General features: G+C 29.2%; 4 protein-coding genes and 1 pseudogene across 9 annotated transcripts; 3 read left to right on the top strand and 2 right to left on the bottom strand.

The window, feature by feature from the left end:
• Window positions 1-23,172: 23,172 nt before the first annotated feature.
• LOC149518415 (18S ribosomal RNA) lies at window positions 23,173-24,334 on the bottom strand (annotated as a pseudogene).
• Window positions 24,335-31,817: 7,483 nt separating this feature from the next.
• Window positions 31,818-33,812, top strand: LOC111284767 (uncharacterized). Its single transcript, XM_022873693.2, has 3 exons — window positions 31,818-31,925; window positions 32,030-32,058; window positions 33,027-33,812. The coding sequence occupies exon 3, from the start codon at window positions 33,043-33,045 to the stop codon at window positions 33,598-33,600; it is 558 nt and encodes a 185-aa protein (XP_022729428.2). The 5' UTR covers window positions 31,818-31,925; window positions 32,030-32,058; window positions 33,027-33,042; the 3' UTR covers window positions 33,601-33,812.
• Window positions 33,813-34,028: 216 nt separating this feature from the next.
• LOC111284768 (zinc finger A20 and AN1 domain-containing stress-associated protein 8-like) lies at window positions 34,029-36,656 on the bottom strand. Of its 2 annotated transcripts, XM_022873694.2 has the most exons (3): window positions 36,530-36,656; window positions 36,318-36,391; window positions 34,029-34,965 (listed from the first exon to the last, which is right to left on the bottom strand). In XM_022873694.2, exon 3 carries the CDS (start codon window positions 34,950-34,952, stop codon window positions 34,437-34,439), a length of 516 nt encoding a protein of 171 aa, XP_022729429.2. In that variant the 5' UTR covers window positions 34,953-34,965; window positions 36,318-36,391; window positions 36,530-36,656; the 3' UTR covers window positions 34,029-34,436. The 2 variants fall into 2 exon arrangements, with proteins under 2 accessions (XP_022729429.2, XP_022729430.2); XM_022873695.2 differs by lacking the exon at window positions 36,318-36,391.
• Window positions 36,657-45,560: 8,904 nt separating this feature from the next.
• On the top strand, window positions 45,561-50,258 carry NEK5 (Serine/Threonine kinase catalytic domain protein). Of its 4 annotated transcripts, none has more exons than XM_022876387.2 (14): window positions 45,561-45,699; window positions 45,912-46,149; window positions 46,403-46,469; window positions 47,090-47,155; window positions 47,303-47,349; window positions 47,636-47,681; window positions 47,783-47,863; window positions 47,951-47,993; window positions 48,085-48,134; window positions 48,393-48,474; window positions 48,557-48,606; window positions 48,700-48,773; window positions 48,880-48,931; window positions 49,009-50,258. In XM_022876387.2, exons 2-14 carry the CDS (start codon window positions 46,052-46,054, stop codon window positions 49,981-49,983), a joined length of 1,731 nt encoding a protein of 576 aa, XP_022732122.2. In that variant the 5' UTR covers window positions 45,561-45,699; window positions 45,912-46,051; the 3' UTR covers window positions 49,984-50,258. The 4 variants fall into 4 exon arrangements, with proteins under 4 accessions (XP_022732122.2, XP_089618231.1, XP_089618233.1 ...); XM_089762105.1 differs by having other exon boundaries at window positions 45,851-46,149; XM_089762107.1 differs by lacking the exons at window positions 48,880-48,931; window positions 49,009-50,258 and having other exon boundaries at window positions 45,851-46,149; window positions 48,700-48,777.
• A 6,293-nt stretch (window positions 50,259-56,551) lies between these two features.
• On the top strand, window positions 56,552-65,198 carry LOC111285877 (zinc transporter ZTP29-like). 2 transcript variants are annotated; one of them, XM_022875522.2, is made up of 13 exons: window positions 56,552-56,689; window positions 56,796-56,949; window positions 58,113-58,171; window positions 58,900-58,992; window positions 59,099-59,188; window positions 59,310-59,391; window positions 60,062-60,117; window positions 61,074-61,130; window positions 62,023-62,063; window positions 63,506-63,573; window positions 64,016-64,072; window positions 64,206-64,323; window positions 64,739-65,198. In XM_022875522.2, exons 2-13 carry the CDS (start codon window positions 56,886-56,888, stop codon window positions 64,782-64,784), a joined length of 831 nt encoding a protein of 276 aa, XP_022731257.1. In that variant the 5' UTR covers window positions 56,552-56,689; window positions 56,796-56,885; the 3' UTR covers window positions 64,785-65,198. The 2 variants fall into 2 exon arrangements, with proteins under 2 accessions (XP_022731257.1, XP_089618229.1); XM_089762103.1 differs by having other exon boundaries at window positions 56,560-56,949.
• Window positions 65,199-72,089: the final 6,891 nt, after the last annotated feature.

Genomic DNA, 72,089 nt, shown 5'->3' with positions numbered 1-72,089 from the left:
ACAGGTGACGCGATCACCAGGATTTAGAATTTTATAAAGAAGGCTATTAGGTTTTCTTGTAAGAATGAATGATTTTTTTAAGACCCAAAGGGAAAATGAAAAATTAAAAAAAAAAAGATTTTGTAACAAAGAAATAACACAAAAAAATCAAACGGGTCAAACCAACGTGGTTTGACTAGTGATCCAACTCGACCCGTTTCTTTCTACCTGTAGCCCACCAAGCCTATCCGAGTTGATTCCACTTAGGTCAGGCTTAAAGTGTTTGGAGCTCCTCAACCCAACATATGATTTGGATCAAGCTCAAGTGGCAGCGCAATTACCTTTGGACCTTCCATTGAATTGGGTTTTGACCTAAATTATGGTAAGTTTATTTTAATTTAGTTAATTACTTGTTATTTTTACATGCATTTTTTTATAATATATATTTAATTATTTTAAATTGTTGATAATATTTTTTACATATTAAATGGTTAAGATTTTAATTTTAATTTAACTTAGTGTAATTTTTTATTTCACCATGCAAATTTTAAGAAAATTAAAATATGATGAAATTTTTTATGATAGAACTTCCGGAAGTCCAAGTAATGATTTTCGAAAATTCTCTCGGTGAAAAAAGTCTTTTGAAAATTATCAAAATATTGGAATATCTAGAAGTTTCTTTTCAATATGAAAAATTTTCATAATTATTTTCTTTAATTTAAGTATGTTTTTGATAATATAAAAAATACATTTCTTTTGGTAATAAATTTATTTTTAAATAATTATATTATGACTTTTAAGTATTGATAATTATTATAAAAACAAACAAAAAATTTTTGGGGATGAGATTCAAAAGTAGTTTAAGTAGTGATTCTTTTGAAATTTTTAGGTGAGAAAATTTATCTAAAATACCATAAATGTATTAGAGCATTTAGATTAATTTTCAACAAATGTTTCTCGCTTGTTTATAAATGACATAGAAATGAAATTTTAGAAAATATTATTTGATTTTAAATTATAGATATTATATTTTACAATTTTTTTTCATATACATATTAGAAATAAATATGAACCACTGAGGATATGATTTTTTAAAATTTTGAATAGCAATTCTTAAAAAGTTTTTAGGTGAGATGGTTCCTTTTAATATTATCAAAGTATTGGAATATTTTTAAGAATTTTTCAATATATAAGGTTCTTATTTATTTTTCAAGTGTACTGAGAATAAAAATATGTTTTTAAGGAAAATCAAGAAAATTAAATTTTAAATACCAAAATTAAAACCCTTTTTAATCAAAATCAAAAGATAACATATAATTAATTGATACCATTTTAAACAGGCGTTGTAGAGGTACTAGTCTTTCCCCACGCGTAACTAACTCTCAAACCCAAACTATTTTCGTAAATCTAAAAATTATCTTTTTAATAAATTTTAATTAGTTTTAAAATTTTATTAAAAATGTAAGTTTTAATAGATGACCAATTACACCTAACTAAAAAAGATTGGTGGCAACTCCATCCTTTGATTTCAAATTTATCTAACGATCTCTAAAATTATTACGACAGTTTGGCAACTCCATTTGGGACATTATTTTTTAGAGAGTCGGGCTAAAAATTAATTAGGTATTAACCTTAATTTTGATGGTCTTAATTGGCATTTAACATTAATTTTCTTGATTTTGATTTTGTTTTTAAATAACAATAGTAATAAAAATTTACATGCATTTCATTTTAATTATATCATTTGTTCATTATTTATTTTATGTATATGTTATTCTTAATAAATTGTAGGGCATGAAAGATAGAGATTGTGATGTTGTTTTCTCTCATACACACAATGACACATTTCATATAATGCATGAGCTCTATACCTGGGCTCGTCCCTTATAAGAGGAAGTAAAATATCTATGCCTTCGTGAGGTGATAACCTCTATAATGGCAAACAAAATAATTTTACCCAAATTAAATCATTTTCATTCATAGCTTGTAATAGGGGAAGATTGGGGTGCCTTACTAGTCTTATGTGGACGCCACTAGTGAACAATTTGGGAACCTTTAGACTAACAAATCCTCACTCAAGATATAGTGAACTTTAGGGACCAGCCTTCGATAGAGCATTGCTTTTTTGTTAAAAAAACCCGAATATGCGATAAAATTTTGAAAAAGAAGATATGGATAATAAAAGAAAAACATTTTCTTGAAATTTTTTTTCTTTTTTTCAACATGTAGTTAATTTATTTAATAGTTGTCCAAAATTTGCATTTTCGTAAAATATTTTAGAATAAAATGAAAACTTTTAACATTATCCAACAAGCATAAAAAAATAAATTTTTTAAAAAAAATTAAAGGATTTTCTTAAATTCTTTGTTTATTGGCCAAATAAAAATTAATTTTCGAGTCCTAGTAATAAAAAAAAAGTATTTTTCCTTCTCAAAAAAATTTTTTTCTTTCTTTTTTGAATGTTGTTTCATCTTTCGCATTTTCATACATCATAATAATAAGATAATATATGTACCTCATCCTATTCGCATCCATATCGATAGATAATACATGTATTTCATTTCATGCACATGCATCCCTTGCACGTCTTAATAGGTAGTGCATGCACTCTATTTCATTGTATATCTTAAGGTAGTATGAACCACATTAGGCTAATACAACATATGCATTGCATTGTATATAGACATATCTCTGCGCATGGTAGGTTCGTGCATTTTATACAGGTATGTTGCAGGTATACACCTCATCACCTATGCAAGTATGTTATTGTATTTCATGTATATAGAATCATGAATGGTAGGGTTTTATAAAACATACATTGCATCTCACATCCCACCATCCCTACAACAAAGCACTAAATTCTTTACATACACATTCATGGATGAAATTTTTATCATTTGGGTCCTTGTATAAATAAAAATTCATTGTCTTAGGCATATATGCATTTCATGACATTCTTTAGTCATCATATCATGTATTCATAAACATGCTCTATATGTTATTGTTATTGTGGCATTCATCCAATTAGGGTAATAATATAGAATTTTTAGTCTAAGTCCCAGAATAAAATGTCTATCTTGGTGAGAATCTGAATGGCAAAAATAAGAGATCAATTAGTAGCAAGAATTAATGCGTTGAAGTTGAATTAAGAGGAATTTTTGCTTAAGCTTCTTGAGATGAAATAACAGATGACTCAATTGATAAAAATAGTTAAATGTAGTGATAAGGTTAAGTTTATTGTTCCTTAAGGATCATTATCACTTCCAATTCCATTAAATCAAGATCAATTGGCTCTTGTTAATTCTAGCATTTTTCTCGAGCATTTAAGGCATTGGGTGATTCAAACAATGACCAAAGTTTGGGCGAGCTTAAGAGAGGAAAGGGTGAATTGGCCACACAAATGATTGAGCTCAAAAGTCTGATTTTCAAGCTAGAGTCACTTAGCTTTAAGCAATCATCACCAACTATCTCGAGTCCAAACCTACACTTAGGTCCTTCTCATGACTACTTTCAACCTCTTTTCTAAGCATCTAGGATTAGGGTCTCAAATTTCACGTAACCTTCGAGAATTGCACACCCGAATCCATGTCCACCACCTCACATTTCACAATCACTTGTTTAGTATGCTATCCCATCATTACCTTTTCAATCTAACCTTTGATCTAGAGTTTTTCAATTCACTCAAAAACCAACTAGACCACCATTTTTTTAGTAAAATAAACCAATCATAGAATAAAAAAACTCTTGCAACACCAAGGAAAAAACCCCTATTGACCCAATACCCATGTTTTACGTAGATTTACACCTATTGCTTATGAAAAAAAACCTCATTGGCCTTGTCCTTATTGAACCCTTCAAACCACCTTATCCCAAATGGTATGACTCCAATGCTCGATATGACTACCATTTTAGTGTTGTAGGCCATTCTTTGAAAGATTGCACGTCCTTGAAATACAGGATACATGGACTGATGAAAGTTGAATATTTGGGTTTTAACGTTGAAATAAAGCTAGTTGTTTACAAGAACGCTTCATTGATCCATGTCGAGATAGTAGGTAGTGCTATAGGCAATAGTAAGGTTGGCCAGGATGATGAATAAAAAGTAAAAGTTTTAAAGTAAAAGGTTGTCCTCAGTAGCAATCATAGTCAACCACTTTTAGATTTCTTAGGCAAGACAAAGAAGAATAAGAACAGGTCTAGCATTTTTTGGCCTTAGCCCTTGGATGGTTTATGATGTGTAAACTTGAAACCTTTGGAAATGAATGGAAACTTCTTTTGATCTAAATTTTCTATAAGTTGATGCTTCTATTTACTTTTAATAATTATATGCCTAAATGAGCCCATGAAAAAGAGTGAAGATTGTAAACATGTCTTCACCAAATTTTTTAAATGGAAAGAATGTCTTTAGATAACCCAGCCTAAATATAGGATGGAACTCAAGCTTTTCTTCAACAACAATAATAAAATTGGACTTGCATAACATGCATCATCTATTTGAATTCATTATTTTTCACGCTAACTAGGGACAAGGAATGGTGATTGTGAATATACTTTTGTCAAACCTTCAAAGCAAAAAAATATTTTCGATAATAGAATTCATGTCATGCATTTCTGACTTTTGGTAATTAATAAAAGGTTTAAAAATAGTGCACTTACAAAATAAGATTAATTAAGTCTGCACACTTATAATACTCAAGCTTGTACCATAATCATGAAAAATGAAAATGCAAGTTAGATGAACAGAGGAAAGAGGCTTAAAAAGGGATCAAGGAAACAATTATGGGAATGCAATAAAATATGGACAAATAGTTAGAAGAATTAAAATAAATGTTGGGAGGGTTAACAAAAGGAAAAAAATTGTTAAAACACATAAGGCAAATGAGGAAATAATAGTTGAAGCACCATTATGTCCACCTGGGTTCACACATCCATATGTTCAAGACCTTCATATGTCATAAGCACCTCCAGCAATTCATTAGCCTTATATTGATACTTCTGTAAATTTACCTCTAGTTCAGATAAATATCAATCCCAAGCCTACTCCTTACGACTCTATTGATGTGCCTAATTTAGATAATCCAAAATAATAAGAGCAAATAAAAAAGGTGTTAGATCCATCAGGAGATACGGTGATGAAGGACAAATATGATCTGTTAAAAAGAGATTAAAAGTAATTGAAAGCCATGATATCTATGGGATTGTTAATGCTAATGAGCTTAGTCTAATGCCTAATCTTGTCATTCTGTCAAAATTTAAAGTCTTAGATTTTGATAAGTATGATGGAATGAGGTGCCTTTCAACACATATTACCATTTATCGTCGAAAGATGACAGGCCACCTCATGATGATAAGTTGTTGATCCATTGCTTTTAAGATAGTTTCACTAGGTTTGCAATAAAGTGGTATACCAAACTAGATCGAAGTAAAATTTGCTTCTGAAATGATTTGGCTAGGGCTTTCCTAGCGCGATACAAGCATGTATTAAACATGGTTCCTGATAGGCTGTCACTACAAAATATGAAAAAAAAGAGCCAATGAAACTATTAAGAAATATTCACATAGATGGAGAGATGTGGTAGCCTAAGTACAACCACCTCTGTCAGAGAAAAAACTCACTATTCTATTTGTCAATTCCTTGAATACTCTCTATTACAAAAGAATGATTGGAAATGTCTCTAAAGACTTTGTGACATGATAATTATCAAGAAAATAAAAAATATATATAGTCAAGAATGGTAGGATTAAGTTGAATGGGCAACTAATGTGGAAAAAAAAAATACATCAGAAAAGAAAAAAGAGGAAGTGCAAGCAATCACACTTAAAGGGCATCTACCCAAGAACTTCATCCTATGCAATTCTTATCCTTTTCATCAACCTTATTTTTCGATCATAAGTAGTATTTATCAAAGCCCATATCTTTGCCAACCAAGCCAATATCTAAGTTTTCCAACAAATCCCCACCTCAAATGATTATTTACAATCTTGTCCCTACATTTGAGCCTACCACCTAACCAATAAAAAATCTATAAAAAAAAATGAACAAAAAAATTTTTTAATCCCTATTTTTCACTTTTTTCCTTTGCTAATAGAAGGCCAATACCTTACTCTGTGCCCTTGAAAATAACACCTAATCCATCGATAAAGAGTTATGATTTTAATGGCAAGAGTGATTATCATACGAGGGCAATTAGCTATTCAACTGAAAAATACAGATAGCTAAAAGAAAGGGTTAAGAATCTCATCAAGAGTGGTATTCTGGCTCCAAAATTGATGAAACAATGGAAGTTGACTTTGTCCAGATGCAAAAGGTGAAGAATTAAAATGTAAAAGAAGGTTTTAAGTGCTAAAAGATCAAGATAGGATGATTTTCTTTTGAACCTTTAACCTTTTATATGACATGTGCATGGTGTCCCTATGAGTTATTTAAATTAATCTTGTTAAACTTCATTTTGGAATAAATGAATGCTTTTAATTTTTCTATGAAATTTCACCTCTATGCATTTGTCTGAATAATAGTCCCATACAATTCATTTTCAAAATCATAAAATGAAAAGCACTTTCCAAAACAAAACAAAAAAAAATTATTTGCAATAAAGTTCCATATAAGTAGTTTTCAAGATCAAATAGGCTTTTTCAAAAGAAAATTTATGATTTTTTTCTGGCAAGAATCTTGAAGTAATTGGTGATTACTATATATATATATATATATAAACCTCATCCAATACCATTACACTTTTTCCTTGACCACTCCTATGTTTCAATCCTTTTGAATAATTTTACTCACCAATCATAATCCTTTAAAGGATATGAATTTCCATGGTGAACCTTGTTATCATTTGTTATACTAAAATTATAATCTTTTCTTAGGCAATGAACGAAAAAGGCCAATTTTGAAAATTTATTTTGAATTTCGAAAACCAAAGCAAAATACTTTCAAATTTTTAATTAGTAATTCATTATGTATCAAATCTTGTTAATATGATTGAACCATCCAAATTATTTCAATGACATAGGCACGAAAATACCTGAACTTTCTTTCTCAAATAACCATTATTTCATGCCTTAAGGCACATTGACTAAAAGAAGCAAACTTCTTTCTCACTTAAGACAATTTTTTTCATGCCTCAATACCTTTTTCTCTTATTTTACCAAAATGCCAGACAATTTGAAACCAAAATGAGCTTTTTTCTTTAACTCTGAATCAAATTTTGGACATCTCATATGACCTAATTTTCATCGTCATAAGAACCTTAAGTAGGAAAACAAGATAAGGCATCAGTCACACAAAAATAATTTATGGCTATTAAAAAAACTATAAAAAAATGAAAACAAAAACAAAGAGAAGTTTTTTATTGCTCTTATAACTAAGTGATCATGTTTGAAATAATGAATGGTCATCTGTCTTTATCATTCACTTATAAAAAAATTATCCACTTGCTACCCATTTGAGCCTATTAAATTTACTATTTTCAAAATGAACCTTGGCCAATGATTGTTTTTTTACATTGGGGGCAAAATAATGATATCTTCATAAGATCAACTTTAAAGAAAATGTCTGATATTGAGAACATCTAATATGCACATCGGAGATGAGAGCTCAAGGCAGAAAGTGAAAAAAGTTTCAATTAAAATCTTAAGAATTCAAGAAAGAATAGTGCTAAAGTTGATATCAGATGTTTCCATAAAAAATTACAGAAAAAAAAAAGAGCGAAGAAGAGCAAGACAAGTATTTCAGAGATGAGAATTTAAAGCAAAAAAAAAAGTAAAGAGAAGAAAAACATGTACCTCAAAGATGAAAATTTAAGGCAAAAAATGAAAAAAAGTTTCAATTAGAATCCTAAGTAAAACTTCAAGAAAGAAGAATGTTGTAATTGAAGTTAGATGTTTCCAAAAAAAAAAAAAAAAGCAAAGAAAGAAAAACATGCTCTTAAGATATGAAAGCTTAGGGCAAAAAGTAAATAAAGCCATAATTAGAATCTCAAGTAAAAGGAAGACAGAATTCAAGAAAGAAAAATGCTAAAGTTAAAATTGGATCTTTCCAAAAAAAAAGAGGGGGGCAAAGGAAGAGAGACACATGACCTTTTCATCCAGAGAATGCTCCATTGAATCGTTGGCCTATTTACCCTGAATAACATATTTTAAGCCTATTTATCCACTTTTTTAAAACCTCGAACCTTTGCTTACATATATACCTTGAAAAGTCTATTTTGATCGAATGTGGACAGTTGAATTGAAGAGTTATGCCCTTGAAAATTTGTATATACTTGTTGATATTTGGCAAGATTTCACCAAGTTCTTCATTGTTAGAAAATATAGCTTTAAGGTGAAAATCCAAAAATTGTAGTTTAAAGTTAAAGCCACCCTTGAGACCCCAAAAGAATTTTAAAGTTTCAAGGTTATATCCAGAATAAAAAAAAAATCTAGATACAAAACCTTTTAAAAGGTCAGTACACAATAAAAACTTTACATTTCATCAAACAGTGAAAAAAATCAGCCTTTTTCTCTTCTCAAATCTTATTCAAAAAATAATGGCTAGTTTTGACACAAATTGAAGTATCACATTTTCAATAAAAAAAATTTTTTAGAAAATTATCTCTTTCATGAGTCCAAGAGAAATCCTTGCAACCCTAATCAAGCCTTTCATGAGATATAGGCAACCGATGAAAAATTAAATTGTCAATTACCCCCATCCACAAGTATTTCAAATAATAATCATCAATTTTTAAGAGATTTAAAAATCATGAGTTTTAAATTTTCTCATTGATTGCAATGATACTTTATGAGGGCAATTTTGTGATCATTTTTGAAAAGTCCAAAAATTATTTGAGCATTTTGTTCATAATATTAAGATCATTTTTTTGGTGAAAATTAAACATTCAAAATTAGAGTAGAGATCTTTAAAAAATAAAAAATAAAAATAAAAAGAGTCTTCGCATTTGCATTACATGCATTATGAGAAAAACATTTGATTAGATGTTGAAAAAAAATCACATTAGCTTCGCTTGCACAAGCATCATAAGAGAGACATTTGTATCTGTATCTACATCATGAAAAAGACATTCACATTAGCTTTACTTGCATTATCTGCATCATAACCAAGGTATTCGCATTTGTATCACAAGAAAGACATTTGCATTTACATCATAGCATTTGCATCATAGAAAAAGTATTTGTAAGGGAATTTACATAAAAGGAATATTGGCACTTGCTTTGTGAAAAGTCACATATATCTACATCAAGCATTCACATAGATATTCGTATCCACATCATTTGATAAAAATAGAAATTTGTATCATGATTGTTTTTAATCAACTTTGTAAATATTAGAAAAAAGAAAAAAAAATAAAAAAAGAGAAAAAGAAAAGGAAATAGCAAAAAAGAAAAACAAGGGCAAAAAGAGAAAAAGAAGTCTATCATGAAAAGATGAAAAAAAAAATAGATTGAAAAAGACCAAAATTTCAAGAAAAGTTTGAAAAGTTGAAAGAAAAATTATTTGCAAAAAGCAAAGGTTTGTTGAGAAAAATGAAAAAAAAGAGATATAACACAAGATAAGAATTAAATTCAGTTAAACTAGTACCCAGCCATAATCTTTAAGACCTTTGGACACAATCTTTAAGACCTTCAAGTAAAATATTTTAAATTTTCAAAGTTTTAATGCCTTTAATACGATGAGCACTCAAAGATTTAGACCTTTGGATAAAACATTTTAAACTTTTAAAGTTTTAATGCCTTTAATATAAGGAGAACTCAAAGATTTTGAGATTTGTAAAATCTTCGGGCATAATCTTTAAGACCTCGGAGCATAATCTTTAAGATCTCCAAGTAAAATATTTTAAATATTTAAAGTTTTAATGCCTCTAATGCGAGGAGCACTCAAAGATTTTGAGATTTGTAAGATCTCTAAGCATAACTTTTAAGACCTCTAGGCATAATCTTTAAGACCTCTAAGTAAAACATTTTAAAATTTCAAAGTTTCAATGCCTTTGATACAAAGAACACTCAAAGATTTTTAGATTTGTAAAACCTCTTGATATAATCTTTGTGACCTCTGGGCATAGCATTTTAAAATTTCAAAGTTTCAACACCTCTAAAGCAAGGAACATTCAAATATGTTGAGATTTAAAAGACCTCTAGGCATAATCTTTAAGACCTCCAGGCACAATCCTTGAGACTTCCATGTAAAGCATTTTAAATTTTTAAAGTTTCAAAGCCTTTGATACGATGAACACTCTAAAATTTTGAGATTTGTAAGACTTCCAGGTATAATTTTTAAAACCTCTGGGTATAACCTGTAAGACCTTCGAGTAAAACATTTTAAGATTTCAAAGTTTCAAAGCCTCTGTTTAAGGGGAGCAATTTTCAAACAAGATTTTTTAAAAGTTTCAAAGCTTTTATTTGGGATGAGCCATTTTTGAACAAGATTTAAAAAAAAAAAAAAGTTTCAAAGCCTCTGTTTAAGGGGAGCAGTTTTCAAACAAGATTTTTTTAAAAAGTTTCAAAGCCTCAGTTTAGGGGGAGTCATTTTTAAAGTTTCAAAACCTCAGTTTAGATGAGCCATTTTCAAAGTTTCAAAACATCTGTTTTGGGGGAACAATTTTCAAACAAGATTTTTTTTAAGTTTCAAAGCATCTGTTTAGGGGAGTAATTTTAAAAGAAGATTTTAAAGTTTCAAAGCCTCTGTTTAAAGGAAACCATTTTCAAACAAGATTTTTTTTAAGTTCCAAAAACTTTATTTAGGGGAAGCCATTTACAAAAACAAAAAAAAAGTAAAAAAAAGCTTTTGAAAAACTTTGAACTGTTAACTCTAGACAAAATTGTTGTCTATGTCTTTGCCCTATTCCTAATTCTCAATAATGTGTAAACATGGGCAATTGTAGACATTCAATTTATCTAGGTTAATTTGAATTTGTTCGATTTTTCAAACTCAATTTGCATATTTTTATTTGAGCCAGTTTAAGCATTAAATCAAATCGGGTTGTTCTGAATTAGTTGTTTTTAATTTTATTGAATTAATTAAATTAAATGAAAAATTACAAATATATATATACAATTAAATAATTAATTAATTATATTATTATTCTTATTATTACAATTAAGTAAAAATAAGGAAAAAACATCAAAAAATTCAAGAAAGAGTGGCCAACAACCACTACCAATTTTGTCTGGTACTAACCAATGTCATGCTTCACCACCCTGTATATTAAAAAAAAATTTGGATGGATATTACAAATGACTAGATAAAAACTAGAGAAGAGACAAGAAAAAAGGGGTCGAGCACCCATTTTCCACCTAAAATCTTCTTCCATAATGAGCCCTTAACCCAGCTCTAGCCCCCAAAACCCTTACCTTCAACTCAGCACCAATGGCTCCTATGGATTATAGCCACCATTTTCAAAACCTTGCAAAGACTTTACTAGCCCCTCTTTGGCACTCTTCAGCCCGCTCCAAACCATTTCCAAGCACCAATCCCACTTCGTCCAACCCCAATCCTAGTAGATACTAGAATGAGGTCTTTACCCAACCTAACCCCAGATTCAATCACCAAGTCATAGAAGACTCTTGCCTCGACCTAGCACCAGTGTACCTTCACAACCCCTCCTCAACACCTTTACCAGCACCACAGCTTTTGCACACCTCTACACCCAGGCCATATCCAGCCTTGCACGCATCATACCCCTTCAACCATACTAGACCAAAGCTATTTAACCATTACCATCTTTCCAACCAAAACCCGTACTTCACAGCTTTTGTATAAGCACTTTTCAACATTGTCTTTTCACCAAACCTATCCTTATCAGCCCCTTTCCAAGTCCTTAGTTGACAGTTACTTAAAGCCATCCCTAGCTTTTCTATTCCACCAAGGCTTTTCCAACAGCACCTCAATAAACCCAGTAAGAATTAGCCTTAAACAGTTCTCATTTCACCTAACCTTTTTCATGACCCTTCACAATAACCCCCCTCAAGCCACCCTCGACCCAAGTCTCATGTCTACTAGCCCATCCTAAGACACCTAAAACCTTTTATTCGCCCATCACCAGTCCTAAAGCCTAGCTCTATAACCTTTGCCCTAGCATTCACCAAAACCCTAAATGACCAAGCCTCTTGTACGACCATCTATAATAACCCCTTTTAAGCCACCCTCGACCTAAGCTTCATTCCTACCAACCCCTTCTAAGATAACCCAAAAACTTGTATGCATCAACCCCGATTGCAACCCTCGTAGACAATAGCTAATCTAAAAAGGAAAAAACTCCACAAACCAAGCCCTTACTAGCTCCCTCCAAGCTCTCACCACTAGACATTCCATGATACACCATTGAAACCTACTTCCAAACGACCACTATTTTCCTTGCCGATAATCCAAAAATCCTAAAACCCTTCTAACCTATAAAAAAAAAAAGTTGAAATCATAGTCCTCACCGTAGAGAGGAACCTCAGAGCCAAGCCTTTCTAGAAAAAGAAAAACAAAAAATAAAAATCAATTTTAGCTTTTAAAAACAGAAAAATAGAAAGAAAAAGGAAAAAAAATGAGAGGGAAAGAAGGAAAAGAATAGAAAAGAAAAAAATGAGAATCTATAACTAAGAGGTTTTTTTATTGGTATCATCGTACAAAAAAATAAAATAAAATAAAAAAAAAAGAATAAGCTGAGATGTATGTCAATGAGGGGCAACAGTGGTAGTAACGTAGGCGATGAGGCTACTAGGATATGGAATTCTATAAAGAAGGCTGTTAGGTTTTCTTGTAAAAATTAATGATTTTTTTTAAGAACCAAAGGGAAAATGAAATTTTCAAAAAAAAAAATGAGATTTTGTAACAAAGAAATAACACAAAAAAATTACGTGGGTCAAACCAACCCGGCTTGACTAGTGATCCAACTTGACCTATTTCTTTTGGCTTGTAACCTACCAACCTTATCCAAGTTGATTCCTACCTAGATTAGGCTCAAAGTGTTTGGAGCTCCTCAACCCAACATGTAATTTGAATCAAGCTTAAGTGGCAGCATAATTACCTTTAGACCTTTCATTGAATTGGGTTTTGACCAAAATTATGGTAAGTTTATTTTAATTTAGTTAATTACTTTTATTTTTACATACATTTTTTTATAATATATATTTAATTATTTTAAATTGTTGATGGTATTTTTTACATATTAAATGGTTAAGATTGTAATTTTAATTTAACTTGGTGTAATGTTTTATTTCACCACATAAATTTAAGAAAATTAAAATATGATGAAATTTTCGATGATAGACTCTGGAAAGTCTAAGTAGTGATCCTCTAAAATTTCCTAGGTGAGTTGAAAATTACTAAAGTATTGGAATATTTAGAAATTTCTTTTTAATACAAAAAATTTCTATCATTATTTTTTTTAATTTGAGTAGTTTTTTTAATAATATAAAAAATATACATTTCTTTGGGCAATAAATTTATTTATGAATAATTATATTATGACTTTTAAGTAATGATAATTATTATAAAAACAAACAAAAATTTTCTGGGGATGAGATTCAAAAGAAATTTGAGTATTGATTCTTTTGGAATCTTTAGGTAAAAAAATTTATCTAAAATGCAACCAATGTGTTGAAGTATTTAAATTAATTTTCAACAAATGTTTCTCGTTTGTTTATAAATGACATAGAAATGAATTTTTAAAAAATGTTATTTGATTTTAAATTATAGGTATTATACTTTACGATTTTTTATATAAATATTGAAAATAAATATGAATTACCGAGAATAGGATTTTTGAAAATTTTGAATAACGATTTTTAAAAATTTCTTAGGTGAGATGGTTTCTTTTAATATTATCAGAGTATTGGAATATTTTTAAGAATTTTTCAATATGTAATGTTTTTATGTATTTTTCAAGTGTGCTAAGAATAAAATTATGTTTTTAAGGAAAATAAAAAAAATTAAATTTTAAATACCAAAATTAAGACCCCTTTTAATTAAAATAAAAAGAAAATACATAATTAATTGGTACCATTTTAAACAGATACTATTGGAGTGCTAATCCTTCTCTACGCATAACTGACTTCCGAATCCAAATTGTTTTCGTAGACTTAAAAGTTATCTTTTTAATAAATTCTAATTAGTTTTAAAATTTTATTAAAAAGGTAAATTTTAATAGGTGACCAATCACACCTAGCAAAAAAAAATTTGATGGCAATTTCATCTTTTGATTTCAAATTCTTCTAGCAATCTCTAAAACCGTTACTACAATAATAATAATAATAATAATAAATTTTATGCAAAAAAATATATATGAAAATTTTTTAATAAATTTTTAAAAGAATTATAAAAACGAGCTTGCTTCGAGAGTTTATTTAGATGTTGGAGATATTTAAAAAAGTTCATAAATTCTTAAACTTGCCTAAAACCCTAAATCCATTTTAAATTTTTAAGGATTTGTATGAAAACATTTTAGAATAATGTGTACATTCCTAATTCATATATATGTTTGTTGATGTTTAATATTAATTATATTATTTTTCATTATTTTTACTACATAAAAAGTTTTCTTAAAAATTTTTAGTTTTAAGTAAATAAAATTAAAATAGTAGTCCATGAAATTTAATTGTTGGTACTCTGCCTAGATGTTGGAGAGTCATCAATTATTGTCATTTACAAAGAGTGTTAGTTTATTATTTTTAAAGGAATATTATGATAAATCTTAGATGGAAAGACTATTTTCGAATTTTGCCTTTATATCGAGGATTTTGAAGGTATTTTTTAAATTTGAAGATTTTCATAATATTCCTAAATAAAGATTTTTTCTAAAACTAATTTCATATCTTAAAAATGAAGGGAATTATAATTAAATTTCATATAAATAAGCCACTTTTATCCATAATTACAAATAGTACATAATTAATTGGAACCAATTTTGTGGGTGTTGTGAGAGTACTAATCATTCTCCACACGTAATTAACTCTTGAACCTAATCTATTTTTATAGACTAAAATCATCTTTTTAATAAAGCTTTAAACCCATTTTAATGTTTTATTAAAAATATAAATTTTTTGGGTGTCCAATCACACCTTAAAAAAGATTCATGGTGACTTTCTGTGTTTTTTTCAGGATTTTTATTTTTATGTTTAGCGATCGAGTCTCCAGAGTAATACTGTTATGACAACTTAGTAACTTTGCTGGGGACATTTTTAAGAGTCAAGCCAAAATTAATCATGTGTTATCCAAATTATTGGATTTTACGGTTTTAGTTTATATTTAATTTTAATTCCTTCTATTTTAATTCTCTTAAAAAAATTACATGTTAGCATCTAACCTAGGTTTGGTCATTTGTTTTTCTCTCATGTTGTTTAATTGATATTTCTCTTTGCACACACTCTGCATATTCACTTGCAAGCATTAGCTCTAGACTTGGGCTCTATTCCTTTTAAGAAGAAGTAAACTAGCTACATTCTTGTAAGGTGATAATCTCCGTATTTGCTAGTGAAATATTTTCACTTATATTGAATTCTTTCCATTAATAGCTTATAATGGGTGAGGATCAAGAAGTCTTATTGGTCTATAATGGACAATGATATGAGGAATAGTCTAGAAACCTTTATATGTATAAATCCTATCCCAGGATATCATGAGCCCTAAGGATCCAACCTAAGATAGAGCCATGACATTTTTGGTTAACATTTTTTACTTCTTTAATTCTTTTGTTGCCTTTAATTTTGCTACATGCATTATATAGGCATCATATTTCTTAAAAGGGTATTGTTTTGGGTCAATCTTCAGTAAGAAAAGCTTTCATAAAGCCTAAAATGGTATCATCCATGTGTAAAAACTATTTAAAATTTAAAAACCAATTAAAAAGTACCCAAGAAAAAGAATGGGACTATTTAGGAGATGGTTATATCTCGACACTTCCGTAATCAATGTATATGGATATGAATCAAAGTGACATGTTAAAATTCTAAGCTATCTGGAAACGATGGGGAATAGAAAGAAAGGAATCTTTTTCTAATAAATACAAAGATATGGCACTGTATATGTGGATTAAAATTGATGAATAGCTTATTAGAACCATGGTGTAGTTTTGGGATCTATCCTATCAATGCTTTATGTTCAACTAAGAAGATTTGACCCATACGACCGAGAAGTCTCATCCTTGTTTTGCATAGAATTCGTCAGTCAGGACATGATCTACTAGAAAGAACAAAAGACGATCAATTTAGGAAGAAGTTAGCTAGGATCATGGAATTGGGATCGAGGAAATTGATAAACATAAGAAATGAAAGAATGGAATTGAATCAATTCCTTCAACTTTTCTATTATAACACATAAAGAAACATCTAAATAATGATTGCGGGCAAGACATGTTTGCTTTGTGGTGTATAGGTTGGTAATATTTCTTAAGATATTGCGCTATGTAAAAGTATAGGTGGTTGATATTTTTTGAATAATTAGGCAAGGGCATAAATTTGTCTCCAACCATTCTAGCTGAAACCATCAAATCATTAAATTATTATCAAAAGAAAGGTGAAGGCCAATTCATAGGATGTGTTTAGTTACTCTACATTTAGATTCAGAGTCACTTTTAGGGAAAAAAAAGTGTCCTTATGACATTTTTCTATTCAGTTTATCTCGATCAAAGAGTTTATTACTAAAAAATGGCAGAGAGATTGGACAAAAAAGCATTATATGTCAGTTTTTCTGAATCTCACAAGTAAGGCCATAACATGGAGAGCACTATGGATGCCTTCTTCTGTTATATTATATAGTTGTGAAGACAAACCATGGGTTTTATTCCTAGGGACATAAAAGGCATTTAGCTATGCACCTCTTATGGTTTAGAGACAATACTGTTTCTGATAGTTTTTTTCCTATGACTAATGGACTCCATTTACTCGAATTTGATTATGGTGTACCTATTTACATGAAAAAAGTTCAAGAAGTCATCAAAACTTGAAAACAGATTAATTGCATAAATTCGGCCAGATATGTAAATAATGTGGTAGAATGATATCTTTCATAAAGAGCGAAAAGAATCAATAAAGTTAGGCTATTACCAAAAGATATTCCAAAACAGCTGCCAACCCCCACATCGAAGCTAGTGTTGACAACCCTCAAAGTTGCCCAATAGAATTTGAGGTAGAATGGAAGAAAATGAAGAAAGAAAAGATGACAATGTTAGAATAGGTTAATTAATTGATATATGACTTGATGATAAAAGATGATGCATTGCATAAGCTGGCCAAGGAACAAAAAGTGTTGAAAAGATATTTGAAGATCTCTATCATGAAAACAAAAAACTAAGAATGGATGTTGGACCTCCAAGAGGATCCAAGAAGGAAACTAATGATTTAAAAAAAATGATAGAGTACCAGAAAGGTAGAGCCAGAGAGAACAAAAAAGCTATTGTCACTCTTACTTAGAATTAGCAAACATAGAAAGACAAGTTTTTAAAAGTTATCGAAAAAATAAGCAATTAAAGGTCAGATTAAGGGAATAAGAAAATAAGAATTTCATTCTGCAAAAAACATTGTAGCAAAAGTTGACAAGGCTGAAACATTAATTGGTCAAGAACCAAAATCACATAGATAAGATTCTAATGAAATGACAAGAAATAGAGGACGAATGGGCCCATATAATTAACATAAAGTAGAAGCCTAAGAGATATGGAGAGCAGAAAGTTTAGGAAGGTAGTAATACATAGAACACTTGACCTTTCAAATTTATAAGGCTGTCCAGAAGGCGAGCAAAATGGTTAAGAAAGAAAAAACACTTGAACGAGAGATTATACTGACCCAAAGCTACAGTTAGCGATTGTTAAACTTTCTCTATAAGGTTAGAAAGCAATACGCTCAAGTTAAAAGTTTTTACAAGTTTAATGTAAGGATGATCGGATAATGTACAAAAATTCCTATGGTCACTAAAAGTTTCTTTTGTTTGGATTGATCCAAAACAATGTCCCAATTTGCATTACATTCATTCTATGCATGCGATTTAATAAAAGCAAAGATTGACAATAATAATAATGATATTGTATCATGTGCTCTAATTCATAATTAATAAACAAAAGTTCGAGGATAGTGAAGCCAAAAAACTCAAGTCAATCAATCTCGCATAAATATAACACTTGTTCTAGAGCTTGAGTCATGGAAGGAGAGCACATAGCAAGGTTTAAGATAATAAAAAAAAATGCAAGAAGAAATAAGGGAAATAGTAATGAAGATTCAACAAAGTATTGATGCACAGATGGCTAAACTAAGGTAGTTATTATCTAATTCATTAAAAGGTAAAGGAGTTGCTGGTATATCAGGACCAAGAGAAGAGATTAATACAAAAGAATCGTTATACCCTTCAAGGCTCACCCTACCCTAAGCTTAAGCTCCTCATAACATACATGTGCAACCATCAAATGTACAACCTTACCCTTATATTAATCCTTCTACTAGCTAACCACAGATTCATTTGAATGCTAACCCAAGATCTATACTTGTTGGCCCTATTTTGGTACCGAATCAAGATGACCTAGTCAAACAAGAGAAGTCATGTAAAATGTCAAAGTCGATTATGAATTCAAAAATATGGAACAAGTATGACCAACTTGAAAAAAGGCTTAAAGTAGTAAAGGGTAACGATATTTATAGGGTTATTTATGCTAATGAGCTTAGTTTGGTGCCTAACTTAGTTATCCCAATAAAATTTAAAACCTCAAAATTTGATAAATATGATGGAATAAAAGGTCTTTCTATTCACATTACTATATTCCATCGAAAAATGATAAGTCATACTCAAAATGATAAGCTCCTGATACACTATTCCCAAGATAGTTTAATCGAATTAACGACAATATGGTATGTATAGCTAGATTGAAATCAAATCCATTCGTAGGACTTAGCCAAAACCTTCATCACCTAGTATAAACATGTCCTTGATACAACCCCTGATAGCTTGTTGTTACAAAACAAAGATAAAAGGTTAATGAAAACCTTTAAAGAATATGCACATCGATGAAGAGATGTGGCAGCCTAAGTCTAATCACCACTAACTAAAAAAGAGATCACTATGCTATTCATCAACACACTAAAAGCATCATATTATGACAAGTTAGTTGAAAATACAATAAAAAATTTCTCTGAATGGTGATTTTGGGAGAAATGATAAAAAATGTTATCAAGAGTGACAAAATTAAAGGGCCCAAAAAGAAGACACCAAATCCAAAAAAGAAAAAGCATGAGACACACATAATCACTTACAAAAAAATTTTATGCTGTTCTTTTGTTCCATACAACCCAAACCTACCATTCCCTCCTTATTACCTTACTACCAACCAGATCTCCCAACAACCCTATTATTACAAAGTACCCTAACAACCACCACACAAGCTAAGCTTTAGTTCTTAACTACCCAATTACACTATCGTACCTCCAACTCAATCATTTGTCCAACCAACCTATCAGACCAATAACCAAAGAAACTTATAAAATAACAATAATCAAAGAAAGCCTCAATTTTACCTAATTTTTATGTCTTACATTGATTTGTACCCCTAACTATTGAGAGGCCACCTTATTGCTCCTACTCATATGGTACTATTAAAGTTACCTTACCCAAGTTGGTATGACCCCATGCCAAGTGTGATTACTATTATGTTGTTGTAAGATACTTCATTGAAAACTATATAACACTTAAATATAAGGTACAAGGTCTAATAAATAAATGGCTCTTAACTTTTGATACTAAATTCAAGCCAAATGTCAATGGTAATCCTTTGCCAAACTATACCAAAGGGAAGATTAATGTTATGGGTAATGAAAAAGATGTAAAGATCAAAAGATGCATGGATGAAGTGATGACCCATTTTGAACAAGTGTATGACTGTTTGATTGAGACAGGCATAATTTAGCTGATATCTTTAGATGACAATGGAAGATTTAAAGACTACGATCAGATTTGTAAGTACCATAGAAGAATGGTTAGACATTCGATTCAAAGATGAAATCTTTCGACGAATATTGTAAAGTTTAATAGACAAGTTGTAATAGAATCTTATAATGACTATGATGAAAGCAGTGTGAATATGATGAGTTATAAGCTTTCTAGCAAGTCTTTTACCATTAAACCTCTAATGATATTCTATGAAAAAAATTAAAACTTGTAGTTGAAAAAACTAGATCTTTTCTTAAGATGGTAATGACTATTTATGTTATGGTCCATTCCCTTACCAAACTGATAAAGTAGTCATGTGGAAGTGTGACTATGATGTCATGATTCAAGGACTTGATATGATCTTGAATGATCTAAGCATAGTGAATACTGTAAACATAACAGGCATAAGAAGAATAACTTGAAGTGATCGATATTACATTTCTAAGATGTTAGAAAAGGCTAAAAAGAGAAGAGAAAAATGTAAGGTAGGAGAAAAAATATAGTGAAAAGTCAAAGTACTTAGTCGATAGTAAGCCTAAAAGTGCAGATTAAAGAATCGGTATTAGAGAAAGAAGCTTATAAGTTTTTAAAGATCATCAAGCATAGTGAGTACAATATGGTTGAACAATTAAACAAACTATCAGCTCATATTTTATTATTATTATTATTGTTAAACTCAGAGCCACACAAGAATGCTTTGTTAAAAGTGTTTAATAAGTCTTACGTCAAACATAATATTTTTGTTGATAAAGTAGATTACATGATGGGAAATATTATAGCCCCTAACTTTACTACTTTCAATGATGATGAAATACCCTCGGAGAGATGAAGTAGTGTGAAGGCCCTGCATGTCACTATTAAGTGAAAAACTCACACCATTGCTAAAGTATTGATTGATAATGGGTCATCTATTAATGTCATGCCAATGACTATATTGTCAAAGCTTCCAATAAACCTTTTCTATATGAGAAATAGCCACATGATAGTAAAGGCTTTTGATGAAGCACGAAGAGAGGTGATCAATGAAATAAAGATTTTGTTATAGATTGACCTATCTACCTTCAATGTCTTATTTCAGGTGATGGATATAATACTTACATATAGCTATTTACTCGGAAGACTTTGGATTCATACAACTAGAGTTATACTTTCATCTTTACACTAGCAAGTAAAGTTTATTGTTGAAAAGAAGCAAGTTTGTCTAGATGGTGAGAAAGACTTATTAGTAATAAAAACCTTGATCACTACTTATGTCAAGGCTACTAAAGAGGCGACTGAATTCTAATTTAAAGCTTTTGAAGTAGCAAAAGCTATTAATGTCGAATAAGGGTCAAAGATATCAATTTTTTAAATATTGAAAACTATAAATATGGTGATCAAATATATTATCAGCAAAGGTTGGCAAGTAGGACAAGGCTTAGGAAGGGTTTTACAAGGATTAAGAAGGCATTGAACATGACTAAGAACAAAAAAAATAAGGTTTAGGCCACAAACCTACTGCTACTGATAGAAAGAATATAATGCAAGAGAAAAAATAAAAGAGAATGGCACTCCTCAAAGGACAAGAGTCGGTTGATGAAAATTTGGTGTTCCTTTATCTATACAAAACATTTTACTTTGGCAGATATGTCTACCCTGGATTGTCAGAGCTTGAAAAGAGTGAACCAGTGATAGAATTGGAAGAAACCTTCTCTCAAGTTCAAATTGGCTCAAATGAAAAAGTTATATAAGATGAAAAAATGTTTCTTTTTTTTTAAAGTTAGGAGATCGAAGAATGTTATATTGTTTCCATTATCCTTGAACCATTTAAACTTAAATATTTTAATTCTTTTTGCCCAAGAGCATACGAAGGTCAAATTTATAGGCTTACTTTCATTATCCTAATAAAATGATGAATGCGATGTATTTCACATATACCATCTTTTTCTTTTTTTTATGTTATTCATATTTTTCTTGCCTTTGCCAAGATTAGTCTATATTTCTTTAAGATTGTACCCATTTTTAGGTCTTTAAATAATTAACATTATGGATGACTGAGACAATAACGCCCGATTTGATTGTAAAAAATTTATTCACATTAACGAGCTTGATAACGATGTTGATTTAAAAAACTATGATTTGTCGCACAATCTATTAAAATAGATGGAACAAGAAAAAAAATTATAGAATTCTATCAAGAATCGATCGACTTATTGAATTTGGGGGATGGTGAGAATAAGAAAAAAGTTAAGATCAGTACTTCACTATCACCGATTGAGAAATAAAAATTGGTGAATTTGTTGCAAGAATATGTGGATGTATTTATAAGGTCTTATCAAGATATATTTAGACTTAGCACGGATGTGGTCGAACATAGACTAGCTTTGAAACAAAAGTGTTGACCAGTATAACAAAAGTTAAGATGCATAAAGCTAAAATTATGGTTAAAGATAAAAAGAGGAACTGAAAAAGTAGTTGGATGCAAATTTTTTAGAAGTAGCCAAGTACCTTGAATAGGTGACCAATATAGTATTAGTTCCTAGAAAAGATGGAAATGTTAGGATGTGTGTAGAGATCCAATTTAGCATGTTCCTCGAGAAGAAAATTAGATCGTTAATGCCTTAGGTATTTTGATAGTAATGTTCAAATTAAATGACAATACAAGAATCCAGCATATCAGAGTACAAATGAGAGATTCACCGGTTCATTATTTAAATATGAAAGAGGAAGTGGATTGATGACCATGGTATTATGACATTGTGTAGTATATCAAATGCCAAAATTACCCCGAGCAAGCCTCAAAGAATGACAAGAGGATTATTCAAAGATTAGCAGCAGGATTTGTGTTTGATGAAGAAATCCTGTATAAAAAGAGCTGAGACTAGATATTGCTAAGGTGTGTAGACACTGTTGAAGCAAAAAAGATACTTAAAAAAGTGCATAAGAGAATTTATAGAATACACACCAATAGGCATATAATGTCTAAATAGATTATGAGAGCGAGTTACTACTAGTCTACATTGAAAAATGATTTCACTAGTTACGCCCGAAAGTGCCATAAATGCCAAAGTTAAAAGGATAAAATTAATTCCTCTTTAGTCTCACTATATATCTTGGCACTGTCATGGCTTTTCTCTACGTGGAGAATGGATATGATCGAACTTATAACCCCAAAAGTTTTGAACGGGCATTGTTTTATCTTTTAATAATTAATTATTTCACCAAGTGGGTGAAAATAACTTTGTATACTAGTATTACGCAATCAGTGGTGTGCAGATTCATAAAGATCTTTTCATATAATTTTAGCTTATTTATGAACTTCTTAAAGATCCTTTTATAAGTTCACCTACAGAAACCTTTTTATGACTTATCCTTCATCTAAATGATAAGGTTCAGTAAACTTCTAGTGATGTCACAAGTAGCGAATCATCCACGTCATCATGATCTGAATACTTTATTGGATCATTCAATCAGTAAGAGTGATGGGCAGTGTATACAAAAGGTAAGAACATAGTCAATGTAAGTTTATGACTCGCGTTTACTAGAAAGCTCTTGTTGATGACCAAAAATTACAATGATCTATCCTCATCATAATAAAATTTCAAAGATTATTCGAGCCTGTCAATCAAGGCTGTAAATTCATTGAACACATCAGTGTAGGTCACGTGCAACCTAGAACATCTATAAGCATCATAGGCATGTTATTGCCTCAAACCTCTTTGGCCTAAGTGCGCCATTGTCCCTCTAAAAAGCTAACCACAAAGGATCACCTCCGCGTAGCTAGTTAGTAGGCTGAGGTCTCATTCGTTAATGAAATTAACCAGACAAATCACTCTACTAACTAAGAATGACCATGTAGTACCACCCATAAAATCAAGAAAGAGCTTTTAATTTTTCAATTCTTATTATGTTGGAACCTGATAAGTTTTCTCGTGTTGAGTCAACTTAAGCAGTAGGTTCCACTCCTAGTGGTGCCCTTTCGTAAATTTTTTAAAATTTTAGCCTTGTGACCATACTCCCATCAAAACCTAAAGACTTTGATTTCTCATAAGGTGTTGGCAAAGTCTTAAAAGTAACATATGTCTATACCTAATCAACATCATTTATGGTTGAGACTAGAAAGGTATCTGATCATCTTTGAGCCCTTAACTTTAATTCTTGATTAATGGAAACATCTTTGGAAATTGCTAGTTTGCACCTGGGCCTAGCTCAATTTTACTAAACCTAAACATTGTGCCTAAGCCTCTAAAGTCTTAATCACTGCCCATACCACTATTTTGGGCTAGTTTCCCACAGTCCAGGCTTCTAGTATGCCTCAAGGCTTGGTCCTCTTAGTTGTCAGACCCTGCCCTGCTAAAACTAGAACTGCACCTCGACTTAAAGAAAATCGTTGGGCCTGAATCATAGGGATATGAATAATGTTTGGTTCAAAGAATGAGAATTTCAATTAAATGTGTTTTTAAAAGATAATTTTGAATTAGAGTTCAATTGACTAAACAGTCATTATTCTAGACGTTGATATCCCATTTAAACAGTCATAATATTTTACTTTTATTCATTTTTAATTTGTTCTTAGCTAGACTTTCTTTCGATAATAAACACCCATTTTTCTTATTCTTTACCAAGTGTGTATCCTCTGAATGAATTGAGAAAATTTAAAATATTTGTTATGAATTATAATGATGATAAATAAGTGAATGATAACGTCTATAAAAGATTTTTTCATTCTTTTGAAAGAAATCCAAGATGACATAGACAAAAAGAAAATGAAAGAAGTTAGAGAAAATGATTTGAAAAGGGCAAATGAGGTGATCCAATGATGAATGTAGTGATTGATTGGTCAATATAACCTATAAGTTGTGACTAGATAAGAAAAATAATGTGGATCATTTGACAGAATTTATTTTGAGATCGTTAGTGCTAAAAAATTAAAAAGGAATATATGATATGGTAGAATTTTGAAAACCTTATTATCACAATTGAAATTTCATGGTATTGATTTAGTGACATCTATCTTACATGCATTATATTACATTATTGTTCAACTGATACATGTACATAATTTGGTGAATATTTGAATATTTGTTTCGATAATTGCATTTGCATCATAGTTGGGGCATGCATTTGCATCATGTAGTGAACATCAAAATCATGGTATGGCATTTGCATTATTGTTTAAAACATGCATCATTTAGTGAGAATCTGGATTGTTGTATTTGTATTATTTAGAAGGTATTTACATTATTATCAAGACATTTAATGCATACAAGATTTTGACTTTGATAGGAGAAAATATTTGACTTTTAAATCCTTAAATGAGAAAAATCTTTCATGATAAGATTTTTGTTTTTACAAGGAAAACATTTCAAACTTTTAAAGTTATAGAGCCTTTTGTTTAAATGAGCTTTTTTCAAAAATAGTCATGATTTATAAGACTTTCGAGCATAATCACTAAAGTTTTTCGAATGAGAATTTGTAAAATTTTAATTGCGAATCTATAAAATTTATTGAATATGAATCTTTGAAATTTTAGATGAAAAACCCTAAAATCCTTTGAATAAGAACCTATGAAATTTTGGATGTGAAATACTAAAATTTTTCACATGTGAATATTTGAAATTTTGGGTGTGAATCCTTAAGTTTTCCAAATGAAAATTTTTAACTTTTAAGTGTGAATTTCTAAAATTTTCCAATAAAAATATTTGAATTCTAGATGTGAGCCTTGAAATCTTTGGTGTGAATCCATGAATTTTTCAATTTTTTAATTTTGAATTTTGGATGTGAATCTCTAACAAAAATCTTTTGAATGCGATTTTTTGAATTTTTTATGTGAATTTAGTAATTTTGAATGTGAATTCCTAAAAATTACAATGCGAATCTTTACAACAACAAATTCTTACCAATATAAAAATCTTGATAATCTAAAATTCTTACGAACTTGAATTCTTATGAATCTAAAATTCTTGTGAACTTGAAATTATTACGAATCTTAAAATCTTGTAAATTGAAATTCTTGCGAACCTAAATTCTTGTGAATCTGTAATTCTTGCGAACCTTAAATTCTGACGAACCTGAAATTCTTGCAAACCTGAATTCTTGTGAATCAAAAATCTTATGAATCTAAAATTCTTACGAATCTTAAATTCTTATGAACATGAAATTCTTGCAAACTTGAAATTCTTATTAATTTGGAAGTTTTGCGAAACTAAAATTTTTGCAAATCTGGAACCTTTATGAAAACAAAATTTTTACGAATCTAGAACCTCTGAAAATCTTGAAATCTTTGCCAATTTTGGAATCTTAGAATCATTCAACTCTTGTTATAAAACCTTGTGAATATTTGAATTTAATGACGAACCCTTGAATTTTCAAGTTGTAAATATTTGAATTTTAAATTAAAAATTTTTTAGTTTTTTGGAGCCGAACAAAATGGATGCCTTTTAATCTTTCTATAGTTCCTGTTTCACAGAAAATGTACAAAGATGGGGCAACTATAAACACCCTATTTTATCTAAGAAAATTGTCCAAAATTGAAATAGGCTTTCGATCCTAAATTGGGCCCGATTGGAAACTTTGGACCTTATGGGATAAAAGCCCAAAATTTTTTAACTTGATTCTAATTCTAATTTTATTTTATTTTATTTTCAGTTTAATTTTTAATTTTAGTCAAAAGTAAAAAAAAAAAGGTCAAAAGTCAAAAATCAAAAATCAAAAAATAAGAAAACAAAAAGAGGGAAAATCAAAAAAATAAAAATGTGAAATTATTATGAATTTAGTCCTAGATTTGATTTTCGAAATTAATCAAATCAAATCACACAAATTAATTGACATAATCATAATGAAATCACAGAGTCGGTTTGATTTAGTTTCCAAATTGAAAAGAATTAATTCTTATAAACAGAAGTAATCATGAACAAGTAAAGATAGGCAATCAAGAGAAAACAAGCAATAATAAAACTCAATTAAGTAATTCTAGTAGCAAAGGCAAAGTTTAGGTTTGATTTTAGGTTTTTTACATCTAAAATTTTCGTTTTGGGATTTGGGGGAATTGGGTTTTAAAACTTGAAGCTTTTGAAAATGTTGAATTTCTAAATTTCTAGTTTTCTTGGAGCTTCTAGAATCAATTTCAAATTTCTGGGTTTTTTTTGGAATTTAAGAAGTTATCTAGGAAGTTTAGGACTTTTGGGATTTTTTTGGAAGTGGATTTGTACCTTTGTGTTTTAATTTGGCTTTGGCTTTTACTTTTTAATTTATTGAGGCTTGTGTTTTGAATTTTTAGGGAAATTTTTTTTTTTTGATTTAAATTGAATTTTTGGGTTTTTAGGAATTTTTTTGGGTTTTTTGGATTTAGTTTGATTTTTTTGACAAAGGTTTGAATTTCCTAGTGAGTTCCACGTTGACCAAAAGATCTTGGTTGTGGTTTCTGAGTTGTTTTTGGGTTTATTAGAATATTTCGGTGGTCATTTTGAAGTTTTTGCCATCGAAATTTAGGTTTATTTTAGCCAGTTGAACTTTATGGCAAAGGTTTTTACAGAAAGGAAGAAGAAAAACGAATCTAGATAGAGAAGTAGTAGAAGCAAGTCTAAGGAAAATAAGGATTTTTGGCTTTTATACCAACCCAATACGGCACTGTTTTAGGACTTAAGATCCGGTCCTAGCTAAAGTGGATCAGCACGTGAACCCACTTGATGACCCGACTCAATAGCAAGTTTTTTTTTCTATTTTCTTTTTATTTTTTTTATTTTTTATTTTATTCTTTTTATTTACTTTCATTTTTTGATTATTTTTACTATGTGTTTTATTATTATTATTGCTAATTAAATTAAAGAATGAAGAAAAAAAAATTTTGGTAAGATTATTATTTATGATTTTTTTTGCGTGATTATTAATTAATTGCATGATAACTTATATTAATTGCATGATGTATTATATTATTGCATGATATTTTATATTCTTGCATGATATTATTTTCATGATAATTTTTATTTATTTTAATTGATTTTTCTCCTTCATAAAATCCTACACATATATTGGAGGTTCATTTTTGACACAATATCTTAGCAACATATTGTAAGATATTTCTAAAAATATTTTTTTTTTTATAATTTTGAACCTCTAATGATGAGATTAGTAAGGGTATTACAAATAGCAATCTCTATGTAAATTCTTAGGTTTTCTAAATTTTACCAACATGTTAAAGAATTTAGCTAAGAATTTTAGATACCAAAGTTCTAAATCTCGTTATCACAAATAAAAATTTTTACAAAAATTAAATAAATATAACGATGAAGCATCTTCAAAATGGCATACTAATCTCCATGAATACTTCTAAAATAAAGAAATTATCTTAAATTGCTTTCAAACTATTGGAATAATTTAAATATTAATTTTCAATAATTAAGCTATTTAGTAAAATTACAAAGATATTTTAAGGCTTAGATAACTTGAAATCAAACCGGTACTATCTTTTGGATGGGTATTGTGAGAGTACTATAATTTTCTCACATGTAACTATACTCTTGAACTTAAATCTAGTTTCGTAAATTATAATCTACCATTTAAAGATACTTAAATCAAACTTGAAACTTCTCTTTAAATTTAGACAGATTCAATTAGACGGTCAATCACACATATATAAAAAATATTGGTACGACTCTTTAAAATTTATGTCTAGCAATAGGTTCACGAATTTATACGTTATGAGAACTTTAATAAAAAAAAAAAAAAAGTTATTTTTCCTCATTTCCTTCCAAATTCCAAATTAACCATTATATCTCATAAGTTGCCTAAAATTTGCTATTTTTATGTTTTTTTTTATTGCAAATTCAGCTAACAATAACAGATTTTTTAATAGAATGGCAAAGTTTTTGTTGAAAAGCCTTCAACTGAAGAGATTGTCTAACATTGTGTTTTTTATATGCATTTCAAGGGTTCCTTCTTTAATATGTTACGCCAATATTGAGGCCCAATCTCTAAAATCAACTCTAGCTTGTTTAACAAGTTTCATCCCAAGAAAATTCTTCGTGTTTGATTGATTGTTTACTTTTCTGTTTTTTCATTACAAAGTAAAAGAAAAGATAGGAAAACTCATACACAAAATCTTTTCAATAGGATGTGAATCCAACACGATGTTAAAGAAGCAATCTTTTCATGAATTCAAAACTACCCAATTACATTTACTAAATTTGATGCCCTTGGGATAAGAGTAAAGGATTTGAATCATTGGATCTATTACTATGGCTTTAACACCTAAGAAAAGACTTTCTTTCTACCTTTGTTTGCTTTTAATTGATGGTTTGCTTGGACACAGAGAACAACCAATGAAAGAACTATTAAGTAAAAAATGCTCCAATCAATTAACCATCTAAGTTAACGGAAAGTATAATCAAACGATCCATCAATTATATAAGAGACAATAATTTAACATAATTCAACTTAATCAATTTATATCCATGAATGAGAAATAAGATGTACTCATTGTAAAAAATTACAAATAAACATCAAATCAAATACTTATAATTAATACCTATAGATCATCTCATTCTCCTCTAATCTTATGGAGTATTCTCAACCCAAACAAACGCATACCTATATATACGCATACATTATATCTATGTGGACTATCTTATTCTCCTCTAGTCTACTCAACATATGCACTTATAAATACGTTAATTTTTTTAGTCCTATAGAGTGTTTATCCCATAAAATCCTATAATTCTCTAATATCTTTTTTTCATAATATGTTATTTATTTATAATCATATTAACTTACTTATAAAAATCCCTTTTTATCTTAAATTTTTTTTTAAATTTTTTTATCCATCAAGTAATATTTAATCAATTCTAAATAAATCTCTTATAAAATTTAACTCACTATTTCCAACAATAATAACTTAAAACTCTCTTTTGAAATTTAAGTTACTATTCCTAATAACAACCTCATAAATGATATTACTATCTTGAATTAGAATATAATGATGAATCAATTTGAAATACGAATATCCCTTTACAGACATTGGTAAATTAGTGTATAATCCTTGATTTGATATTTTATTAGTTTGAATGTTTATATACATACATACATACATACATACATACATATATATATATAAGCATTCAAACTATAGTTTAAATATATATATATATAGCAGCTCATTCAATCAGAATGCTATGACACAAAAATTCAACTTTAATTTGAGTACATTGTATTTGGGTAGGTTGATCGGACCTAGTCGTCCCAGGATAATACCGAATATAATGGCATTCATCTGGACATGAAGACAGATATTTTGCACTTATTAATCCATTAAATCCGGAATAATAGATGATGGTTTTGATAATGGCCAGTCAAAGGGTGGCGAGCTGGTGCTATAGTTTGAGAACTGTAACTCCATTGAACACCAAGTTGATGGTGTTCATTAATATTTAACAGAACCACATAGATGGTGTTGCAGCAATTTCAAAGTCTAGACTATCGACTTCGAATTTCAGTTCTCCATCATCCAAACAACAATCTCCACCAGCTTGTGCTCTGTTGGAGAGCCACGTCATCAAGCTATATATAAAATTCTCCAAGGAGCTAGAGCTAGCATTAAAAAGAAATTGATGGTAATTAATGAGACTTTGTTGTTCCAATTACTTGCCATACACACCGACGATCCTGTGAAAGTAATGAAAACTTTTCAACAATTCTATACATCAAAGATAAATGGTAATCGAATTTGAAGTTTAATTCGATTAATTTATATAATTAATTTTAATAAATTTTATATTCAAATCTTAGTGCTTACACCTTTATTTTTATATTACATCTTTAAAAAAAAAAACTTAAATAATAATCTCAGGGTTAAACCAATTTGATAAATATAATAAAGTATGTGTAAGTCATGTGCATGGCATTGTCTTGTTTTAGAAAACAAAGATTCTAAAAAAATTACCATAGCCCATGGGTGAGTAAAGAAATATATATGCTATGAGAATGATCCTTAGTTATAATATACAAAGATTCTTCATTGATTATTGATTTAATAGAATTGCATGTTATCTTGACGTTTGATTGTAAACTGATAAAATTTTATGTTTGATTGTAAAAGCAACTGTCATCCTTTTCTCTACTTGCCCAATGTTGCAATAGAGAAAGGCAACCAAGTGCCTTCAATTTAATTGAGGAGGTTTTTTTTTTTATTTATTTGTATCAACCTGCTTTCAACCTAACCCAAGCAAAAGAAAATGTTTTCGGCCTAAAACCGGAAGAAATGGGCCGCCAGTAAGCCGATCTTGATGATCTCTCAACCCAGATATCCCATTGGGCTTAATTATGATCTAGTGGACGTCTTTTTTATTTGAATATTGGTCCAATCAGACCACATATCTGACAATAGTTGGATGGACTTAAACATGTCCATAGCCCACAAGATGACAGGTCTGACCCGATTTGATCTGGGCTTCCTACATGATATTCCAAGTCTCGAACGATTTATTATTTTATTACTAAAACAATTTTTTTAATTTTAATTTTAAGATATATTTAAAAATATTAATATAAAAAAATATTTTGTATAATAAAGATTCTAAACAAACTTTCATGACTCGACTGAAGAACCGATCAAAAATGTACTCTCTAATAATAATCACCTTTTTTAATAGGAACGATCGAGAATTCAAATTTTTTTATTCAGATCTGATTTTAAAATCATATAAATCTATAAAACGGAGTTTTAGAGCTATTTATTTATACGTAAATCAAACCAAATGCAATGCACTTAGGTTGGGCCTCAAAACAAAATTTTAATTTTTCTTTTTATTTTTATTTTTCTAAAAAAAAAAGTTGCACCTTTAATCAAATAAAAATAATAATTTTTTATTCACCAAAAATTCTAAATTTTAATTAGTACTAGCAAAATTGAAATTATATATATTTTTAATTTACTCCACAAAGTCGGATGCATTGTACCCTTGTTTATTCTTTTTATCTTTTTTTTTTTTTTTTACTTTCCCCCCAAGCATACAATAATCTATAAAGAAAAATATTTCCACAAATAGAACAGAAAAATTGGGTTTCCAAAGAACTACGGCAGGTGCGTTAAAGCTCTTAGTACACAATTTCCTTCCATGATCCATTGTCTATCAGTATCAAACTTCCCTTTGTCCCTCTTTTACAATTCTAAACATTTTTTTTTAGGGTTCGCGCTCCCGCAGGCTTTCTGTACGGTGCGTTTTCTTCTCTCTATTTTTCTTTTTCATTTCTGTCTCTGATCTTTTTTTTTTTTTGGTCATTATACCAATTTTTCATAGATTTTTGGTTATAATCATATCAACTCTAATAATGGCTGGAAGCTCTCTTATGTAGGAGAAATTATATCTTTGTTTTATTGTTTTTTTTCTTCTTAAGATGGATTGGAGCTTGTGCTTTGGCATTTTTCTGCCTTTGGGATCCAATTGATTCATGGGTTGTGAAGCTTGTTTTTCATCCCATTTTAGGTTTTTGATGATCTATGTTAGTAATTAATGTCTGGGTCTTTGTGGATTTGAATGCTTATTTTAGTTTCATGTCTCCTTCATTATTATTATTATTATTATTAGTTTTAGGTTTTTCTACTAAATTATTATTAGTTAGTTTCTGTTTTGTTTTGGTCCCTATAAAAGTCGAAGAAAAGGCGTCTGAATTGTTTTTAGAATTTCTTTATGCTTTCAATTATTAGGTGTGGAATCTTTGTCCTGCTTTATGAAAATGCTGCATTTGTTTATAACTCTTTGTGCTTGTCTGATTTCTTCACAAGTCACAACCAACAAACGTGAATACTCCCAGGCTCCAAAAATGTCTTGTAATTTACTGCATGATTATTTGATGTTATAATTCATTCTTAATTTAATAAGAGCGTTGTAATAAATGTTATGTCTGAAATGAATTTTATACTTGATGTGGATAATATTGAAGTAATTATCAATAATAAGTGCTTAACTGCTTATTTCTCAAAATTACACTTGATTGGAGATTGGATTTGAGAAGTAGACCTAGTTACACTTTTGTTATGATTAGTTAGGTTCTTTTAGTTTCAAAATTTTAAGTGAATATTTAGTTAACATTTGCTTTCATTTGAGATGAAGTGAACTCTGCCTGAATAATCATGGATGCGCATTGTTTGTGAACTGAATTGTTGTTCTTTGTCTATGAACAGCATTAGAAAGACCGTAATGGTGAAAGCATATACTCAAGAGCACGTTTACAAGCATCCATGGGAGCGAGTAACTTCTGCATCTTGGCGCAAGTTTGCTGACCCTGAGAACAAACGTACCTTGTCTCATATTCTTGAAGTTGACACATTGAATCAAAAACTTGATCCTCTCTCTGGTAAGCTTTACACTACTCGTGCTCTTACCATCCATGCTCCTGGGCCATGGTTTATTCACAAAATCATTGGCCAGGATATCTGCCACTGTGTTGAATCAACTGTTGTCGATGCCCCATCTAAGTCAATGCAACTTACAACCCGTAATGTCAGTCTTCAAAAGTTTATAGAGGTAGAGGAGAAGATTCGGTATGACCCTCACCCAGATAATCCAACAGGCTGGACAGTTTGTCGACAAGAGACTAGCATTCATATTAAGCCATTATCAGCTCTGGCATCCATGGCAGAAAAGGTTGAGCAAAGATGCGCTGAGAGGTTTATGCAAAATAGTGTGAAGGGTAGAGAGGTTATGGAGAGGATCTGTAAGTATCTTGAAGCTGAATCTAGTGGGATGGCTCTATAATTTTGACTTCCCACACTAAATGTTTCAGCCATCTCTCTCATAGAGTAGGGAATAACGACAGAATGTAAGATGCAAAACTGTCGCGGTTAATTTTTAATGTCCTTTATAGACTTGGTGCAAATTTTGATGTAGTTAATATGTAATCTGGGAATGTTACTGTCTCTTGTACTTAAATTTTATGATATAAATGAACCAATGCATTTTGCTGGTAAGACCTGATGGCTGTGTATTTACCAAGGCTTGATCACTGATAATCTCCCATTAGATTATTACATGTTGAACAGCCTTGAGGTCTCATCAAATAGACCTTTGGAAAATGGTTGCTTACCTACTTGTTATTTACGTGGAAGGGGTGAAAATGTTCATAACAGTAATCATCATTCAAGTAAAGACAAACCACAACACATAAATATAAGATTTGCAAAGGATTAAACACAAAACAAGGATAAATACAAGGAAAAACATAATTGAAATTTTACACAGCTCCCATAAGAGCATCCAGGATCATCCTCATCATCTTGAAATTGCATATACCATTTTTAAAAGTAGAGAACTAGAGCGAAATGCCATATGAAACAGAGTGACACATACAAAGTGATAGAGTACATCAAACCACCACAAGATTAAGACAAATCACTGATGCCAACATATAAATTCTCGCCAATCACAAGATATAGAGGTCTTCATAGTGCATAGATGTCCTAGATAGCCTGTCTTCCAGCATATATAACAATAAATAAGGACACCTCATAACACTTGTGGCCAACTCAGACGGGGTGCCTCGGAGGAAAATGAGCAAACATACTTCAGCACATGAAACTTTATCTCCCTTGTATTTAGATTTTATCAAGCTTGTCTGCCTTGACAACTGGATTGGCTTTAGCTATAGCATCACGAGCAGCAGTGCGATAGTCGAAGGGGCAGTCATGCTTGTCCGAGTAACGGTGTGATTTACAGAACAGGTTACCACAACGACATTTGAACCCTGTTAAACCAACCCTTTTTTTGCAAGTATTGCACCGGTTTGGACCCTCCTTCGGCTTTGCCTCTACACTCTCCCCTGAGCCAGATGCACAGGATGGCTCAACTGAGATGGTCTTTGGCTCCACAGAATTCTGCACATCTACACCACTAGCAACAACGGTTTCACTCACATTGCTGGGTGAGGACCCATTCACAATATTATCAATAGATGACGCAGCAAGTTTAGCCTGCTCCTGTTTCAATATCATATCCTTGTGACACTTGGAACACATATTCATTGTAGCTGCACTTCCAAAGAAACCGCAATTGTTAATGCACAAAATAGGACGTTCAGGAGGAGCTTGGCATCCTGTCTTCTCATGGTCCATTTCTTCACCCCTCCTACACCAAATACAGTTAAATATGAGAATCTAACAAGTAAATTGATAATGCTAAAACCCAGAGACAATTCACACTTAATGCCAGTTGACACGCACATTAAGTTATCAGTAAATGCATAAAAAAAAAACTTCTATAATACTGATAGCAACTGTTTTTTCCCTTTTCCAGCCACAATCAAGCAAAGAAACCAGAACTCTACAAGATGTAAGCATTATCATCTAATGGGTATGTCTGTAAGTGTGTCTGTTCATTTATGAAGTAAAAGATATCCATGAAAAACAAATAGTACTATCTTAACCTTGCAAGGCAGGAACCTTACAAATTGTTTCATTTCACAGAAAAGCACTCCTATAGATTAAAATCCCATGATACATTAAAAAAAGCACACTATCCTAGTCAACCACTTCAAAACAAGTAGTAAATGGAAAAGATCTTTAGTAAAGATGCAAAATGAAAATATTAACACATAAGTACGTAACTCTAAATTGAATTATTGAAATAGTATAATAAAACTATTAAACAAGACTTCCAGTCTTGAGAAAAAATATAGGGAAATAAATCTTAAAACATCTTACAATTTACTCTATTCAGTAATGCATATAGATGGCACATCCAAAGCGTATCACATGTATTAAGTAATATATTAGTGCTAATAGTGACAGTTCCATGCCGCTGTAAGAAGTAATAAAAGAAAAAGAATCATCCATTTGATTAGCTGTTCAGAAAGCTATCAACTTGATAGTAAACAGAGGTTAACAATTAAAACTAAGGGTTAACAATTAGAACTTAGACGAGACACATACAGTAAATAATAAAATACTAAAACGATGGGCTAATCTCTCCTAAATATTTGCTAGCTTTAACATAAATGTTAATGATGCTCTTTAAGTTCCCAATCTGCTCATAATTCATCAAAAATGATTAGAAAAACTCCTGCCTAAGCATAGAGCTTTTTCTTTCACAGAGTGTTGTTTTTCATTGATAAGTGAAAATCTCACATCTTTTTTGCTAAATACTCTTAAAAAATTCTCTCCTGTTTATTTCATTTTCCATATGCCTCTTAACATCAAAACCAAGAAAAGTATGAAAACACATAGACCAAGTGAACAAACAAAATTAAAAGAATGACAAAACAATAGAATTATACCCATAAATTTGTTTTTTTTCCCTTAACCATAATCATCAAATTAAACACACAAAAAGGGGCAAAGAAAGAAGGAAAGACATCCTTGACATGCATGCAAAACTAATTTCACCCATCACAACAAATTTAAATAATAAAAATAAGACTAATACTGCAAAAATTCAACCAAGCTAGCTAGAAAAGGGAAAAGGGGAACAAAAGGGTTAACCTTTGGGCTAGAGAATTTAGCGATAAGAGCCCCTAGAGCAGATTTCAGAGCTCAAAAACACATCCGATAAGCCTCTGTTTTAAGAGGTCCAATAAAACCAATCAAAAAAATTTAGCAATCAATTAACACCAAATAAACCCAAGAAAAAAAACTATTCCAAAAATTGAAGAAATCAGAAGCAAAAAATAAAGATAAGAGATCGAAACCCTAACCCTAGAAGTTATGGACCAGATCGCCCGGGATTGAGGCACAGAAAAGCAAAAGCCCAGAGAGACAGACAAAGAGAGAGATATGTTTTTTTTTTTTTTTTTCTTTTTTTTTTTGTCTCTTCGATTTGATGATTTTAAATGACTTTTTTTTTTTTGTTTTCTATGCGAATTCTTTACTGAAAAGAAGGGTGACGTGGATGATACCAATTGGGTGCACTTGTTGATTTTATCTTTCCTGCTTTTCATTTCAATGAGAATAACGTACTGGACCGTTATAGGTTTTAGGAATAGGACGGTCCAATAGGTGTAATTTAGATGCTTTTATTGTTGCATGTTCGGTAGGACAATTCTTACTTGTCGATTAAGATAGGTTTTCCCGTGACATTCTTCCCCATTGCTTTTTAAGAGAAGTATTCTTTCTATTGACCTTTTGAAATTTTTGCTCAAAAGTCCATTAACTCAACTCACCAAGCCTTAAAGGCTTGAAGAAATTTAAATATATATAAAAATATTGAAAATAATAAAATTTTAATAAATATTTTATAAATTTATATTTGATGTGTTAATATTGTATTAATTTTATATACTATAAGTGAATTATATGATATTAACTCATTAATTAAATTAATTAAATAATATCATCTCATTAATAAATAAGTTATTTAAAAAATATTAATATTTTATATATTTATTTTTAAAATTAATATTTATTTATTAACGATATGTCATCATTGATTTATAATAATGTATAGAATTTATATATTAATAATACATCAAATATATATTTATATTTTATAATTAAAATTATAAAAATAATTTTTATTAATTAAATAATATTTCAAGCTAAACCAAATTGAACTTAAACTTAAAAAAATCTTATACAAAACTTAGTCTGAATCGAGTTAATACCAACTTGACCCTTAGGTAAGTTTAATAATGAAGATTTCATATCTATAAATGATAATAAAAGAAAATCATTTAATTTTTGTCTTTAGGAGTATATTAATTATTTTCTAAGTTTTGATTTAAATTTGGTCACACTTTAGGTACGGTGGAATCTAATAAAGTTTTGGACCTCAACTACATTATGAGCTGCATTTGGGTAATACTCTTCCACTTTAGATAAGGTCAAAACCATTTTAATATCCAATTGGAGAGGGAAGGGTCTAGTATTCATTAGATCATAAGGTAGTCAATGGAATCCGTATAAAATTGAAAAAAGAATTCTAAATGTAACCTAAGACCTTAGGACAATCTTAGTATAAAATTAAAAAAGAAAAGGATTTTCAATTATGACAATCTATTACTCGATCAAAGACAATCAATTGTCATACTTAATTTTATTGTCAGTATTGTATTTACATTCAAATACATATTATATTTATATTCAAATATATATTTCAATAATTAATTTTAATCTTACCATTATAACATTTTAATTTTATCGTCACCATTATTTTTAATCTAAATAAAATTAATTTTAATATCCATTCAAATAAATCTTAAAATATATCCAACTAAATAATTAAAAAATATATAATATAATATGATTTTTTTAATAGTAATTCATTCAATTAACCCAACATGAATTAACTTTAAAAGGTGAATCCAAATCTTATATAAATATATAAAAGTCAAAGCTTTTGGCAAAAATGGAAAAAAATCCTATGTAGATAGCTTAAAATGTTGACATGTGAAAGGTCTTAAAAATCGTCACTTGATATCTAATAAATGCATTTTTTTATTTAATACATTTTTAATTTAAAAATAATTTAAAAAACTAAATTGATTTATATTTATATTTTTATTATTAACTTTAAATCACTCTCAATTCAATTCACATTAAAAGTATTAAAATTTTAAAAATTTCTTAATTTGACAAATTAAATCAATCAATATATAGTTAATAAATTAATAAAAACTACAATTATAATTATAAAATAGTTGATTCTCTAATCAATTATTTGATACATTTATATTTGATTAAATATAGTATCTAACAATTGATGTATTTCATGTGTAAATATATAAAGCAAACATAATTCAAAAAACTAAATTGATTATATTTATGTTTTTATTATTGATTTTAAATCACTCTTAATTCAATTCATATTAAAAGTATTAAAATTTAAAAAATTTCTTAATTTGACAAATTAAATTAATCAATATATAATTAATACATTAATAAATTAATAAATGCAACAATTATAATTATAAATAGTTGATTCTCTAATTAATTATTTGATATATTTATATTTGATTAAATATTATCTATTTGAGAAATTGATGTATTTCATGATATATTTCATATGTAAATATATAAAACAAATATATCAAATTAATTCTCCATAATTAAATTTATGGAATAAAAATTTTATTAATTTATATTTGATCGATACATTTATATTTTATTAAATATGATTTCATTTGATAAAATATTAATGCACATTGATTTCATTTGTAACGTGTTATAATTTTATTATTTGCTATTAATGCACATTGATTTAATTGAAATTTAATTTGTTTTATTGTCATTATTAAATATAATAAATTTAATTTTTTTTATTGTTTTAAATTAAGAGATTTTAAAATGTTAATAGCATAACAAAATATTTCAATATCAATCAACTTGTCATTGTTAAACCATTATTTACTCATAATTTTTATTATTTCAATATTAACTTTCATAATTTAAAATTATCTTATTATTTAACTATATTATGTTTTTATTATTGACTTTAAATTACCCTCAATTCAATTTATATTAAAAATATTAAAATTTTAAAAATTTCTTAATTTGATAAATTAAATCAATCAATATATAATTAATAATTTAATAAATACTGTAATTATAATTATAAAATAATTGATTTTTTAATCAATTATGTGATACATTTATATTTGATTAAATATATTATCCATTTGAGTAATTAATGTATTTTATGTGTAAATATAATAAGCAAATATATCAAACTAATTCTCCATAATTAAATTAATGGAATAAAGTATTTTATTAATTTATATTTGATTAATAGATTTATATTTCATTAAATATGATTTCATTTAATTTCATTTGGTAAAATTTCATTTGATAAAATATTAATGTACTTGGATTTCATTTTATTTTGTTTGTAACGTTTTATAATTTTAAAATCTTAATATTAATGCACGTTGATTTAATTAAAATTTTTGTTTTATTTCCATTATTAAATATAATCAATTTAATTTGTTTCATTGTTCAAAATTAAGGGATCTTTAAATGTTAATGACAAAATAAAATATTTTAATATCAATCAACTTGCCATTGTTAGATCATTATTCACTCACAATTTTTATTATTTCAATATTAACTTTAATAATTTAAAATTATCTTATTAATTAACCTATAACACACTTTTTGCATAAATAAGTTAAGCATAATGCATCTTTAACCACTTTTCACTAATTTTATATCTTTTAGTCACTACTAAAATCTACTTCAATATTCTCTCTAATTTTCACTTTACATTGTTTCTTGGTTATTCTCCTTTTATACTTATATTTTATATTTCTTTAACTATGATATTAGCTTTCTTCTTTTTTTTTTTTTTTGTTGATGATTTATTTAAAGATGATGGGTATATACAAGAAAAGTCTTTCATCAGTAAAGTCACTATTATGAAAGTTATACCATTTTTGGTTAATACTATATGTCATGTGGGTATAACAAGAAACTATCTAAAGTTTATAGAAAATTCCAATATTATTCCTGCAATGTTGATGTCCTTAATCCAACTCCAAGGTAATTAGTATTTATATTTTGTATATTTGATACATACAAAAATTATTATTCCATGATAATGATAAAAAGTATTTTAAATTATTATATTATATTTATAATTGTAGAATTATGCATTTTTTATAGATAGAAGTTGAATATTGAGGTATATGATAATTCTGGAAGGGCCATATTCATATAATTTAATGTAGAATTTAAGGATTTAATTAATAGAGATATTAAGGATCTTTTATGAAATATCTATTAAGGTATTAAGTTAAAAATTATTTTAATATTATTTAATACTCAAATTAATTAAAGATATATTTATACTTATGATTTAGAAAAAAGGAGATTATAAAATTCAAGAGATATTTGAAGATCTCAAAGGTAAATTTTATGGTATTGAGTTAAAAATTATTTTAATATTATTTAATATTCAAATTAATTAAAGATATATTTATACTTATGATTTAAAAAAAAGAAGATTATAAAATTCAAGAGATATTTGAAGATCTCATATGTAAATTTTATGTATTCAAGATGAAGGCAATCAAGTATAATCTTGATACAAGTAATACTAAACTTACAGTGAATAGAGTGTATTATTTTGATCTTCAGCTTAAATGTCAAAACTTATTAGAAGAGGTATGTATAAGGTTATTATAATGATTATGTTTATTATAAAGTTATATAATCTAGATTATAACTTAACTATTGTCAAATTATAAATTACTATTTTATCTATTTCTTAACCTTTATTTGTAAAATCTATTGGCTCATCTAGTAAAATGACATTTACTTCAAAGATAGCAAGAAATACTAAAGAATTAATTGTTGCATCTTTGCTTCAACAATAACTTATGAAAGAATATCCTATGAAAAAAGTTTGTATGCGATATTGATTTTAAGAATAAAATTTTTAATTTCTTAAAATCGAAAACCTTGTTGTCTTTTGTTTATAGATTATTTTGGTTTAATAAATTATAGTTTGAGTTTTCTTTAGAACTGATGATAATTGCATAAGTATATTTAATATCTAATTAATTTATTTTATTATATTAAAATATATAAATTTAAATAAAAATGATTATATAAGTTATGAATTGTTTATAAAACTTCATAGCATATATGATCATTTAAAAAAATTTATTGATATATGAATATATTTCCAAGCATTACACGGGTTTAAAAATAGTTTGAGTAATTAGAAAAGGCTTTAATTGTCCACAATCTAAAATGATTTAGATACCTATTGACTTACGCCTAAATTGGTTGAAAAACTTAAATTAATGAAGTATTAGAATTTTTACTATTTCTTCATTTTAAAAAGCAGTTTAAATTAAATGTATAATGATTGAACTTGAAGTTACTGTTACAAGTAAGTCAAACTTGAATTGGTTTTAAAACATCAATGATGTGAAACTAAAAGTGGCCTAAGTTAAAATAGCGGGGTCTTAAATAACTTAAACTCTATCCAATTGCCACTCATAGATTCAACCTTTCCAACATTTTATTTTTTATTTTTTATTTTTTAAATTATTTCGAACATTTTATTTTTTGTTAGCATTGGGTACATAGAAGAACGATAAGGGAAATATCTAATTAAAAATCTTAAATTTGATTTTGTTAAGGCTTTGTTGGGTAAATATTTTTTTTTTATTTTTATTTCTAATTTAAATTTTATTTCCTTTATTTATTTTAACAAAAAAAAATGTTTACCTGTAGATAAGAATATCAATTTATCCATACAATGGTGAATTTAATTTTTTATCTGAATTGAAATGAAGATTAATATTATATTGTGAGTATAAAGATAAGGATATGTATGATTTTAAATTTTTATTGGGTATGAGGATAGGGACGGATACTATAATACACGTCTTATACCCATACCTTATATATATATATATATATGTTTAGCAAAAAAAATTATTAAAATTTTCACTTCATTCATTATTTATATACCTATCTAATTTCGAACCAATCCCAAAATATTGGAACAAATGATGGTCTCATTATCCTATCACAAGCATGTCTTAGTTCAATATTTGACTCTTTAATTTAAGCATTCATATTTGATCAAAATAGATTTTTAAGGGACATAACGTAAGCTAAGATGAAGGGTTATGAAAAAAGATAAAACAAGCTCAAAACATGTGCTTGAAGGGTTATAAACCAAAGTATCATTTCATCATTTAAAGCACATTAGTTGCCTCATTTTTTCATATTTTCTTTTTTTACTTTACCTTTATTTTTATTTATCACATCTTTTCTTCTTCATTAGTTTCTCTTCAAGAAGAATTCATTCATAAAGAGTTCCTTCTATTTTACTTCTTAGATCATTTGTGGCATTTACATTTCTTTTAATGAAGGTTTTTTTTTTTCATTCTTCATCTTTGAGACTTTTTACAATTCTTTTTTTTCTTTACAAACAAACAAATCTTTCCCAAAATTTACCGCTCAATGTGGAGGATAATCATTGGTTAGAGTTTTTTTAGAAAAAGAATCATAATAAACTTAAAGGGGTAGTAATGGAAAATTTTCATTTTCCTGAAAGGTAAAGAAAGATTGTCATTTCTCATTTCAAATATAAATACTTTATCATTTATTAAACATAGACTTGCTTATAGATAGATCACTGTAAAGGACCACATGCTTATGAGATGTCTTTATTTTGCTTTTTAATAAATGCTCAAACAATCTTCACTATTTGCTTTTGAACTCCATTTACACAACTTGCTCAAATAATCTCCACAGATCAAGTTTATCACTATGAATGAGTTTCTAAAATTGAATCCCATATTATAATAATTATTGTTTGAATATTCATTATTTGAAATATGAAAATAGGCATATGAGAAGATATAATAATATAAAAGCATATAATAGTTATTTACAAAAAAAAATGTCATAAAAATGTATCATATTTATTATTTTTATTAAAATGATAACAAATAAAATTAAATCTTAATACATAAAAACTAATTTAACATTCTTTAAAAAAATCTTAAAATGATAAGCTGCTTCTGACAACTCCAACTATCTTTATCATTATCAAAATTAGATGGGTCTAGAAAGTAATGTCTGACCGTACAGGTGTTTAAATGGAAATAAAGCACGTTGGCAAAATTGTAATTCTGAATTTTGTTCGCATCCCCTTATTCAGCCAACCTACCCATTGGGGGTGTTGCTTTAGAAGGATATGGACCACCCTAGACGGTCACTTTAGCCATGATTTTTCCCCAAAGTTGACAAATTATAGCTACTTCCTGCAAGTACCCAGCTTGCTCATATTCACGTGTGTCTACATCTAAGTGATAATGACATCTGTAAATGGGGTTTTTTATTTTTCACATGCAGAGATAGACATGTATTCATTTAATATTTATGTTATTTAACAATTCAAAATTCATAATTCAATACTACTCTCCTTTCCCTGTTTGAAGGATCAAAAAATACAATATTCAAATTTAAATACTCATAAAAAAATAAGAATTTAAATTATAATAATAATAATTATCATAGATTTAAATATTTATTTGAACGTAAAATTTTGTTATTATTATATAAATCATCGTGTATAAAATTGATTATATGATGATTTTTTTTATGTTCAATTTGATTCATATAATTATCTTAAAATATAATATTTAGTAAATTTAAAATTTAAATTTTAATACATGTAATTCTTTTTCTTATCTATAAATTGTGATTGCAAAAAGAAATTGCAAATCATTGTTTAAATATATTTTTAATGATTTAACAAAGAGTAACAAATAATATATTAATTTCAACTTAAAAAATATTAAGATTAATTTAATTTTTATTAAAATTACTAAATATAATGTAAGAGGCGAGTTGTGTATTGATGATTTATTAAGTAAGGATTTCAATATTATGTTCATAATAATTATTTTACATTTTAAACAAGTTACTACCTACAAACCCTACAATACTAATATCAATATGTATTTTAAAATTTACATAAAAAATACAAAAATTAAAAAATAATAAATTTTTTATTTAAATTTAAAAAAAAAATTGCAACACTCCGCCAACTTGTTTTTACTTTGTATTTGAAGTATCAGTGGTAATCTTTTGGCTAATGTAAAGCGTTTGATAGCTTTTTTTTCTAGAAATTAAATCATAATTATCTAAATAATTAATTATTACATCATATTTTAAGTTACAATTATTGAATAATCAAATAATCAATTAAAAAATTAAAATATACTTAAACAAATAAATTTACACTGAAACTGTACATAACAAGACTTAGATAGCTTTTCTTTAAAGTGCTAGTGGTAACTTTTTTTTTCCCCCACAAACGTTGTTTTTGTTTATTTATCTTACCAAAGACTTGTAAAATGCATATTTGAAGTACTCCAACATATGGTCCACTATAACTATAACTATAACCATAACCATTTGGTGAAATTCAATTTTCTTTAAAGGCTCACATGCTGTAAATATTGCTGTTGGGGAAAGACAAAATTTTCATCCCCAACTTCCTTTATGATTTCGCAACTTGGCTGATAATTGTTTTCTTCTTTTTCCCTTTTGATGCTGCTAGCCTATGTATATCCAAAACATGTTTGTTGATACCTTTAGAAATATAATCATTTAAATCAATGAGTAGAGAATCAAATAGATATTTTATTTTAAAGTAAGGAATTAATTTTATTTATTCCTAAAAGTTTGAAAACTTATTTTATTTTTAAGTAAAGTTGAAGGATTTATTTTAATATTATTCATAAAGATTAATGTTACAAATGACTCCTAAATTATTATGAAATATTTAGTATGATATTTGAATTTTAAAATTTATAATGAGGTAATTAAATTATTAATTTATTAATTAATATGATATATGTTTTTAATGTAATTAACTTTTAATAATGAAACGTGACAAATAAATAAATTTTTTAGTATTATATTAAATATTTTTAAATTTCATATAATTTGTAACATTAATCGTATTAGTGAAGAAATGCTAAGGTGATGCTAACCATAGTTTATAGATCCCGCCATTCCTTTTCCTTAGCAGCATTCCTTTTTTTTTTCAGAGAAATCTTATACGATTTTGAAAGGTCAAAAAAATATATATAACAAAAAAGAGTTTTTAGTTAAGGAGATAGTGACGTACCAACCACATGGAAAGTAATGATAGCCGGAGGAAACTGAAAATTTAAGCAAAGCTTTTGCTTTCCCATTTTTAAACTATGGTTGGCTTACCAGTCGCAACAACCCTTTTTCTTCCTTTGCTTTTGCCTCAAATCTTCCCTCCCTTTACATTTTAAACTTCCATCTTCTACCGGTTATTTTTCTTCAAAACCCAAATTATCCCTTTACCTCTCCAAGTTTCCTTGAGCTTTGGCATTTCCAAGAATTCTTCCTGCCACTACTTTTCTTGGTAATCTTTTAATACTGCTCAGTGCTCTTCCCCTATGTATAAATATGGCATTTAATGCTCATACATATGCGTTCATGTTTCTTGAATGATTTCTGCCTCTGATCAGCTCATTGCTCAACTCAAAATTTTGTTGTCACATTGTTTCCTGCAGACAACTTTGATTCTGGTATCATCTTTAATGTCTATTTAATGCTATGGTGGTGGACATGTAGGCTTAAATGTTCCAGAGCCTGAAAAACTACTACCAAACATTACTGCAAAGCTTAGAGTAATCGGTGAACATTGAAGACAAAGCTTTTCAGTTATGCTCCACAGGCTCTGAAGGGTGCTCATAGAGAAGAAAGACAAAGAAATGATGTCGAAAATGGATGATTACGAAGTCATAGAGAAGATAGGGAGAGGAGCTTTTGGGGCAGCATTTCTTGTTCTTCATAAAGCTGAGAAAAAGAAGTAAGATCAGATACTCCGCCACATTTTCTCTCTACCTGGATTTCTTTTTTCAATTTTTTTTCTATATCTGTTGTAAAAGTGATGGAAAATTAAACTTGGGTGTTGGAATTTAATCTGAGAGCAATCATCTAGGAATTATGTGAAATATACTTCTGCATTAAAATGCATTTTCCACAAATCTAGGACATGTTGAAAAAATGGAGTTTTCATAGATTTTCTTTGCAACTGTATTGATACCTGTAGGTATGTGTAGGTATGTGTTGAAAAAGATTCGTTTGGCTAAACAAACCGAGAAGTTTAAGCGTACAGCGCATCAAGAGGTTAGTCTTCTGAATACTTATTTTCAGCACCAACTGCTTCCAACACATTTTTACATTTCTTTTGCATCATATCATGCTTAACGGTTTATTTTAGACTAATATTTAGTCACCTCAATACAATAGATTCCATCCCATATACTGATTTCCTTAAACCTTTCTATTTTTTTGAGTTTTGACAAATCAAAACATCCTGGTATGAGGTACCTATCTTCACACAATGTAGTGTACTCTCTATTTCTTGGCTTTTGTCTTTGAATTAGATTGGTTCTTAGTGGAGTTGAAATACCATTCAAGGTGTTTGGTCTGCAAAAAAGGAAAAAAAAACTAGCATGGAACATCTAAGGTCTTAAACATTAGGAAATGGTGATCAAGTATTTGAATAATTTTTCTGATATTTGACATAGCAATGATCTTGTGCTAACATCGAAGTTGAACTGAAGATATTGGCTCTGTAGTATAATTCTTATAGGCAAACAAATAGTTTCCATCTGACATATATGACTTTTATTTTATTTCTGGTGCTTATCAGAAGGCTATGGAGAAAGATTTTGGTTACATGGTTAAATTGTGAAATCTTATGCGAAAAATGATTCTACTTCAATTGCTTATTTCTGTTGCAGATGAATTTGATAGCTAACCTTAACAATCCGTATATCGTGGAGTACAAGGATGGATGGGTGGAAAAGGTAGCGTATTCACATTTTTGTTGATTTTCTGGATGGTTTGAGCTCATCAAACAATCAAAAGTGTTTTATTCTTGAATAAAATATGCAAATACAATTGGCATAGCAGTACCATAACTTTCCGCTTTGGATCCATTCTTCTTTTTACAGGAATCCCATCTCTGCATTGTGACAACTTATTGTGAGGGAGGAGACGTGTAAGTTTGTTCTAGATAAGAAAACATCAAAGTTAACCTTAAAAGCTCTCTGGAACGTTGGCTTAAACAAATTGACAGATTCCCACTTACAGAATAAAATTTTAAGATGATTTTTCTTTCACCCTCTTTGCTTTTTACAACTTTTTTTTTCATCTCAATTTTTTAGGCTATAAGCTGGAGTTTCAAACCATAGCAGATACAGAAAGCTGAAACATATAACTAGACTTTAGTACCAAAATTAGCTAATTATCCTACAGGCTTGCTAATATACACATTGTGATTGCAGGGCTGAGATGATAAAGAAAAGTAGGGGGACATTTCTTCCAGAAAAGGTAATGGAAATGGAATACATGAGAGAAAAAAAAAAAAGAACCTAGGGACTAGACATTTTAATTTGTCCTTAGTGCTCACCACCTCCCTTCTTCTCATCCAGAAGCTGTGCAAATGGCTAACACAACTGTTGCTGGCAGTCGACTACCTCCACTCCAACCGTGTCCTTCACAGGGATCTGAAAGTATGAAATATGAATGTTCAGTTATGTTCTGTTAATCAGAGTTCAGTTGCCATATCTTTTTCAACTAACTTTGCTTCTAAATTTTAGTGCTCCAACATTTTCCTTACAAAAGACAATAATATTCGGCTAGGTGAGAAACTCAAATTCGTGAAACTTGTATTCTCTATATTTCACTTTCTTTTACTTGCAACTGTACTTACTCATGTTAGCCTTGATATTAGGTGACTTTGGACTAGCGAAGCTACTAAACAAAGAGGATCTCACTTCAACAGTAATGGCTGCATTATCTCACGTTATCTCATAGAAACTGAGCTCCTATTACCTCTACTCTTCTCTTTCTTGTTTTATCTTCTATGGCTAGAATTCTTCTAAAACATGACCCATCAACCTTGCAAAGAACCTATTATTTCTTGACACACTGAAATTTCTCTTTTTTTCTGAGCTACTGACTTTAATTGATTAGTTTAGGCTATCAATTATTCAGGAGCTGGTTGCTGATATATGCACATTTTACTTCTATTCTGCCCAGGTTGTGGGCACTCCAAAGTACATGTGTCCAGAGCTTCTTGCAGATATACCATATGGCTACAAGTCGGATATATGGTCCCTAGGTAAGATTAATCTGACAAACTTTTTTTATTTAGGACCATGAACCTAGTGCTTGACATCCTTGGTGTTGAAATTTTCTGACAGGTTGCTGCATGTTTGAAATAGCTGCCCATCAACCTGCATTCAGGGCTCCTGTAAGTGTTGGCTTAACCTGTACTTATCAATTTTCCATTGTCCTCCAGAAAAACGTCAAAGTAAAGTTTTAGTGGCTATAATTCTTTAAACAGGATATGGCAGGACTCGTCAACAAAATCAATCGATCCTCCATTTCTCCACTCCCAACAGTGTATTCCTCTACGCTGTAAGTAGATGTTATTTTCAAAATAATTTCCAACATATAGAATATTATGCAAAATACATATCACAAGAAGTTCATAACCAATGCAAGGAAATCTTCCCAACTGCAGGAAGCAATTGATCAAAACCATGCTACGAAAGAACCCAGAACACAGACCAACAGTAAGTTCAATTATTCCATCTCTATTTCCTGTAAGAGAATTGAAATGTCCTGAAACTTGTTTTTTACTATACTTCAGGCCGCAGAGCTGTTGAGGCATCCACATTTACAACCATATCTTGCTCAATGCCATAATCTATCTCCTGTCTTTGTCCTGGTAAAGTCTGAACTAAGCATCAAGGGTAAGCCAAAAGAAAGCCCTTTTCCCAACAAATGCGACACTGGGAATCCAAAAGCTGAAAGGACAAGCCCATCAAAGGAGTTGAGAATTGTTTATGAAGGAAAAGCTGATGCATTTATGGTAGTACATCCGAATGTAAATGGTGCCAGTAGCTCAAGAACTATCTTGGAATGTACATCAAGTGCTCATCACAAAGACGCGCAACAAAAGTTCACCTCTGAACAATCAGAGATAGTGCAGGAACCATTTCAAGTTATTGAAGAGGCAGGTAGAGAAAGCAAGGATGATAATGGGAGCCGCTGCAAGAGATTGGCAATTTTGAGTGTGGATTCCACACGTATTGGTGCTCTTACTGGATGTAAAAAGGGGACAGAATTGGAGAAAAGTAGCCAGTTTGTACATGATAAGATACCTAGGTGCTGTTTACATGCAACAGAAACTCCTAACTTGTATTCAATCAGTGCTTCTCCACAAAAGACAACAGTAGCAAGTAGATGGAGACTTCCACGCGAAAATCAAGTTAGAGCAAAAGAAAATAAATTTAGCAGTTCCAAGCAGGTGAGGAAAGAAAATCTGCAAGAGCTAAGCAGAGGCACTTCTGATGACTTCTCAATAATGAGTACACTAACTATGCTGCATGATTATGAAAGAAGGATCAAACTGGATCCTCAGAGCCAACAGAGAGCAGAAGCTTTGGAATCACTGCTGGAGATTTGTGCAAGTTTACTTAGACAGGAAAGACTTGAGGAACTTGCAGGTGTGCTAAGACCATTCGGGGAAGAAGCTGTGTCATCAAGAGAAACAGCAATTTGGCTGACAAAGAGCCTAATGAATGCTAAGAACAAAATACCAGTGGATCATAGAAAAGGATAACTTAAACAATCCACCACTACATATATAGTAATTAATACCAAGTAGGTAACTTAATTGTGTTTTGAATCTGACGCAGATTCAATTTGATTCCATCTGTATTTACCTCTCACTTCAGCATCAAGTTCCTGCTGCAACATTCTTCTCGTATGTTGCTCAAAAAATGCCATGATTAGACATCTACAGACCACATTATCGGTTAATTGTACTCATATTTTGGACCAAAGAAGTTGCGGACTACATTTCAGTTGGTCATCTTAATCAAGTTCCTGTGAAAATCGTTTGCTTTGTGCCTAAAAGTTCAGCAAACAACAGAATTAACGCTAAGAAAATATATCATTGCCACTGAAATCATATAAATCCTTTCTGCTGGAAAGCAATGACTAAACAGAATACTGTAAATTTTAGTGACTCTAATTCTTGAGGGAAAAGAAACTGTCATTTTATGTCAACAACCTTTTTTTTGGCAGCTTAATTAAACTTCCTCTTGCTATAAATTATTTTATCTTCTAGTCTTTCTGTTCTTGTTTATCGCTTAGCATCATATTCTGAAATTGTCCTTCTCGTGATCATGTTTCAATGTCAATAATACTTGACACAAATTCTGCTTTGGGTACCCGTGATTTAGAGCACTAGTTGCTAAAGTCGAAAGCCTAGCAAGAACATTCATGGCAAGAACAAAAAGCCAGGGAAAAAGAGTTTGCACTAGAAAAATAACTGATGAATTCCTTATTTAGTGCAATATATATTCTTTAGTAATTGTTCAGCTTGTGATCCGATTAAGAAGAGGTGAGATATCCTTGATGCTATGACATATGGGTCTCATCTGCCCACTTACATAAGGACTGTCCTTGGCATAGCAGAAGCCAAACCATGTAGAAAATTGGCTCATGCTAAAGCCAGTCACACTGCCTAGATGCTGCAGTATTGGAACTAAAGCAATTTTGACTTGGCTTACCTTTGTACCTCTTCAATGAACGGAGATTTTTATAATACTTTGTTCCTCTTCGAGGAAACATAGTTGCACTACAATTGATCAACAATAATCAGAAATAGTTGGAGAGAGGAATTCTGATTTCAACAGATGAGTTTGTGAAATAAGTCATCCAATCTAATTTCGCCCAACGAGTGAGCCAGAACTCCAGCAACTTTTACTTGACTTGACTTGACCCCCACTAAAACCAGAACTCGTGTATTTGACCGTTTATTTTGTAAGACTGAAATCTCCAGATAACATCCATGGAACAAATGAGGGTGAGTGACTCAGATGAGTTTTAATATTTCATAATCTTCTTCAGTTAATTTCATTGGTTTTTTTTCCCCATATATGGTATGGGACAAGTGTGGTATTTATGACCAGAGTATTTGAAATATGCAGTAAAATCCATATTCTGCCATTGAAGGATGATCGGGTGGTATGATTATGTTGTAATATTATTTCCAACCTGGTCCTAGATGGAAACTACTGCTTTACTCTTGTTTAGTTGGATAAGGCAACGTATATCACTTCAACTTCATAAAACTAGCTGCTACTGCAACTGCAAGTATAGTCATCAAGGTTTGAGAGACGAGTATTTACCTGTCAAGGCAGAATCATGTTTTGAGCTTCTCTTCTTTGCCTTTGACCCTTGAGGAACAGGATCGTGCTCCATTAATTCAGAAACTCTCTGTTGCTGCCCTTTATATCTTCTTCTTCTTCTTCTTCTACTACTACCTCATTTTCAATTATCATTTCTTGTTTATTATTTTGCTAGAAGGAGCATTCTTTTGCTCACCCTTGTTATCAGCTCATCAGGCTTAAGGGAAGCCATTAGCCCTGCCCCTGCATGTAAAGTGGCAAAATTACCAAGACGATTAGTTTCTGATTCCTCAACCAAGATGCATGTCAAATTTGTCAAGTTGCAGTGCTTGCTCTTGCCTCTCTAATCTTTTTTACTTATTTAAAACCAATTTTACAGTTTGTAAAGATGAAGCAATTAATGTTGGGTAATGATTGAAAATTTAGGTTTCCTTGGTAGGTTGGTTGCACAAAATATATATAACAAATGATTTTTTTTATACATGGAGGTTGAATGGTTGATTATTAGGTAATGAAAGTAAATGACACATTTAACTATTACATCTTAATTTTTTGTTTCAAACAAATATTATATAATTGTTGATGACGATAAATTAAATTACCAAATCAAAATTTTATTCCTTTGTATTAAATTAACAAATACTATATATTATTTATCAATTAACACATTTAATGCAAAATTACTATAATAGTTTAAAAAAATAAAAATTATCTTTTTCACTAAAAAATATTTAATTTTTTTATACTTAAAACTAAAATAGATTGAACGCTATTCGTTGAAACTAAACTCTGTTTATTAAAATTAAAAATTTAATATTTTATTAATAAATCACATAAAAAAATCAATCTTTTTCCTATAATTAAAATTTATTCTTGGAATTACATTATCAGCTAGTAGTATAAGTAACCAAAAGTAAGAATTTCCTTACCTATGGTTTCATCTAAGTTCTAAGAATAGCTTTCTTTTAAAAAAATTTAAGCTCTTAAAATATTTATTTACTCTTTCTATTTCTAATTCTTTTAGTACAGCTTTCCAATTATTATTAATTGAACTTAACAAGATCAATAATTATTATGTTAAATATTTTTTCTAAAATCTAATTTATTCATTGAATTATGAGCCTTGAACTATTTTGAATTTGAAAACACCAAATTTGTCAAGCAAAAGGGGATGCGGGACAAAAACAAAAGCAAAATAATTGTACGGAAAAAAGAAAAGGACAAATGCAATTGAAAGAAATTAGTTGAAAGCGAATACAAGGAGAAGGTGACCGTTGGGATCCAACGGCTAGTTTTTAATCAAAAGTTTATTAAGCATAATTATCTCCATTAATCATCATCGCTGTCAACCGCTGGCCTTTTCATCTTCCGCCACGTGTCCTCTGCGCGGTCCCCCAACCCCATATTGCGGTTACGTCACGCTGAGAGACGACTCTGATGCTTCTAAAGAGTGCATCTTTGTCTTCTTTTGACCGTGTGATGATGAACTTTCACTCATAAATCAACGGTTAAAAGTGAACAATCTCCGAAGGAAATGTCGCACGCAAAATGCTTAAACGTAAACCCCAAAGAACTTTAGGGACCACAACAAAAGCTGACCTGTTTCTCTGTGGTCGGTGGTCCCCAAAAACATTAATTAGTTGAATTAATCAACAATTTTAAAACGTTCAACTAAAGATTAGAGATTTTAGCGATGGCTATAAATATGACGAATCTTCACTCCGTCTTTTGTAACAAATCTCCCAATTTCCACTACAATTTTCTCTTCTTCGTTTTTTTTTTTTCAGAAAATGGCTCACGTTAGCATCAACTGCGCATTTTTGTACATTTTCTTCGCAGCGGCTCTTCTCTCATTGGGTGTTATGAGAGCCCAAGATAGCGAGCTGGCACCGTCACCATCGCCGTCGATTGAAGCTGGAGCTGGATCTTTCGTCACAGTCCCTTCCACTGCCGTTTGGTCATCATTGCTCTTCTCAGTTCTTGCTCTTCTTCGGCATTAAATATTATTTACTTTTATTATGGTTAATTATTTTTTATTTGACTTGTTGTGAGACTTCGACCGAGAAAATGAGAGCGAGGACGGTGGTGGTGGTTATGTGTTTGGATTATTATTTTGGTCCCTGATTTTCAGTTAGGGATCTGAGTGCAATATGAAATTATTGTGATGATAAAAAAGTGGTCTATATTTCTAATATTTTCTCCGCTTATAGTGTTTTTATTTGTTAAAAATTATTTTAAAGTAGATATTTAATAAAAAATGTACTTTAATTTTATTATCAGTATGAACAAATAATACATATTATCTCAAATGAGAAACTTGTAACTTTAAGTGAAAATTTGTTAAAAAAAAAAAAGAAATATTACCTGATGTCAAAAATTCATTCAATTCAAACTCTTGATGTATAGACAAAAAAAAAAAAAACCTAATTTCTATTGATTCAAAACCAACAACTTATTATTTACAAAAACATTTAAAAAAAAAACTGAAAATGGATTTTTTAAATATATAAAAAATATAGTCATAATTGATATTTATGAATGAAGAGTTTAAATAAATACATAAAAAGAACATATATTCACAGTAACAACTTATATTTGTTTCATGGATTTTTTGCCACTCAATGGATATAAATCTAAATTTAAAATAACATTAAATATAAAATATATTCATCCACTTCAACAATCACGTAATCTGTTAATAAAATATTAAATTTTTAATTTCAATTATCATGATTCAATGCTTGATATTTTAAAATTTGAAAAAAAAATTCATCCATAATTAATCTAACTTCATAGATATGATACATTTATAAATGATTAAATTCATAAATAATTAATTACATATAACTTAAAACAAATATAATATAAAATATTATTTATGACTACTGTGGTAGTAAAAAAAACCCCTTGCAAGGATAACTTAAATATAATGTATAAAAAAAATCAAATTTGAAGATAATTTTAAATTTAAAGTAAAAAAGATTTATTGTTTATTCCTTAAAAGAATTTTAAATTTAATATGCTTAACTCCAATTAAAAATCTCATTAAGTTAGTATTTGGTACAAGATGAAAATTTCAAAAATCATAATGGTCTGTATATGGTGATTAAATTATTATGTTTGGTAAACACTTAGTAATCTTATGTGATAAAAATCTTGAATCATTGAGAGTGATTAGATCATTATCTTAGAAGGTAATCTAATTTCTATCCAAAAGAATAAGAAATTTTTATCACTAAAATAAGATGATATGTAAAATTAGTAATAATCAATATTACTAATTTAATATGTGAATTAAAAGTTTGATTTCTATTAAAATTGTAATTATTTTATATTATAAAATTTTATTTTCAAACTAATATTCGTTAATAATAAGTTAAAAAATAATTTGTATATATATATTTTACTTTTTTTAATGTTTCACATATAATATAATGTCTTAATTTTTTTTTATGATTTTAATAAATTAATTTTATTTTCTAATTCAAATGTTTTTTTTTTACATAATTTAAATTTAAAAATTAATTTACTTAATAATCAAATATATTTAATAAGTCAATTATATTTATTGTAAAATAAATAAAATATTACTATATTTTATGAATTATTATCTTTAAACAACATTTAAATTATTAACATGTGTAATTGTTATAATAAAAAAGATTATTTTTATATTTTTGAATAAAATAATTTTTAATTTTTAATAATATCTTTAATTCGAATGAATTAATAATTATTAATCAAACAAAATAATTTCATATCATGAGTGATAAGGTTACTTGGTGATTACATTACCATGGTAATGTTGAAAATGATACCAAATATTATCTAAATTATAACTAATCCATTTATAATTTTATCTTATTAGCAAATGACAGCACTACTAATTATTTTTTAATTTTTTAATTTTTACTATTTATTGATATTCACAACATGTAATATGTAATCTTATATTCAAATTAATTAAATTTGAGTCTCAAACGTAAAATTTACATAGCAATACATAAGCTAATTTTAATGTTTCTATTACATTACTACTATTATTGCATTATATTGTATATAATGTATAAATTTAAATATGTAAATTAAAAATTAAATTGAAATTAATAACTAATTTTATTATTATTGTATTACATATAATAAAAATATATAATAATAGGTAATTAAAAAATTTATTAAATCTATAACTAATATTAACCATATTATGTATACTCTTTACTCGGTTCATTTTTTCAACACATGTAAGAAAACCATATCATTTACTCACTCCATTTTCATAACTTCTGTGAACTATTTACTCAGCCCATTCTTCTAAAACAATAGTGAAGCCCATATGCTTAATAATTAATTATTAATTAATAAAACCAATTAAATTTTGTCAAATATCTTTAAGAGATTGTTTTAATTATATAGTATTGATATTTAGATGTTCCACTTTCCATTTAAGAAAAATAAAATTTTTTTTTGAATGATTAAATAATATTTTGAGTGAAAAATAAGTAATAGCACTATACTCATTTTTATACGCAGTAAAAATTTAGAAAATGATCCAGTTACCATTTTATTAAAAAAAAATGTTAAAATAAAACTAATAAGGGAGGATCATCAAACTTATCCGAAATCGAATAATTCCAAAATTCCAAAATTTAACTGATTCAAGTGCGATTTAAATCCAAATTATCTTATTTAATTGCCACTTTGGCATTGACCCCCATTCAAATAAAACCTAAAAAAAAGCGTGGAACAGACAAAAATCAAATGACGCCGAAGATTAGAGTGAAATTGGGTTGAATTGGGCCTTAAGCCCGTATCGTGGTCGTAGGTCGGGTCTTCCCAATCCTGATAACAGATTCCGAAAGAGGGGCTTGCTTCGACATTGGAGTCGTAAGAAGAGTGGGAGAGAAAGGAATCCAGCAAATAATATATACATATATATATATATATGTACGTATATGAAATTAGCAAATCAAAATATTAGTATTAGAAAAGTAAAAGCAAGCACTTGTAAAATACAATTGGTTGAAGTTAGGTATAGTCTGCGGAGCAAGAAAATGGTCGTTAACACTTGACACCCATGCCTAATACCCTCCATTTAGCACCCTTTTTCTTCAACCATCTCTTTCTTTTTCTGTAATTATTCCTTCTCTTCTGCATTACTTACGTGTTTGTCTTTCGCAATTGCTCATTTTTGTTCCTATTAGTATCTTCCTGACCATATATTTATATTTTTGGGTAGTCAAATATCAGTCCAAAACTCAAAACTCTCCAAAAATTATCATTCTCCCACTGCCACATCAACCCTTTACCATAGAGAAGCAAATTTTCCATGGATTCTCAGGTTATGGTGGCGCTTGCTCTCTCACTTGTGGGTGGATTCAGTACTTCTCTAGGTTAGATACCGGTCTTTTCTTTTTTTCCCTTTATTTGTTTTACTTATGACATATGTGGTTCTGGGTACTTTTAACTGTGTGTTTTTGCCCTTTCTTTTCCTCTTTCTTAGTTGTAAGTTTTTGACTTTTTAGGTAAATTTGTTGTATGTGAGAAGCAGTGGTACATTTTAGAAGTCTATGAATCAGAACACAACTTCTAACATTTGTTTCTTGAATTTCATGTGAAACTGAAAAATATACCTGATTGTAGGCAAACAGCATGCAATGGCCTTCTTCTGCTAAAGTTCCAATCCTTCAAAATGATAATATGAATTACACACGTTGGCAATTCGTACACAGTCATAATGTTTTGTCCGAGCTATTGTTGGTGCATCGTTTAACCATAAAATTTTCTTGCAGAGAACTCCTTGAGGATTTACGAGCAGAAAATTTCCTATTTTAATAGTATTCTATTCAAGTTTTAAAGGATTAAATCCCAAACAAAATAAGAAATGCTTTTATTTGTTGTATTTCATAGGGAGATTTTGAACTCCACATTTACTGATCTAGGTGGTGTACAATGAGAAAGACTGTCAGAGAACATATACCCTGTTTATTGCAGGAAACATTTGCTGTTTTGTGATAAAAGAAAAAGGAAATAGATAGCTGATTCTGAATATATCTCTGATTAACCTCTAGCATTTGTAGTTAGATATCTGGCCAGATTTGAAGCACTTGATTTCTTATAGAAAATGAGGTGCCTTGTTCTGCTCAGCTGCTGCTTTCTGATAGAAAACATGAGAATGTTTTTTGCTTTAATACTTATCCGGCAAGCGCCCATGCATCTCTGTTATCTCAATCATCACCCTTGGTTTCACTGATGGCTAAGACTTGATTACCAGATGAAGTGCAAAGTTTTTGATTGTCGAATACTTGGTCTCTAATATATTTGTTTAGTTAATAACATCATTACGTTATACTCCAAAGTTCTGTAGATAATTTTAACACTTAAGCCCAAAACAATATGTTATTATCTCCAATTGTATAACCTCTTTGTTTCCCCTGTTTCGTTTTCTTCTTTACTTAGTTATTTGGTGTTCATTTTTCAGACAATAAATATATGCAATTAATTCCAGAAAAGTTTTGCTATTTATTCTAACAGCATGTCCATCATCATTGAACAGGTGCTCTTATTGTAATTGTTAATCAAGCTCCTAATTTGAAAATGCTTGGGCTTTTACAGGTAACGCCACAAGGTCTAGTTCCAATGCTGAAAGCTGAAATCCTTTACTTATTTTTCAACTACTTCCTGATGCTAGAACATTCACTGTTAAATTTATACTATTGAATTTTTTGAGTACTAACTTTTGCATCCTGCTAATAATTAAGTATTGAATCCTTTTTTTTTTATTGTATATCTGGAAAAAGTGATGCATGATTTTTTCAAAAGATGTTAATTCTACAGGAGTTAAAAGGAAGATGATGTATAAGAAAAAAAAAAACTTTAACTAGCATAGGCTAGTGTAGTAGAATAACTAAAATTTTAAAATACTCTTGTCTGAATAAATTAAGTTGGTTCTAGCCTTTTAACATTTTAAACTGATTTTCATTGAACATATTCTATTTATGTGATTTCCAAAATAACATAAACACATCAAGAAAATTTGAATTATTAAAATTTTTCAACGCGTAACAAATGTCATCTTGTTTAGCAGAGTCTCATTTGTTCTAGGAATTTTATTTGCTTAGCTGCTTGTTTTTCCCCATTTATCTTTTTATGCTTTATTTTTCAAGTTCTTCTCGGTTAAAATTTTCCCAGTTTATATTTATTTAATCCAAGAATGCTAGGTAATATTTTAAAGAGCCAGTTAAAGTTAATGCCTTCTGTATATTGAGCTTTTTTCTTTTGTTTTAAGAAATAGATACATTGTAAGCAGATATCTTGTCTAACACTCTGGCGTCTCCTTGCAGGGTTTTGCTGCTGGTCTAATGTTGAGCATATCATTCCTTGATTTGGCTCATAATGCTATGAACTCAATTGGGTTTTTGAAGGGCAACCTCTGGGTTAACTATATCTTATGAGTTTCATTCTAATTGCCATGTATAACTTCTATTCCATGGTCCGTTTGTGTTTTCTCTGAAGTTAATTGTTATTGCTGAAACAATGCAGTTTTTTGCTGGTGTTGTCTTCTTTGCCATGGTTGCCAATTTTATACCAGAACCAACACATTTTCAGCATTCTGAGGTGAAAAGCAAAAAGGTTTGCATGATATTTATGTGTTATTACTGAATGATTGTTCCAAATTGGCATGTGAAGCATCTGTATTTACCCAAAAGTATTGAACTGTGTATCGACTGTTTGATAATGCACTTGAGAGCAGAAAAATGGTGATGAAGGGGGCAAGGACATGGTGAAAAAGCATCGCCGCCAGGTTTTCTTTAGTGGAATTATTACAGCAATAGGTAAAACTGTTTTGTAGACATGTTTCAAATCTATTGCTGCACCAATTATGGCGTATTTGATAATAAACCATGCATGAAATTGGCTACTATAGTTGATTAACTTAATGTGTATTTGACTGATATAGCTTCAAATAAAGGTCATAGGTCATAGGTTTTGTTATCTAATATGATCAAATTTTGGTTTTCCATGATAAATTATAAAATTCCTTTTTTGCTTCCACTTTCCATCAGTGTGGATGAGTGGTTGAAGATGGCAACATGATGTTCAACACATGAAGGCCTGTTCTTGTGTTGTTGTTATGCCAAATTAGGAAAGCATAGAGTGAAGCAGTTGGTACTTGCTACAATATCTTTGATTGCTTTTATTTTGTTGGCCTAAATTTTGTTTTTACTGATGGGTGCTTGATTTAACTTTTGATTCCAGTAATGCTTACTACTAGTACAGTCCTCCTCTGCTTTAAATATTGTATTATAAATAGTTTGAATTAAACTTAGCTGCTCAAATATTATATATAAAGCTTTGACAGTTTGTATTATCAAGGGATGAGGGATCTAATATCTTAGCTCTTTTTGGTTCCTTTTATTTGGTTTAGCCTATTGCCTCTTACTAACCATAAGAACTGCTCATATCAGTCTGATTGACTGAACTTTTTCCTTTTATAAATGGCAGGCATAAGCTTGCATAATTTTCCTGAGGGGATGGCAGTTTTCCTTGGATCCATGAAGGTAGTCCCAACCTATTTTTTCTGAGACTATCAAGTAAAATTTATAACACCAGATGCTCTGCAACTAAAATATGTTGAGATTGAAGCAAGAATAGCTTAACTTTTCAAATATTCTTAAGTGGTTAATTTAGCAGTCTTTTTTTTTTTCAAACTCGACAAGCAGTTTTCTTGAATGATAAATTTACCTTTCTATGGTTGTTAATGGTTGTTGATGCAGCATTCTGAATGTCTTTTTCTTAAATGTTATTGACTTAAACACCATTATTATTTAGTGATTTTCTATGATTCCATATTATTGATGCGCCAAGGATGACAATTTAACTATTCATTATTTGATTTGAACTGGGTATTTCAAATTTCATTTATGGCAATGAAGATCATCTATTTCTTAACTTTCTCTCTCCGTTTCTCTTTGGGAGTGGTATGGGCTCTTAAGCTTATAAAGTCTTGGAACTCACACCAGAAGAAGCTATCCATCTTAATAATAAATACTAAATATAAGTTCCTAATGAATCCCAAAAGGACCGTTACAGCATAGAACTGCTTTGTTTGATTGGGTTGATTCTGATGCCAATTATAACTTCCCCTCCCACTCCAAAAAGAAAAGCTAAATGGTACCATGCCAAGTGATATATGATGGTAAGCAATTTATTATTTTATGGCAGTAATTTCCATATAAAATTCAACAGAGTTATGGATGTCTTAAAGTGGGAACATATTGCTTACTAGAAAAATAATTTTGGTATTAAACTTTCTACTGCATTCTTTCGTTTCAAAGGAATATCTTCTTGATGCAAGCAAACTTGATGGTTAGAATGTTTCATTCTTGTTGGCTAGTAGAAGCTACTAATTTACTCTAGGAAGTGTTGACTTGATATAAATTTGTCATTGAGAACCCACATTGTTTTATATGTATGCTAATGAATCTCTTTGCTTGCCTATATATTTCTCTTGTAGGGTCTTCGTGTTGGTCTTAATTTAGCTTTGGCCATTGCTTTGCACAACATCCCAGAGGTACATATTTTTAAATCCAGTAATTTTTAAACTGGCCTTGAAGGCAGCTACTTAAGTAGCCAGTTCCCAGTTTTGCTAGTTCAGAATAAATTATGTTTTCTTATTAAAAAATATATTGAATTTGGTGATGATGACAATAATTTGCATTTTGGTAGATTGTTTAACAACTGATTTATCAACTACAAGGGCAAGGTTTATAATCTCATAACTTGCAAAAAAAATTTTTAAATCTTGTTTTAACAAACAGGAACCAGTCTAATGCATTAAGACTTTTGACCTCTTGTTAAATGGATTCCAGACCTTACAAGGTACAAGAGGCCTCTCCAACCAGTTGAACTGGCCAGTCTGGTCTGAAGTTCAGAAAACTTCTTAAATCACTGCTGCTTACACATGTTAGGTTTCTTGGATGTTGTATACAAAATTGGGCTGCATTTCTTAAACCAGTATATGTGTGCATGTTGGGGAGAGAGAGAGAGAGAGAGAATTTGTGTGTATGTGTGTGGTTGAACTATTTTATAAATTGATAAAAACTGAATTGGTTATGCATACACGTGCTATCTTCTGATTTATATATGTATATATATATATATATATATATATATATAAGGGAAGGATCAATTTACACCAAAAAAGCTTTACACCTTTTTACATATTTTTCTAACCATTGATTTTAATAGATTCAATGGATAAGATTAAATCATTTTTTTCTTTTTGATTTGTCTCTATCATCCCTTGAATCTATTGAAATCAATGGTTAGAAAAAGGTGTAAAACTTTTTTGGTGTAATTTGATCCCTTCACACACACACACACACACACACACATATATATATATACATATAAAATTATTAAGTATTTTGTTTTGTCTTAAGTTCTTTATGTTCATTTTACAGGGTGTTGCTGTTGCACTTCCCATTTATTTTGCTACACAAAGGTGAGAATTTATTGAGACGTTAATCAATTTAGTTTCTTGAAAATCCACGTATAGGACCCAAAGTTAGAATTAGGGACTTTCAACTTGGAGGTTGTAGGTCTGAATTTTGAGGATGTGAGGATGGGGTTTATGGAATGGGAAGGACCTATATCCCTTGTGGATCTAGGACATCTAACAAAAAGATCCATTGTGAAAAAGTCATTTTTTTTTTCATTTATTTATTTTCTTCTGCCCTTTGCTAAGTACCATAGGCCGCCAAAATATTTTGCTTGGCTCAGGGTGAAAGATTGGTACTTGATGAGAAGGTGTATACCGGGTATAATGATTGTGGAACTATGTCTAAGTGTAAGGGTTGGCAATATGATGTCAAGATGGTGGTCCTAGGTAACGCCAGTGGTAAGGAGTAGGGGTGTAAATGATATATCAATGTTTACAAGCTACTAGGACTCAGATCGGATAAAACTTGAATTCAATTCGGTCATTGTTGAGTCAAGCTCGAGTAGCTCGACTTATCGAGTGAGCTGAGTTCAGGCATCCTAATATCTAACTCAAGTAGTTCACAAGCCTAATTGAGCTTTTAAATTTTAATATATTTTTATTATTTTAATTAAAAAATTACTACTTTACCTTTGTATATATCAATTCAAGCTCGAATTCGAGTTCGAACGCATAATTGAGCTTGAAATCGAGCATGAGAATCAAGTTCATTTTTATTGAACGAGCCTAATTGAGCGAGTTTCAGTAGCGTGATTTTTATCTCGAGTTGAGCTCGAGCTTGAAAATTAAAATTCGATCGAGCTCGAAAGTGAATTTTGAGTTGAACTCGAGCTTCTCACTTTTTCATCTCGGCTCGGCTCAATTACACTCCTAGCAAGGAGGCACTAGTCCTAACTTTAACTGGACAGTCCTGAGTATTATAGGTGGTGATAGAGATTACAGTGAGAGCAGTAATGCTGGTGTTCAAGAAGATACTTGTGATTGGTTTCTAAATTTATTGTAGGGATGGTGAAGAAATTCTCATTAATGACAGTACCATATGTTTTGTTGATGATCTCAATATTAATACTTTTTAAGTTCTGCATTAGTAGCTTTGCTTTTTCTCAGATCTACTTTTTTTTTTTTTGACTTCATACAAGTACTTTGTGTTTTGGGGAAGTTATGGAAACTCCTTTCGAATGTAGTTCAACCATTCTTGTTTATTGTCCATGTCACTGCAAGCTTTTCCCATCTATTCTACGGTACAGTCATTCAATAATGGCAGTGTCTTCATCACCTGCCATGATAATTGGATTAAATTGACTGTTCTGGTGTGGGCATTTGCATTGTGAGTTGTTGGATGAGCTGTATGCTGTTAAAGTGGTCTTTCCATTTTTAAGTATGTAAACAATTAGAACTTTTTGTATGATGAAATTGTTAACTGTTTTGTTTGTATTATTTGGCAGCAAGTGGCAGGCATTCAAATTGGCTACACTTTCTGGTTTTGCTGAGCCTCTTGGTGTTGTAATTGTTGGTAAGTGAACTGCCTTTTCTCGAAGTACCAGAAAAAGATTAAAAAAGGTAAAAAAATAAAAAATAAAACTTAAAAATTCCCACTATAGAAAGAAAATGAAAATAAGAATTAGAAGGTTTTCTTTTAAGGAAGCTTGAAGTCTTTCGGTGAAATGCTCTTTTAACTGAAATGTTAAACGTTGGTCATGAGTTATAAACCGCAATATTGTGAAAGCACTGTGAGCTATCTGGACTAAAGACCCTCTTTCATTTTTTGTATATTGGGAAAGTTTTAATCTTATCTTTTTCTATTTCTTATTTTGATATGATTTGTATTTAGGTCTGAATATAATCTGTATTGTCAAAGTTCATGGTGGATTTAGAGCCTGTTTGCTTGCAAGATTTTGTTCCCTATAAATGTCAGACTATCCGGCTGTTGATTTGACTTTTTCCTTGCACTACAGCTTATCTATTCCCAAGGAGCTTAAATCCTGAAATTCTTGAGGGCTTGTTAGGATCAGGTTTGTAGTACCATTGATTGCTCTGATCCTATCTGATTGTAGAAAAATGAATACAGAATCTGGAATCTACTTCCTAGCTCTCTGATATCATCTTGTGATAATCTTTTACTCTAAATTTATATTAAAATTTCAGTTGGTGGGGTGATGGCCTTCCTAACATTACACGAAATGCTGCCATTGGCATTTGATTATGTGGGGCATAAGCAAGCTGTCAAGGCTGTTTTCTTTGGAATGGCTTTCATGTCTGCAAGGTAATAAAATTCATAGTGAACCATGTGCTGTTTCAAGAAACGGCTCGAAACTTCATGTTTTCATTGCTTAGCTCATATAGACATGCAGTTCAAATTCTGGTTTATCTTAAGGAAAAATTAAATATGCATGAAGCGTGTTTTTAAACTCATAAATGTTGGGCAACATCTTAACTACTTGGCCCATGGGGAAAGGAAATTTTAATTCAGGGAAGCACATCATATCCACAATAGCTAGGGGAAAAGAAAAAAAAAAAAACATTTAGCAGAACTACATGGTAGATTGTACTTGTTAAATCATGTGGATTTATATGTTGGTTCACCTAATTGCATTTAATTGTTTATATTTTTTATTTATTGTTTTTTTTTTCCTCATGAACTTACCATTTACATATCTTTTCTACGGTTTTGCAAGCAGCCTATACTTTCTTCAACTGAGCATACCTGAGGACATTGGCTTGTAGCTTCTTTCCATGTGCCAATCAACAAAATGTTGTGAATTCCTTAACCACTGTGTCTGCATTTCGCATACAATATTGATGGTTTTCTCTGATATTTTAGCCAGATGCTCTGGGAAGATCTTAAGCACAAGGATGAAGGGGCCAATATGTAATGTACAAAATATCGATTTATTTCTTTAACAAACTGAAGATTGGAAAGGAAAGAAAGAAAAAGAAAATAAATTTTTATGGATCTTGTTAAAGAAAATGTTAGGTATGGATCTTTATGGCAGGTCAGGAAGTCTTGATTGTAGCCCTCTGTTTAACCATGGATAACCCTGGTCGACAATCCGAAACAATTAATAGACTTGTGAGGTAAGAGTTGGCTACAATGACCTTAACTATTTATCATTGTTCCCTGGAACTTCCAGTTGTTAATGCTTGACCGCCTATGCAAAATAAGTCCATTTTTATGGAAAATTAAATGAAACTATTGTATCGCGTAATTTCACACCATTCAATGATGAGCTAAAATTCGGTGTGAAAGACTTGTTACTGCGTTTGAAGTCAAAAATCAATTGGCTGAGTGCAGTGGGAAGGATTCTCAGCGTGCCTACGGTGCCTTAGCCATGTTAGAAATGGAAATGAGGTAATAATGAAAGATTATTCAAAATTTGACCTTAAGTTCCATATTTTTCCCTTACGAAAGGGAAACGCTGCATATGTAATAGAACATCATTCTATTTTCTTGGATATGGATTTCCTCAAACAAAAATCTCATCAACAGAGTCATGGGTGGGATCAAAGCTGTCTACTCCCATCTTTCCTTTCGTAGGAAAAGTAAGCTTTTGACTGGATAAAGCAAAAGTGAAGATAGAAAAAGAGGGAGATAACCGGCTTGGTGACATGGCATGTCTCAATGGCACAACCTACCCACATGGAATGCCGTGTCTTACTCATTCCATACAAAAATAACATTTAGACTAAAGTAGTTTAGATTTGATAGGATTTAAGATTGAAACAGCAAATGTCCAACAATTGAAAATGAAAATGAAAAATGTGTAAACGTTTAGGATTAAAAGTATAGTTATCTCTAAAATAAACAATGAAAATTGAAAATTTTAGTTGTAAATATCTTTATCACAAAATCTTTCAACCTAACCCCTTGTATCTCTAATTTTTCTTAAGAAAGATAATGCTTATAATTATATATATATATATATATATATATATATATAAAAGTCAAAATTTTTGAAAAAAGAAAAATCTAATGTGGATAATCTATTATTTTGCTATGTACAGTTTTAAACAAATGCCATGTATCATACATTTAATTATTTTGATTTGATTTGATTTAAATTTTAAAAGGTTTTATTTCATATAATAAATTATATTTATTTCCTTTTATATTTTAAGTTGACTTACATTTTTAATTCATGTGTCATACAATATTACTTTGGAGCCATTTAGAATCAAAATGTGGAAAATGAATCAGATTCAAATAGGAAAGAATAACCATAATAATTCCAATAATATTTATGGGCATACAAATTTGAATGAATTGTCATCTAAAAATTATTGCAAAATCCTATTGTAAATATATAATTTTTTCTTTTTTATGGTCAAATGCATTAAATATCTATATTTATACATATTTTAAAAATTTTAAGGTGGCAAATTTCATCATATTTTAATAACAAGTGAAAATAGATTAATATAAAATATTTTTAAAAAGTTACAGATACAAAAATTGAGTTTTAAAAATTGTGGATAAAATAAAAATATTGAACAAAGGTTATAAATGAGTGATGCAATTTAATCAGAAAAATATGCATGACAACTCTTTGTATTCAGAAGTACTAGAAATGTAGATGTTTGGCTTAAAGTTAATTAACTTGTAAAATTTTGCAGTTTCCAAACTTTTTTTCTGAAAGCTCTTATAAACAAAATGTGTTTATCAGATAATGGATGTTACTTTGCAAATTTACACACATAAATCAGCAGATCCAACTAAATAACTACAAAAATAAATAATATTATATATTTCAAAATATTACTTATATTAATTTTTCAAAAAATTATTCAAAATATTATTTTTCAAAGTTGAGTAAAATATTAAAATAAAATGATAAAAATAATTCACTCTTATATTTAATGCATCGTCGTTATTTAATGAATTAAATAATTTTAAGAAATTATCAAATACTTTGACAATAGAATTTTTAGGTTTTATAAGTGGAGTTAAAAGGATGATACAATATACATACTCTTTACGATATATTTTAAAAAATAAAAAAATAGTATGTGTTAGTTTTTTAATTCCACTTATATAGTGTAAAATTTTTTTAATTTTACATATTTTTTAACTCTCGATTTCAATAGATTCAATAGATGAGATTAAACAAAATTTTTTTCTATTTTTACTTATCTTTATCATTTCTTGTATCTATTAAAATTAAAGATTAAAAAATTATATAAAACTTTTGTTTAGTTTTATATTACATAAGTGGATCAATAGTCGTGTCTATATATATAGACACACACATATACTAAGCAAAGTCTAAGTGCTTGGAACAAAGTGCTACATAAGTGGGGAAGGATCGGATACAATTAAATTTTTTTAGATAATATATATTATTATAAATTTTTAAAATTTAATCCAAATTTAAATTGATTTTTTCTAAATCAATCTGATCTGAACTAAATTTTATCAAATTGCTTTATTGATTTTTAAAATTTAAAATTTTTTTATGTTATTTTAATGGGATTTTAATATATTTAAATAGGTTTATATATAAAATAATTATTTTTTTTATAAAAATTTTAAAATATATAAAAAATAATAAAAATATATAATTCAATTCAGTTCTTTTTTTTTTTTTTTTCATATTTTGATCTAAAATCAAATCCAAACTTAATATATACATTTAATATCGAATCTTTATTCAAACAAAAAAAAAATTCTAAATAAAATCGAATTCTATGATTTCGAATCAGTTTTTTGTTTTTTCAAAATTTTTTCTCGCCCCTTCCTAAAAGCACCAAGGATGCATGGCCATTGATAATAAGGATGCAGGAAATACATTTTAACGAGATTATCGTTATATTGCTCAAGCATATTGGGCTCTATATATTCTTAAAAGAAATTTGCATGTGTGGTTAGCATTCTTTTTTAGATACTATTTTTCTACGTACGTTCCTTATTTTATTTTTTTGTTTTTTGAATGTACCATACAAACACCTTTTTCCACTCATTTTTTTTCATTTTTTAATAGGATTAATATTATGAATAGTACTTAAATTATAATGAAATATTCAATGTAATATTTAAACTTTAAAAATTTTTAATGTGATACTTAATTATAACGTAATTAACTTCAAATAATAATACACAATAGATAAATAACTTTTCAAATAGTAAGTTAATTAATAGATTTATAATTAAGATATTATATTAAAAATCTTTAAAATTCAGATATTATATTAAATATTTTACTATAATTTAAAAATAATTCAAGACATTAACCCTTTTGAATATTTCAAAACTATGCCCCTTTTTTTAACATAGAAACTGTAAATTTTCTATTTTATAAAATTATTTTTTATGATTTGTTTACTTTTTTATATTAGAAATTATTGAATATGGAACATCAGTTGTAGATAAAAAATTTAACTTAATATTAAATATTTTTAAATCAAAACTTTTTTTAAATTATGTAAAAATAAAAAAGAGACATAAATTAAGACGGATGGAGGATATTCTATTTTTCATTTTATGATATCCCACTATTCTCACAATCTTTATATTTAGAAATGTTTTTCATGATTTTTTTTCTAACCAAGTTTTTTTTTTTTACCTAATTAGGAAGAATAGAACATCAATTTTATTTTAAAAAAAATTAGACTTTAACAATAAATACACTAAAATCAACAGCAATGGCTTCCTCCAGTATTAGAGTAGCAGAAGATGGTCGAACCCTCTTAGCATCAATGTTGTAAGCTTTCTGTTTCTTTTATTTTTCGTGTATGTGTCTTGTTACCCTCATCACCATCCATATTCCCAACCCAAACCTAGCAATAGCCTGCTATAGCTTAATTAATTGGTGAAGTACTTGTTTGGTAGTTGTAAGAAAATTCAAGTTTAATTGAATATTTGCCTACACTCTGATAGATGATGGGATTCTTTCCGATACCCATCCAATAGAGAAATCTTTTTTTTCTCTAATGTTCACACAAGGGTAACATAAATGTGTATGTACATACATACATACATACATACATACATACATACATATATATATTTATTTGAAAGAATAATAAAAAGAGACACACCTTCTATGCCTAAAAAATGACAATTAAGAACTAAACAAATGGTTGTGTCCATTGATAAGTTAGTTCATTTTTATAGTGTATGATTTTATATTTTTGAATTTAACGTTTAATTCAATTGGTTCATATAATTTTTTTTTTTTTTGAAATTACACTCGTAATTAAGTCTTACATTTATATAATCAATTATTACATTACTAAATAATCAATTAATAAATTATAACACAACTAATTAAACAACTAAATCCACACATAGTGCCTTAAGATTTTAGGATCTCCTCTTTGCTACTAATCCAAAGTCTCATTGGCGGTTCATACAATCAATTTTAAGAAGTGACATCTAATAAATTTAAAATTTGTATCATAATATCTATAATCTTTTCTCTATTCTCAAGCTAAAACCTTTATACCAAAAAAAAAAAATTATGTCTTTACTTTATCAATTCTATAATTTATAATTTTGAATGTACAGTATTTATAGAACTATATATCACATTTTTTTTCATCAACCAAGATAGCAATTTTATTCACTATAATTAGTTCCCGCTTCGTCGAGGGTAGATTAATTATTTTAATATAAAAATAACGAATAAATAATAAATAAAATATTATTTAAAGAATTACAATTAAAAATATATATTATTTCATATATTACTATTAAATTTTTGTTATTTTTCATGATATATTATGAGTGTTGTATTTTTATTAATTATTTGATTAAAGTATATAGTTTTTTTTTTAATTTTTTATAGATTATAAATTTTTTATAAAAATATTTAAAACAAAAGAAAGGAAAAAAGGAAAGTAACTTTTTTTTATTTATATCTTTTATATTTATAATTATTATTTTATTATAGATAATAAATTATAAAAGTTCAATACTTATAAAAACACACCTAATTACAATTTGACATTCAACAAACTCTCAAATTCCTTTCTCCAAATCCAATTAAAATCTAACATAGACTTACCTGCCAAGCCTAATAATTTATTAAACTTTTTTTTATCAATCAATATCTATTTGGCAAATAGAAAAGAATTTGGTAGCTCAATTGTGAACTACCCTTCAATTGAAAGTTGTCTTCACTCTGGGATAACTTTAGTAGGACAACTTTTATTATATGTTGTTGATTAATTTATATGTAGAGATGGAATTAACACCTTCATAATGTCCATCAAAAAATGATATCAATTAATCTTATATTATCCTAAAATGGTCTATCTAAATAGTCTTTTATTCTTAATTAAATTTCATTGTTTGAAATACTGGAAAGTTTTTAGGTTTTTTCAATATTTTAATAAAATTTTAAAAATAATTCTCTCATATCAAGAGTATTTAAAAAACTCATATTCTTTAAAGAATCTCTATCATCAGATTAATTTAAAATTTTATAAAAATTTTATTTATTTTTATTTTTTATTTTACCAACCTTTATTTCATGATATATTTATTTCATGCCTTAATTAATTCTCTAATCATTAGGTTTCATGGAAATTGAGAAATGTTGATAGTTTTAATAGATTTTATAGATAATAGAATACTAACGGTAGAAAACAGATATCCCAATTAAAGGATTGTCAAAACTTTGGATAAACAGGAAAAAGTATGCAAGAGCTATTAAAAACCAACATCAAATAAAGCTTACCACTGCTAGTCGTGGAAAAAGATATTTTATTTAGTGGCGTTAATTTAATATATTAAATTATAAAAATAGTAACAACAACAATAATAGTATTAATGAAAAAAAAAAACTGAAATCTTCATATTCAGTCATAATTGTTAAAAAAATTACAATTATCTTTGACGTAATTTATGATTGTATTTCTAATAACCGTTAAAAAAATTACGATTATCCTTGACGTAATTTATGACTGTAATTTGTTAAAAACTAAAACATTTTTAATCTATCAATTTCGTTGAATATCTGTCCATGGAATTAGTATAAAGGATCAATTCAAACTATTTTCCAGCTTAATTTCCATGGAATTGAAAATCTGAAATAAGCTCTATCGGTTCATCACATACAATGGACCTAAATCTCTTGAATAACTTATTTATAAATTACTCTAAAATTTTGTTTTAAAAAAATGAGAACTAAGAAATAAGAAGTAAGATCGACTTATAATTATATATAAATTATGGCAATGTAAATGGAGTTATAGGTCTAGTTTATTACCTTAGCATAAGTACATGACAAGGATACAAGGATCAATCTCTCATGACGGATCATTTTTTATAATCAAAAGACGATGAAAATGCTGTTGACAGCTCACTGTATAACATGGAAAACAAGAAATGATCTCTACTTCAACACTGTTGTGTTAAATCTACATGTAAAGTGAAACTCTTAACAACTCGCAGTCTCTCCCAAAGGACTGCCTAGGTTACCTGACTGTAAAGTGAAGAGAGAAGCTGATGGCATGAAATCATGCACGGAAGTCTCAGTTTCTCTTTGGTTTGGCTCAATCTGAGACAGCTAATTAAGATAAAGCAAATACAAATAGTACATACTCTGATGCTCGAACTGTAGCTTGACATGACATTTCAGGGCCAATCTTTGACTCTCTCTCTTCTCTCTCTCAAGTCTCAGGTCCCAGCAATTCTATAGTAAAGCTGCCACCAAGATCCATCCCATGCTTTTGTGAATCTAAACATGGTATTTTTTCTTTCTATCAGTGAAAAACTCTTCCCGCACAGGAAATTGGAATCAAATACCATAGAAAAAAAAAAACCATACATTTCAAAACCGCATTTTCACAATTTGCCCCTACCCCATTATTCAATCTGCTTATTCTTACGCAGGGCCAGGATTAGGACTAGGTCTAGGGCTAGAGCCAGGGCTACGGTGTGTCGCATACAAAAAGAATTATTTGGGGACAAAAGTGTTGGCTACCCATATGAACAATAAATGCATGCGTTTAGCATCATTAACTGGCCTCCCTTTTCTTCTTCGACTTCCTCTTTCAAACTACCGGTCATACCACACAAAAAAGAAGAAA

The sequence above is a fragment of the Durio zibethinus genome, chromosome 6 (assembly GCF_047325235.1).
Source record: "Durio zibethinus cultivar Kanyao isolate XHJ-2024 chromosome 6, ASM4732523v1, whole genome shotgun sequence".
Lineage (NCBI taxonomy): Eukaryota > Viridiplantae > Streptophyta > Magnoliopsida > Malvales > Malvaceae > Durio > Durio zibethinus.
This window is presented reverse-complemented; position numbering and strand designations above follow the sequence as displayed.

What these genes read in the sequence shown, in the direction of transcription:
- NEK5 (XM_022876387.2), top strand. Translation starts at nt 46,052, where the DNA reads ATGATGTCGAAAATGGATGATTACGAAGTCATAGAGAAGATAGGGAGA. An exon ending in CATAAAGCTGAGAAAAAGAA is followed by an intron (nt 46,150 to 46,402) that starts GTAAGATCAGAT and finishes AGGTATGTGTAG; the next exon opens with GTATGTGTTGAAAAAGATTC. An exon ending in AGGATGGATGGGTGGAAAAG is followed by an intron (nt 47,156 to 47,302) that starts GTAGCGTATTCA and finishes TTCTTTTTACAG; the next exon opens with GAATCCCATCTCTGCATTGT.
- LOC111284768 (XM_022873694.2), bottom strand. Translation starts at nt 34,952, where the DNA reads ATGGACCATGAGAAGACAGGATGCCAAGCTCCTCCTGAACGTCCTATT.
- LOC111285877 (XM_022875522.2), top strand. Translation starts at nt 56,886, where the DNA reads ATGGATTCTCAGGTTATGGTGGCGCTTGCTCTCTCACTTGTGGGTGGA. An exon ending in AAATGCTTGGGCTTTTACAG is followed by an intron (nt 58,172 to 58,899) that starts GTAACGCCACAA and finishes GTCTCCTTGCAG; the next exon opens with GGTTTTGCTGCTGGTCTAAT. An exon ending in TTTTCCTTGGATCCATGAAG is followed by an intron (nt 60,118 to 61,073) that starts GTAGTCCCAACC and finishes TTTCTCTTGTAG; the next exon opens with GGTCTTCGTGTTGGTCTTAA.
- LOC111284767 (XM_022873693.2), top strand. Translation starts at nt 33,043, where the DNA reads ATGGTGAAAGCATATACTCAAGAGCACGTTTACAAGCATCCATGGGAG.